At 45.4% G+C, this 71800-nt stretch overlaps 2 protein-coding genes, 1 long non-coding RNA gene and 1 pseudogene across 10 annotated transcripts; 1 reads left to right on the plus strand and 3 right to left on the minus strand.

Annotated features, from left to right (window-relative positions):
* The first annotated feature begins 9840 nt into the window (after positions 1 to 9840).
* LOC117860530 (CMP-sialic acid transporter 1) lies at positions 9841 to 14833 on the plus strand. 4 transcript variants are annotated; one of them, XM_034743843.2, is made up of 7 exons: positions 9849 to 10050; positions 10632 to 10715; positions 10817 to 11091; positions 11851 to 11929; positions 12513 to 12682; positions 12856 to 13042; positions 13691 to 14833. In XM_034743843.2, exons 1-7 carry the CDS (start codon positions 10000 to 10002, stop codon positions 13787 to 13789), a joined length of 945 nt encoding a protein of 314 aa, XP_034599734.1. In that variant the 5' UTR covers positions 9849 to 9999; the 3' UTR covers positions 13790 to 14833. The 4 variants fall into 4 exon arrangements, 3 of the variants coding, with proteins under 3 accessions (XP_034599746.1, XP_034599734.1, XP_034599741.1); XM_034743850.2 differs by having other exon boundaries at positions 9852 to 10050; positions 10877 to 11091; XR_004641514.2 differs by lacking the exon at positions 13691 to 14833 and having other exon boundaries at positions 9841 to 10050; positions 10817 to 10978; positions 12513 to 12686; positions 12856 to 13203.
* A 90-nt stretch (positions 14834 to 14923) lies between these two features.
* Positions 14924 to 16431, minus strand: LOC117854195 (uncharacterized; annotated as a pseudogene).
* A 6711-nt stretch (positions 16432 to 23142) lies between these two features.
* On the minus strand, positions 23143 to 23996 carry LOC117836888 (uncharacterized). Its single transcript, XR_004636197.2, has 2 exons — positions 23659 to 23996; positions 23143 to 23570 (listed from the first exon to the last, which is right to left on the minus strand). It is a non-coding gene; the product is annotated as an uncharacterized lncRNA (long non-coding RNA).
* Positions 23997 to 27323: 3327 nt separating this feature from the next.
* On the minus strand, positions 27324 to 32500 carry LOC117850251 (uncharacterized). Of its 5 annotated transcripts, none has more exons than XR_004639219.2 (12): positions 32287 to 32500; positions 32099 to 32135; positions 31742 to 31948; positions 31234 to 31366; positions 31111 to 31147; positions 30869 to 30997; positions 30342 to 30472; positions 30133 to 30250; positions 28423 to 28515; positions 27850 to 27914; positions 27680 to 27780; positions 27324 to 27603 (listed from the first exon to the last, which is right to left on the minus strand). XR_004639219.2 is itself a non-coding variant. In XM_034732067.2 (12 exons), exons 2-11 carry the CDS (start codon positions 32124 to 32126, stop codon positions 27707 to 27709), a joined length of 978 nt encoding a protein of 325 aa, XP_034587958.1. In that variant the 5' UTR covers positions 32127 to 32135; positions 32287 to 32500; the 3' UTR covers positions 27324 to 27603; positions 27680 to 27706. The 5 variants fall into 5 exon arrangements, 3 of the variants coding, with proteins under 3 accessions (XP_034587958.1, XP_034587974.1, XP_034587966.1); XR_004639218.2 differs by having other exon boundaries at positions 27680 to 27777; positions 32287 to 32499; XM_034732067.2 differs by having other exon boundaries at positions 27850 to 27877.
* Positions 32501 to 71800: the final 39300 nt, after the last annotated feature.

Consider the following 71800-nt stretch of genomic DNA (forward strand, 5'->3'; position numbering starts at 1 on the left):
ATAAGCAAGAATCTCATCAAAAAAATTTATTATTTTTACCGATTCTCGTTTATGAGGTAAGCTGTTTTAGAGGTTTCAACTACGAGAAGTGGAAAGTGAGAAGCGAGAAGCGAAAAAATCTTCATTAAATTATAATGAAACGTGATCATGAGAAAACTCGTAAGCATACACGAACCACGGGTAGAAGCAGGCAAGCAGCAGCGTTCTCTGTTCACCGGGTGAGTGACCACACGGTATGAGCGTGATCGGGCTCAATTTTCCAGTCAAAAACGAGATGATCAAGTGTATGAACGCGCCTCTATTTGGATGGACGTATAGCTTGCTGCACGTGGCCTGCTCCCGACGTGCCGAGGTCGTTCCATTGGGGAGTGGGGACCACACGTCACGGGGCCGGCCGCTGGGGCCCAAAATGTCGTAGCCACGAAGGAAAAGACCTTTGGAACCCTCTAGATGGTCTGTTGATCGTGCTTCCACCCCGAAAATCGGCAGGAGTGTCACATCGGATGTTCGGACGCTAACTAGGAGGACGAGCTAATTCTAAAACTAACCGCAGAACCCCTATACTAATTCGCGAGATGAATCTATTAAGCCTAATTAATCCATCATTAGCAACTAGTTATTGTAGCACCACATTGTTAAATCATGGACTAATTAAACATAATAGATTCGTCTCGCGAATTAGACTCCATCTGTGCAATTAGTTTTGTAATTAGACTATATTTAATACTTCTAATTAGTATCCAAATATCCGATGTGATATGTCCTAAAGTTTAGGAGATGTTCAAACACCCCTAAGCCACCACGACACCAGAAAAATGGTACTATACCTGACGTAGCTTCTACGTGTGTGTTGAGCTAGGCGACTGTCAACGAGACTAGCTAGCGAGTCTTCTGATATATCTTCGCATCTACCGAATCCAGAAATGCATATGGCATCGGCATGTCCTCTACCACCCTACTAGGAATTTTCGAACTCGCGGCGGGATCACACCGTGGAGGACAACAATACGTAGCATTATAGACCTTGATTGGTTGCTATGTTCTCCTCGTATTTGAGCAAAATCCACACCTAAAATGCTGAGCGTATGCAATGTCTTTTTGTTCGGTCTACTTAACTGGAAGGCAGAGCTTTTTGCTATTTTCTTTCAAAAAAATGCATTTTTATCTAGTAGTTCGTACCTATTTAGCCTGCTTAAAGTAAGACGGTCTTTCGTTGCTCCCTCGACAGCTTGTTGCATGAGATAAAAAAAGATGAATAACCATCATCATTGTATTATTATGCGCCACTATTTTTATATTTTTAATTCATTCAAAAAGTCCAAATTACCCTTCAAGTATAATCAAAGTTTGGATAACCCTTAAATTATTTCTTAGTTTAGTTCACCCCTAAACTATATCATTTGGTTCAATTTACCCCTTACAACAATTTATCTTTTTTTTTCTCCATGCACAAGCGAAGTTTTAAGTTCAAATTTTGCAAAATGATAGCAGACATCATAAAAAACGTTAAAAACAACCATTAATTTTTTTATCATTATTTTATCATTAATAATAAAATGTATCCTTGAGATACAAATTTATATAAAAACTAATGATGAAGCATTCATAAAATATTTTTTAATATAGGTTATGATGTCCACTACCACCCTGCAAAGTCTCAAATTAAAATTCAACTTGTGTATATGGAGAAATAAAAATAACAAATTGCATTACGGGATAAGTTGAACCAAATAGCATAATTTATGGTGTAAATTGAACCAAAACATAATTTAGGGGGTTATCTGAACTTTCGCTATACTTGGAGGGAGTAATTTTAACGTTTTCCTACTTAAAATACATTAATATCATTTATATATGTTTTAACCATGAGCTAACAACACTATTATTATGTGTTTTCTTACAGGTTTAAAATCTCTGGTTCGACAAATCCCTAAATTTTCCAAACCCTAACCCTAGCAAGGAAAAGCGGCGGGCATACCTTTGTGCTCCATTCATCGTTATCCTTTGTGGTGGTGCAGTGACTCGGTTGCCGTCGAGAACTATTGCCATGCGAAGTGGCAAGCGCATCATCGCTACCACTAGTGAGACCCCATCTAAAGCGTGCGCACCTGTACCTCGCAAAATTAAAGGGCGCCATTGAGGAACCGCTCGTCGGCGCCGCACACAAGCCAACAGTGCACAACTGCACATGAGATCCGTTGTTGAGGGAAATCTCATCATCACCATGCTCCCCCACCATGGCACTGCTCTTGCATTGTCGCACTTGCTTGTGCGGCTGACATCATGGCCAACGGAGCTGGGTTTTGGAGGCTGCTTGTTTTCCGGCCACAACGAGCCACGCGAAAACTGTGGCGGCACTAAAACTGTGGCACTCATAATCGACGTTATATCTGCGGCGCAAAAATGAACTAGCGACTGCTGTAGCTGTTGCACCTATTTCACCAACCAAACACGCCAAAATTTGGCGTGGCAAACCGTGGCGGAGAACCAAATAACGTCCCCTTGATCCAGCTAGGGTGAATCTCGGCCATTGTCAAACCTCAGGCGAACGATCGGTTTTAAACAGATCGTACTATGCCGCATCAGTGGGTTAAGCCCGAGTGCCCGACACATTTTTAGTGGGCCGTGCTTGGGCTAGGCCTATAGCTGACCCATTTTACCCGGCGCCATAGTTGGCTGGCCATAGTGACGACAAATATGAATTGGGAAGGGAGTTGAGCAATAGTCGGCCCATATGGAGAGGCTGGCCCATTTCTAATGAAATTTCCTACTTGATTCTAAAGAAATTTGCTGCTTGATTCACACGAACAAAATGCATGGCTGAACAAAGCAGATGTACCTAATGGGCACCGTTCCTACGTGAGTGAGTGACAGAGAGGGACGCATAGATGAGATGAAGGAGAAACAAAGGATTTCGAGAGGACAACAGGGACGACAAGCACCACGCTTCAAATAGCAGAACACATCGCCCTCTCTCCGCTTAGGGAAAACCAGGATTGTAAGAGCTGGAGGTGGATAATAAGCTGATTTAAAAAAGAGAGGAGCAAATCATATTCTGCTAAGATAACTCTAGTTTATAATACACTAATACGTCATGAGAATAAGTAGACTTCTTCCAATATAAGATGTGCAACGTGACCAAGAATTATAATACCACCAATAACCCCAATATGGAAGCAAATTATTTCTTACTATATAGACCGGCTTAGTCGGGGAATTATCTCTTATTGGATGCGTACTATTAAGAATTGTTATCCATCACGGTAATAAGTATGCATGCTAACGCATATCACAATGACATTGAAAATAAAATTATTACAACCATTGGATTAATTAAGGATGCACAAAAATGTACTCCCTCCGTCCCAAATTGTAGGTCATTTTAGCTTTTTTAATATATATATAGTGTTTACACATAACTTATATATATATTTAGCTATCTAGAAAAGTTAAAACGAACTACAGTTTAAAATGAAGAAAATACGTAACTTATTACAATCAGTAACCATCGGTAATACAGGAGAAGGAAACAGCATCCTGTATAGACCAAGGCGTAATGAACAGTTCGTGAGTTCCTCGAAGACGCGGCTCGTAGTACTTTTTAGTTAGTTGGTAATTAAGCATTTTGGTATTGGTTTATTTTTAATCCTCCACAGATGCTATCTAATACTCTCTCCATCCCAAATTATGAGTCGTTTTGGCTTTATTAGATTCATAGATTTTGTTATGCACTTAGATATACCCTATGTCTAGATGCATAATAATATCTATACATCTAGAAAAGTTAAAATAACCTATAATCTGAGCAGCAAAACCGCCCTCTAACAAAGGCTTTAAATCTAGGAAATTCAAATACCATGTTTTTGAACGGTAGAACAAGCAGGCAAATTTAACTTTTCACTTCCCATTTTCCAAATGCAACAGAGTACGGGAGACTTGGAGAAATACACAATCTCTACTCCTAAAAAAATCAAAGAGGAGAAAAAATTTCGTACGTCGTCTGCCCCTCCGCTCCGTTCACCCGTCCGCTGGCTCCCGCGTCCTCCGCGCAAACCGGTCCGCCCTCCGATGAACGCCCTTCGAAGCCCACCGCGCGCGCCGTCCGTTGCCCCTCCTCGCGCCCCACGCTTCATGCTCCGCCATCCGATGTTCCCCTCGCTCGCCTACTCCTCCTCCCTCGCCCAGCATCGCAGCCGCCGATAGCAGTCCGCATCGCAGCCGCCGCCAGCAGTTCGCATCGCCTCGCCTAGCTCGGATTACAACACCGCTGCCGCCCACAAACCGTCGTCGTCTACTCCCTCGCCCTGCAACGCCGCAGCCGGCTCCCTCGGCCTGCTTCGCCACCGCCGCCAACTGCTCCGCGGCCGACCAGCGGATTGGCTTCGAGATCCAGGTCTTCAAGATTGGGAAGCGGAACCGGCGCCTCGACGCCGCAGCCACCCGCGTTCTGCCAGACCGCGGCTCCCTCGGCCTGCTTCGCCACCGCCGCCGACTGCGCCGCGGCCTACCAGCGGCTTGGCTTCGAGATCCAGGTCTTCAAGATCGGGAAGCGGAACCGGCGCCTCGTCCCCGGTCTCTCCGAGTGCCGCCTCCTCGACCAAGCCCACAGCCGGCCTAGAAAAGTACCAGGTAGGTCTCCTTCCTTTCCGATTCATCCGATTCATTCCTTTAATTTGTCTTCTTCATTCAGTTCCAATTCCAAATTCATGTGATTTTGTTTATCTTTTCCCAGTCAAATCATTCTTTGATAGAAATTTTCCCAGTCAAATCATGTCAAGATATCTACGATGCAAGGTATGACATTATCAATGAGCACTCAGTTTTGTTAATAAAATTAACAATATATTTAACCATTAATTCTTTAAATTCATGTATCCCCTTGTTTGTTTAAGTTTTTAATTCACTTTTCCCTTGCCTGTTAGGTGGAGTGACTACTACAGATTATAGTCAAATTATTTTTTCTCCCATATGTTCTGATGCGTACGATTTGAAAGGTAACATCTTTTTGTGCTCAAAAACTTCGTTTCACTGAAGTTATATAGTTTTGATCTCTGATTTTTGTGCTGCAGACCTATCCAAGCGGATACGCGCTGAACGGAAACAAATGGCAGTAACGTGTTTGGGGAAGATGCATTTCACTTCTGTTTGGTCCAAGATCTCTCTAAAAGTTGCTTGCTCTGGACTGCAGAAGAAATGTTGCGGGTGATGATTTATTGATATGTACTCCAATGCTTGTAGATCCAATGCCCTAAACATGTACTCCAAATCGGACCAGCTATTTTAATCAAGCTGCACGTACATCCTGAGACAGCATAACCCAAATAAGGCACTATGATCCCTAACCCGGCAAATCTAAATCTACATGTACTAATATTTCCCCCCCGAAACCTAGCCTGAATGGTAAGATTGGTTCCAGCAGAATCGCATCCCAAATCACTCGGGGTCGGGCAAGGCGGAGTTCCACCCTCAAGGGGTCGGGCGCATCCGACCCCGGGACCAAGGGTCGGGCGTATACTCGGAATTGGACTGCGGGTTGATATCATGAAATGTCAGGAGTTTTTTGAAAAATAGCCTCGGACTACTCCAACGTTCCGCTCAGGGGTCGGACACTCCCGACCCCAGGACTCAGGGTCGGGCGAGGCGGAGCTTCACTCGGGGTCGGACGAGGCGGAGTTCCACCCTCAAAGGGTCGGGCGCACCCGACCCCGGGACCAAGGGTTGGGCGAGGCGGAGTTCCACCCTCAAGGGGTCCGGCGCATCCGACCCCGGGACCAAGGGTCGGGCGTATACTCGGAATTGGACTGTGGGTTGATATCATGAAATGTCAGGGGTTTTTTGAAAAATAGCCTCGGACTACTCCAACGTTCCGCTCAGGGGTCGGACACTCCCGACCCCAGGACTCAGGGTCGGGCGAGGCGGAGCTTCACTCGAGGTCGGACGAGGCGGAGTTCCACCCTCAAGGGGTCGGGCGCACCCGACCCCGGAACCAAGGGTCGGGCGAGGCGGAGTTCCACCCTCAAGGGGTCGGGCGCATCCGTCAAGAGAGAAAATTTTGTGGGCATGTTGAAAGAAAGGAAAGTTTAAAAAATCAACTCCCTATATGCATGCGCGAGATTTTGTGGACAGTTTAAAAGAAAGGAAAGGTTAAAAAATCAGCTAGCTCCTTGCATGCATGCGCCAGATTTGTCAATATCTTTTTTTACAAATTTTGTGGGCATGTTAAAAGAAAGAAAAGATTAAAAAATCAGCTAGCTCCTTGCACATGCGCGAGATTTTGTGGACATGTTAAAAGAAAGGAAAGATTAAAAAATCAACTCCTTGCATGCATGCGCGAGATTTTGTGGGCATGTTAAAAGAAAGGAAAGATTAAAAAAATCAGCTAGCTACTTGCATGCATGCGCCAGATTTGCTAGGCCTGGTTGGAAAAAGAATTGTACTCCATCCTGGTTCCTTCCCTTCCTTTTTCTATCAGCCGCCATAACAAACTCGTTGCCGCCATCGCACATGCACACGCCCGAAGCAAACCCGTCGCTTGCCCCGTGCCGCCGTTGCCCGCCCTGCGCCTTCGCTGACCTCCTCGCTGGGTAATTGTTGACCATCGGTACGGACGCATGTAATTCTCCTGAAGCAGTAACTATGGAACAGTACACCGAAGTGATAAGCTCCTATATCATTATTCCTTCATCTCTCCTAACGAATAAGACTCACTGCAGTACAAATGTTCAACTTGCACTTATCCAGCTATGGGTTCCTCCTACATGTCGCTCTCGAGGAAGAGGGTAACCTTGCCTGCACCGCTGATATCCTTGCCTACACCGACAACGAACAGGTATGATACTCGTAATTTTCTGCAGCGGTACAGATTTCATCAGAATGATGACATCAGTTTTTATCTCGTACGCTATGATGCACCCTTGCATTATATATGTATAAAATCTCGGAATTATAGGTGGGTTGAGTTTCATGAGGTGGAGCTGGAACACATCTTCTGGAGATGGGATGTGAGCGCCATGGTTTTCTGGAAAGGAAACATACGAGAGTATAGAGGACAGGAGTATTTGTGCGTAATATTGGTTGATGAGCAGGTGCTTCAATCATCTGCCTACTTTTTTTTATATGCATGTGTAATTAGGCGGATGCATTGTGGTTTCACTGCAAACTACTGATGTATGTTGGCTACAATGTTTGTGCAGGGCACCAAGATGGAGGCAGTTGCGTGCGGCGACCATCATATGATGTTCAACAGTGTGCTCATTGAAGGTGAAACATATGACTTTTTGGGAGTGTATTTTACGCCAACTTATGTGGATCCCATTCCCAATATGTACCGTCTGTGTGAATACTACACTTTTGTCCTTTTACTGGATACTGTAGTCAAGACTCCAGAGAGGCCCATCTGGATTTCAGAGTGTCCTCGTGCCTTTAGGAAATTCGAGGATGTATACCGTCAGCCAGTAGATACTTTTGCAGGTGACTCATCAATTTATACACACTTTCACTTAACAAAATATGATGTCCTTGGTTTCACACTAAAATGCAAAGCATATATTTTTTTTTGTTGTTGAAGATGTCATAGGCGTGGTTGTATATGCGTCTGAGATCCAAGATAGGGGTGACTTCCGGAGGCGGCCTAACAGGCACGTGGTAATCATGAATCAAAGGTATGTGTATTTATGTACATATGAAATTATCTGCCATGCCATGGGTCGATCGGAATTAATGTTGTTAATTGTAGAAAAAACTTCATCATAATCCACATGAACGACCCACACCTTCAACGCCACATATGGGAGTGGCGCCGCGCGGCTTATCAATTCAAGACATTAGCTGCCCTCTATGTCAAGATATCTACGATGCAAGGTATGACATTATCAATGAGCACTCAGTTTTGTTAATAAAATTAACAATATATTTAACCATTAATTCTTTAAATTCATGTATACCCTTGTCTGTTTAAGTTTTTAATTCACTTTTCCCTTGCCTGTTAGGTGGAGTGACTACTACAGATTATAGTCAAATTATTTTTTCTCCCATATGTTCTGATGCGTACGATTTGAAAGGTAACATCTTTTTGTGCTCAAAAACTTCGTTTCACTGAAGTTATATAGTTTTGATCTCTGATTTTTGTGCTGCAGACCTATCCAAGCGGGTACGCGCTGAACGGAAACAAATTACAAAGACGGCACGTGCCCTTACATTAGATATCATCAACAAGTAGTAATGCTAGGATGCTCAGTACCTCTGTGTTGTGTTTCAAAGTTTGGATGTTCGCGACATACTGAATCATATTTTTCGAGGATTTTCCTTATATGAACTTTTTAGACAGTGACCATATAACATGTTTGGTGATTCAATGGCAGCTAAGTACTCAGCTTGATGTGTTTATTGTTACCATATAACAATTTCATGAATGCGTTAAGTACTCAGCTTGATGTGTTTCAACCCTCCATTGTGTATATAACATGTTTGGTGATTCAATGGCAGTAACATGTTTGGGGAAGATGCATTTCACTTCTGTTTGGTCCAAGATCTCTCTAAAAGTTGCTTGCTCTGGACTGCAGAAGAAATGTTGCGGGTGATGATTTATTGATATGTACTCCAATGCTTGTAGATCCAATGCCCTAAACATGTACTCCAAATCGGACCAGCTATTTTAATCAAGCTGCACGTACATCCTGAGACAGCATAACCCAAATAAGGCACTATGATCCCTAACCCGGCAAATCTAAATCTACATGTACTAATATTTTCCCCCCGAAACCTAGCCTGAATGGTAAGATTGGTTCCAGTAGAATCGCATCCCAAATCACTCGGGGTCGGGCAAGGCGGAGTTCCACCCTCAAGGGGTCGGGCGCATCCGACCCCGGGACCAAGGGTCGGGCGTATACTCGGAATTGGACTGCGGGTTGATATCATGAAATGTCAGGGGTTTTTTGAAAAATAGCCTCGGACTACTCCAACGTTCCGCTCAGGGGTCGGACACTCCCGACCCCAGGACTCAGGGTCGGGCGAGGCGGAGCTTCACTCGGGGTCGGACGAGGCGGAGTTCCACCCTCAAAGGGTCGGGCGCACCCGACCCCGGGACCAAGGGTCGGGCGAGGCGGAGTTCCACCCTCAAGGGGTCCAGCGCATCCGACCCCGGGACCAAGGGTCGGGCGTATACTCGGAATTGGACTGCGGGTTGATATCATGAAATGTCAGGGGTTTTTTGAAAAATAGCCTCGGACTACTCCAACGTTCCGCTTAATTTTGTCACATGATGTAACTGTATGGGAAATTCAACATATACTGAAAAACTGGATTACATCACATGACTATACATGACGTTTGGAACGTTTGGGACATGCTAATTAGTTCAATATTTATGTTTCTTCAAATATTTCTCTGTTTCCTATGCACATCGAAAAAGTGAATAGATATGCTTGGTTGTACGTTCCTTTATGATTTTTACAATATACGATAATCCCGTCACACGAGAGCTTAACTTGGAGTAAGCACTTATCTTACGTACATGATGCTATAACGATGCGGCACAGCTTCTTCATCGATCTTCTGGCGCACGAAGCGAATGCCTGGAGGACAAGACTACCGGACATGATAAAACATTTTCTTTGGCGCATCACAAGCAAAGAAATAGGATAGATAGGGGTGACATTTGGATGACCTGTATTCCTACTTGTTCCACATAATTATTGTCCTGTTGAATCCAATCTTATATGATATACTTATTTTATATTTATAGATGTTTTATATTTTTATTATCCCGTTGAATCCAATATCTTGCAATATAAAAATTTTGTTGCCCGTAGCAACGCACGGGCATGATTCTAGTTAACTAAAATGACTGGGGTAAACGGGTAAAGTGAAAAAGCAAAGCTCGTCGTGCGTCGCCTGGCGCTGGCGCGGGGCGCGCGTCCCGGCGTGGTGGCCTGCCGCCCGCCCTGCTTCCAATCTCCGTAGAGAAAGAGAAAGAACTGGATAGCGGCGAAGGAGGCGACGATGCAGTGGTACTTGGTGGCTGCTCTTCTCACCATCCTGACCAGCTCTCAGGCAAGCCCCCTAAACCCTCCCTGTTTCCCCCGTTTCCCCTTCTTGCTTCTCTGGCGATTTGATCGAGATAGCGGCCCAGATCTGTCTAGAACTAGGGTTTGTTGCGCAATACGGTTGCTGCGTGCATTTGTGTTTCTTGTTGAGGTGCGCAGTGAAATAAGGGGCGGAGATTCTCTCGATCTGCTATTGCATTCGCCATAACCTTCTTGGAGACAAACACGGTTCAGATGAATGTTCACTTGGACTCCTGGAATGGCTCGATTGACAGAAAGATGCAGTCCCTCCTCTAAGTTCCTCTCTTGTTTTCGTCGAAAGCTTGGTATCGGTTATGTTGCGACTTGCGAGGTACGGGGTGATGACTTTGGTGGAATGGGAAGTGACCTGGCTGTGAGTTCGTGTCGTGAACATCTTTATTTGAAGTGATGAATCATTTTTGATTGGGCAATCTGGAGCCTGATGAAGGATAACAGAATGACGTATTTTTTAAATAGGCCTGCAATGGAGTTGGTTATTGTTTGACTTAGTTACTTAATTCATCAATTTTCAGTGCTAACATTACCCTTTTTCCTGGTTGTGTGCAGGGTATATTGACTACTCTCTCCCAGAGCAATGGCAAGTACAAGTATGACTATGCAACCATCCCCTTCCTTGCAGAACTGTTAAAGGTACAAAGCTGCAGTTCTCTTCATTCTTAAGCTGTTGTACATAAGTTGTTTAATACCCTTATATCCATTAATTATTACTTATAAATGGTGAAAACATGCAGTGGACACTGGACAATGACCCATCAAATTTCTGTGCTAACATCACCATGTTATTGACACAGTTGTCTTTCTCAAGCTTCTTCCTTTGGAAGGAATGCCATTCTTCATCTCCACCAAGGATGACAAAGGAGTGGAGGAGTGTGCGACTATATCTTGTTCCTTCAGTAATATACCTCATCCACAACAATGTCCAGTTTGCAACCTTGACTTATGTTGATCCATCTACCTATCAGATAGTGGGAAACTTGAAAATTGTGACAACCGGGATTTTGTTTAGGTGTGCAACTTGTCTCTTCATAAAATGTCCATTCTTTTATGCTTCTTAACACCATTTGCATGATAGAATCAATATTTTATTTCCTAGTCTGCTCTGGACTTAGTCTTCAAGGCAGTCTGGTTGAAATTTGGAGATTTGAGGTGTGTTCGTGACTTTGAAAATAGTGGGTGCTTCAGAATAATTGAAGTGGAATCGAATTTAATTTTGTTTGTGATCTAGGCTTAAGCAGTTAGGTTACTTGACACTTGTACAACCAATTATCATCTTAATACATCCTGTAACTTTAAACAACATTTAACCCCTTATGACAATTTATGGAGTTCATCCCTCTGTTGTTTAACTTTTGGTCTTCAACATGAAAATTTTGACATAATATGTGGGTAGTCCAGTCCTTCCTGTGATCCTATCTTCCTAAACATCTATCTTAGTGTTCAGTTTTTTTTCAGGCGATAAATAATTAAACTGTTATCTGTATGTTACACTGTCTAAGCAGTGCATTGAAAATGGTTACACCTTTTCTTTTGGTTTACAGCTCATAGTAAGATTTTTCGCATGATGTTTGCGTGCATTTTTTGTTTAGCTTCCAGAGTTGTGCTTACTCATGTTTGTTTCTCCAAAAATCTTTTAGACTTTAGATTTGTTGCCAGCAATACATAGAGTCTACATGCGTGAAAATGTATTATGTGTTATTGGTGGTGCTTTATCCTTCTTCCCCTTGATTGACTACTGCTCTTGCTTTTGTCTCTGTAAATCTTCTAGGCTTGTCCTCAAAAGGAAGTTGTCAAATCTACAATGGATGGCAATTGTTTTGCTAGCTGTTGGTGCAACCACCAGCCAGGTTTGTTAAACTATGAAGATATCTCTGTTCTTTTTTCATCACACATTTTTTAATTTATATAAAATGTATTTAAGGATGACCCTACTTATATTGTTAAGTGGTGTTTCACTGTGATGTGTTAATCAACCACAGAAGTTTGCCTTGGGATGGTGGTGTGGTTGCTTCTAAACTCTTTCCTCTTAGTGAAATAAGTGCTCAGGCACATTCTCAAAAAAAAAAGACCACGTAATCAGATAACATGTCGCTGACAATTTTTTTGGGGAGTTTTATCTACACGCAATATATATGCTTCCAGGCTTAATTTCTTTTGTATGCACAGTAATCTAATTTCAGAATTGTACCAAAATCACATAATTGCTAGATAAACTAAAACTTTTCGAAGTTTGTTAACTTTAGTTGACCTGAGGTATTCTTTTTTGTATATGAAATCAATAAACTAACAGCACAAATTGATTTTTGTCCGTGTCATTTTCTATGTTCATTTGAACTAAACATTACATGGATTAACTATGCTATGTAGCTTAGTTGTAGTTGAGTTTAGTTACTAAATTTGGGCTGAATTTAAATTTATTGTCTCTTGCAGGTGAAAGGATGTGGAGATGCACCATGTGATTCGCTTTTCTCAGCACCATTACAGGGTTACATGCTTGGGATACTTTCCGCTTGTCTTTCAGCTCTAGCTGGTGTCTACACAGAGTACTTGATGAAGAAGAACAGCGATAGTTTGTACTGGCAAAATGTACAATTATATACGTAGGTATCTATATCTTAAACTTGTCCATTGTCTGTAATTTCACATACCAAAAACCATTGCATTTGGTTCAAAAAAAGAAAAAAACACAGTGCAACTGTGAGTATTTCTTGACTATCCCCTGTGATCTTGAATAGCATGGTAAACACTACGTATTCATCCTATGTGCTGTCAGGTTTGGAGTTATATTCAACATGGGATGGTTAATTTATGGTGACTTCAAAACTGGATTTGAGTTGGGCCCCTGGTGGCAGCGCCTATTTAATGGTTATTCTATCACAACATGGATGGTTGTGTTCAATTTAGGGTCCACTGGTCTGCTAGTATCATGGTTGATGAAGTATTCAGACAATATAGTCAAGGTGAGGTTACATGAGTTCAGTTTTCTATTGGCGTGGATTATGATAGTCACTTTGGTTGATCCGCTTTTGGAGAATTTTGGTATTATGTAAACTACCTTTTGTAATCTAGATTGCAAACAAAGTATTATTGTGCCTTGAAGTGCAGATTAGTTATGCCTTAATTCTGTTTCCCAACCAAACTACAAGATTTTTATACTTTCTTTGCATCTGCTGCTTTTACAAGCGCAGCAACTGCAAAATGACCCTCCTTATCAGTGCAGCTAAAAAAATTGAACTTAATGTTTCTCCTAAAGCCTGTAAAGTGAAACTGTATTTTTTTTCTCTATGTCAATTTGCTATGTTGGCATTTGTTAAAACAATGTCTTACCTGACTGTTCTAGCTCTTTTGTTGCAAGAAGGTATGTAAATTGAACTATCAGTGTGTTGTGTCTAAAAGGAGCTATTGCTCTATTGAAAATTGCTCTTCCTGAACCTTTTTGTGAGTTGGTTTGGAAAATTTGATTTTGTTGAAGCTTGCCGCTAAACTTATTTGACCCTATTAATAGGCTGGTTGGTGAAAGTTGTTTGTTCTCTTTTTAAGTTTATATATGCATCGTTTTGTCTGCATATGAAGCTGAAAGTTTGTGTCATGGAACTCTGTTTTGACAGGTGTACTCAACTTCAATGGCCATGTTGTTGACAATGGTTATATCTATACTAGTAGAATTGCCCGTGCGTTGCTACGGGTATTTACCCTCTCTAAAATAATTATCTTCTTATTCCCGATTCATGTGTCATAGTGCTATATAACCTCTGTTCCACCGATACTGCAACTGTTTGCTTGGTCTTCATGTCTTCTAAGAGCTCCTTAAGAACCTGTTCGACTTCATGAACTACACCAAGCCTTCAGAACCACACAACAAGCAACTGAGAGGGCTCTTGGCCAATTGCAATCCCGTTTTCTTCAAGCTTGGTAAAAAATCCCAGTATTGTTTCTAGCATGTCCACCTTCTCATAAGCACCTAGATCTTCTTTGGCAACCAAAACAGACTCATTTGCGTAGATCTTCAGGATTGTACAGTTTCGTACATCAACATGCCTTCTGGCGAGACTTTAATATCTTGTGGCATGTTTGTGGAGAGTTTTGCACCTGCTGTAACAGACTTGGTGAGCTCGAATGCATCATCATATGGAAATAGTTCTGGTATCAATGAACCATCCTCAGCAGACCCTGGACCGGCTTTTCGAGGCACTGGGTCATCCTCCTCCTTTGTTAGGCTGTGGTAAATCTTGTGGTTAGCTGACCTCGAGCGGTCCTTTAAGAGAACAAAGAGAACGATGAACATGGTGTGGAAGATATAGAAACACAGAGCAATCTAGGAGCACCCGGCTCGGTCTCTCTTCGTGGTTCCTTTTGCCTCTTACAAGTTGCCATCGTTTGTGTGTAAGGTGCGATGCTGTATTAGCGCACTGGTATGGTACCGGTGGAAGTAAGAGGCCATGGCAATGGGACAGAGTATACAAAAGGATCTTAATAAACAGCAAGCTAGGAGCTGTTCATCGCTGCAGTACTGGTGGAAATAAGAATCCATGGCAATGAGACAGAGTATGCAAGAGGAACTTAATAAACAGCAAGTGACATGGATGTGACTGTAACCTATAAGTTTTGGGTAATGTTTACCCCTGCTTGTGGGGTTTGTACAGCTGAATAATGTTGAGATTGTTGTTTTGCTTTGTACCTGTAAGATGTATCTGTATGTATGCATTGGGATTGTGAACAGACTGGATCAGTACAAATTGTTGCTTGTATCATTATTATATATATGCCAGACAAACTCAAGGCTCTAACTCTATGAGCAGCCAGCTGGAACATAATTTTGTTCAGCGATATCACCATGCTGCTCATACAGTGGGCACGGACAGCGATGGCGGGAAGCCGAAGTACTGCCAGCAACACTACCCGGCGCACTGTGCCTGGCAGATCTTTTCGATTTCTTTAGGAATCGAGGATCTTTTCTCCAGCTGGAAGCTTTTGACGTCGATTTTGAACAGCTCGGCCTCCCTGACACGGTAGCTCGCCATGAACGCCGGCTTCTCCTCGCTGACCTCGAGGATTAAGCACCCGTTGGCGGTTGGCCGTGCCCCGGAGGCAGAACGGCCGGTGGTACGCTGCCAGCCACGACAGCGGGATCGTGTTCTCCAGCCACCACCACGGCCCGTCGGCGTCCTGCACGATCGTGTAGTAGTGGAGATCGGCTTTGCCGCCGGGGTGGTGGAAGTCATGCGCGAACACGCCGACGTACCCGTCGGGGGCCTCAACGACGGCAACGTGCTCCTCCAGTAGCCGGTCGGCAAGGGGATGATGGAGAGGGCGAGCTCCATAGCACGCGTGTCGAGCACGAGCCACCGATTGGTGAGGCGGTCCACCCAGTAGAAGCGGTCGTGCGCGTAGTGCCGCCGGTTCCAGACGGTGTGCATCGGGCAGCCGAACGGTGACCTGTGCCGGCGCCAGATGAAGCAGTCCGGCGACGGGAGCGCGCGCCACCGCCCGTCGCTCGAGGAGAAGGCGAAGGCGGCGACCTTCCACTGGCATCGGGCCGACCAGAACACGGTGAAGGGCGGCGCCGCGTCGGGGTCGTCATAGCAGGCCTCGGCGAGGGCGAGGAAAGGCTCGCACGCGCGCCGACCGCCGAAGACGTTGAGCACGCCGTCGACGATCGCGGCGAGGTCCTCCGGGATGGGCGGGAGCAGGGCGTAGCGGCGGGAGAGGGGGTCGCAGACGGCGAGCTCGGTGAACACGGTGCCCCTCTCGGTCCCTGACGCCACGCGGTCGAGGAGAAAGCGGCCGTCGCGGTAGTCCCAGACCATCCACCCCTCGGCTTCGGCTTCGACTCCATCTCCATCCGCGGCGGAGGGATTCGCCGGGAGGAACCCGAAGGAGAAGTCCGTGGCGCCGGCGATGGTGGGTGCGACAGCTCCGCGGGGTGGAAGCTCGTGCCGTTGCCACCGTCGTTGCTGAGGGAGAAGGTGAAGACCCCGAGGAGCGCGCCGGGGTCCCGTTGCAGCGCGCGGTGGTGGCGGAGGAAGCGCGGGGAGGCGACGAGCGCGCGGAAGTCGCCGCTTGCGGCGGCGGCGCGCGCCAGCGCGGAGCAGGAGGGCAGGCGGAGCAGGATCTCGTCCATGATCTCGTCGGGGATCTCGCGGCGGGCATGAGGAGCGCCGAACAGAGGAGTGGAGCACTGCCGCCGATGCCTTCTTCCCCTGCCTGCCCGCTCGACCCCGCCCCACCGACGCCGGCGAGCGCCGCCTACCCCCTCCCCATCCCCCTCCTCCTTTCTCTCCGACCTCCGCCCCCGCCACCGGCTGCTCCCACCGACCATGCTCGGCGGCAACTTCGCCGCCGACCACATCGCCCACCGATCGCCCCACCGCCTCCACGCCGCTTTTCCTGTCAACTCCGGCGTCCTCCACCTCCCCTGCCAGCTGCTCTCACCGCCCAAGCCTTAGCGGCCCCACCCTCCTCCCCTTCTCCACGGCCGTGATCGAGCCCAAGACGCCGGTCGTCCAAGATTTTCCCCCTTTAACCCCCTCTCTTCCCTCCTTTTTCCACCCGAGCTCCCCTTTCTTCAAAAGTTGGACTGCAGGTTGATTACCAAAAACTTGAGGGGCTTTTTTGCAAAAAAACCACGACGGTTGAAGGATTGAAAGAAACATCCTCTCTTTAATATTAGGTATAGATATCTTTTCAGTGTGAAAGCAACAATTCAGGTGCTTGCTGTATTCCTAGTTCTGCTGTTGGATTAGGATTCTTGTTAGTTATTATTTTGTATTTTTTACTAACACATGCTTAACCCCTCTTTATGCAGCTTTTCTTAGGCATTATGGTCTGCATAATTTCTCTGCAGATGTATTTTATGCCTGTCCACATGCTTGTTGAATTGCCACAAACATTGCCTGTTACATCAAAGTAGGCTCATGGCACCGTTCACTAACCTATTGATCAGAGGCACTACTAGATAACTCACCTTCCATCCAACGTTTTTTCCCCGATTGTCTTTGGACCCGGGACTAAAGGGCCTTAGTCCTGGTCAAAAATCCACCACCGATGGTCACCAACGGGGGTTCTTTAGTCCTGGTTGGTAATATCAATCGGGACTAAAAAGCTCCCTTTAGTCTCGGTTGTAACGGTTAGTGGGATGAGGGGATGAGGAAGCTTTTTATCCTGGTTGAAAACATCAATCGGGATTAAATGCCTCTTCGGGGGCTTTTAATCTCCCCTCTCTCTTTCCACCTTATCTCCTCCTCTCCCCTCCTTATCTTCTCTCCTCTCCCCTTCGTTCCTTATCTCGCACAGGCCCAAGCGGAGCGGCACGCCGGGGCACGAGCAGCACGGGCTGACCTCTGGCGGGCAGGCGCGGGCTCGGCACAGAGCGGCACGGTCTTGGCCTGGTGTGGGGCGAAGCAGTGCCACCCGCCCGGCGGGCACGGGCTCGGCGTGGGCGGGAGCGGCGCGGGCCTGGCGCGGGCGTGGGCTAGTTTATCAGGTAGCTAGGGCGCCCTAGGCACCTCTCGCTACCATATATACATACAGTTCAATAATTGAAGCACGACCGGCGCGGTTTGTAGGGACATACACATGCATACGTGTATGTCAGTCGCGCATGCATCTGGTTCGAGTTCAAAATCAGCCCATCAATTTCCAGTATCAACTGTATCTAGCTAGAGTCGTTTAATCTGATCGAGATACATGCATGTGTGAATCTGCAAAAAGTACGCAAACAAAGTCCAACTTTTTTCTAACAAGGAAAGATTTAGAGATTAATAGAATTTTTGGATGGGATATGCGATATTATCCAGTTAATTATGTTAGTAAGAATAAGACATGTACGGCAATGTTTGTTGACAGGCTGACATGTAGGGCATATGCAATTCAACCCACTCCCTGCAAGGTGCATTTGTCACCATCTCTGTACATGTGTTGCTAATAGTGCTTTGAATTATTGCTGTCCCGCGTTTACTGGTGATGATATATAAGCACCAGAAAGAACTTCTGCCTTTCCCTTACTGGTGAAATAGAGGCTGTTGTCACTCGATTTTTGAGCCATCCGATCGTTGTCTCATGTTCATCTTCTACCTCCAGCTCCAGCTGCTCTTCTCTCTGCTGGGCTTCTTTGCTGCCCACCACCCCCACGTGTCTCCACCCTTTGCAGGCCGGTGCGGAGCTCCCGCGAGAGCCCGCCTATGGTGGCCTCCTTCCTACCCCTCCCACCACTACCTCCCACTGCTGTCATCACCATCGTCGTCCCCCCACCCCACCATCGCCCAACTAGCCTCCACCACCCACCGCTGCCCCTCACCACCCCCGAACCCACCACCTTCGCTGGGCTGGCCTACCACCAACAACATTCCTCTATGTTTGGCATATTTCGATGAACCCGCAACCTCAAAACCCAAATCCCTAACCCCCGAACCCTAATTTTCACCGGAGATACTTGCCAGAGCTCAAATCTAGCCCTCGGACGAGTTCAAAAGAATTCGAGTGAGGAGATGCTTCAAATCACTCGGGTGAGTGATACCTTTCCCTTTTAAGTTTTATATTAACTTGTGTACAGATGCTCACATGAATGCCTTCTCGAGCTCATGGCTCACGACGAGTCGGACGATGCACCTTTCCTTGCTGCTGAGATAGTAAATTGGAAAGCAATTTCCCGATTTGTTGGTCGGAACACAAATCCAATCTACTAATATAGATATTTCATACCTTGCATTCTTTGATACCAATTGATCTACTCCACTTGCCGCATAGAATAGTTACCGGTAGATACATACCGTGTAGGGCATTAGGCATGGTCGAAGACATGTCTACTTGATGGTGAGTCCATGCAGATCCGTTTCGCTAACGACATAGATGTAGTCGACGTCGTCGAAATAGTCGTCAACGAGGACGATGGCGAGATCGTTGGTGTCGAGCTTGATGATGACTCCTCCGTTATATAGTCGATGAAGAGCGGTCGTGCTGATAACGTGTTATAAAACACGTCGTCAGCGGTTGGATCTTCTCACTCTCACGCCTCTTATGACAAGCACAAGAACAGTAGAAAGTAGACAAGACACAAGTACGAGGGACTATTCTTTATTCTCTGAATATTGGTGATTTACAATGAAGATCTTCCTCATGTATATACTCCGAACTATGCCTAAATTTTTAGTAAGAGCCTACAAGCAACCGGACAAGGAGTAGGACTTCTAGTCCTCCTTTCCATCCACATGAAGTCCGGTTGTTTTACAACACAAGACAAAAGGTCAGGCTTGCGAGGATATGGACCATATGCGAGTACTTACCAATTTGTGCATACACAATAAATCCTACATGCTGTGAAATTTCTAACCGGTTCTGCAGGGCGGTCTGATCGGTCTAACCCTAGTCCGAGTAGAATTGAGTAATCCTTGTAGGGCAAGACCTCCCCAACCTATATTTTTATAAATATAGAGGGCCACGGCCGAGGATTAATTCAATCGATCATATACAATTGCCTTTACTTTTTTTTTATCTCCAACCCCAATCTTTTTCAACCATTGTTGCTTCTTCTTCCTTCATCTTTATGGTGATTAAGGAAGCTCTGAGTGGCCTATCGACATCAGAGCAACCCTACCCACATCATCCCTGAGGGCTCAATTCTGAAATTCGAACCTTGTAAATTAGCAAATCATACAAATATATTGGTCAATTATCTTGTCTTGCTCTCAATGCTGAAAAGGAGATTCTATTATCTGTGAATACTTGCAAGAATGATGTGGGCCATAATCTCCAAAATTTGTCCACTCTGCATGCTAATCAAGAGCTGATTTATCTTTGTACAAGATGAATTACTTGCTATTCCTTGTGATAAAGAGGACTTGTGTACTGATGATTCTTTTACTCCTATGCCACAAGTAGCAAATAAGTGTGATACTTTTAGTTTGGTACCATATAAATGTGCTGAAGGTAGGCTTTTTCATCCTATTACTTGTGCACAAGATGAACTGAATTTGCTGTTGTCTTTAAATACTTTGGGTTATATTGAATTTGATATTCTGTGTAATCTAAACTGTCTAAAAGAGAAACTTAAATTTGATTCTGGTGTGCCAAGTTTTAACCATTGTTCACTTCATGCAATTGGCAAATATGGAAGGCATGGAGGATCAAAGAAGTTGATTGGAGACCAATTCCAAGTATTCCCAATGTTCTTCACAGGCCACCATGTCACTTTTGGCTCAAGGAAAGAAAGAGATCAAATCCAAAACATTTTGAGCTGGATTCGGATTGTAGCACTATGCCAACTTGTGATGGTCGCCACGACTTCATCCGAACTCCGTTTTTGACGTTCAAGTACTTCATGGAATCCTTATGAAGTCTATTTCATATGGATCTAGACTTATGTCCATATATGTTCTGAGGTTGCCGCAATGATCAAATTACTACCGAGAGGTTTTTTTGTCCAAGGTGCTGCGTCGCCTTATTTTAGCCCAATGGACCATGTATCAAGTTGGGTCCATTAGGGACGCGTCCTAGGGTTGGAGCACAACCCCAACACCCTTAAGGTCATCCTCCCACGTTCATATAAACTATAGCCGCCACCAGAAACACTCGGGTTTTGTTTAAATTACGTTTAGCTTTTGCTACTTGCTTGTAAGCGCGCGTGCTGGATCAGCTGCCCGTCTTCTAGTCTTCGGAACCCCACCATAATTGGGATTGAGTTTGAAACCTTCATCTTCATCTAGTAATTCAATACTTGTTATACTTGTTCTTGCTAGTTCTTCAATTGCTTGCATTGCAGGACGAGTGCTCTAGTAGCCGGGTGACGCGCTCTACAAGATCGCGGCAGCCATTGGAGGTGGTGTATCGGTTGCTAAGGCGCAGCGTCCTTGGAACGCTGTAGTCGGGCCGTGAACATCGTCTCCATCCACTAATCAAGTTATCCCCTCCCCTCTCATTGAAAGATCAGGATTCAACCCAACAGGTCCACATCACTAGCTATCACCAAGTTTGGATGAGGAAAATTGATGAAGAAAAAACAAGTTTCATAACACCATTCATAATTTTCTGTTTCCTCAGAATGCCAGAATGTCTTCGAAATGCAGTGTTAAGAGTATATTAGGCAACCCCGGATATGATTAGTTTAGGATTGATTGTAATCCCAGGATAACCTTCCTTATATCTATGAGAGGCTACTTGCCCTCCAAGCCAGGTACTCCTATATAATCAGCCCATAGGGTTCAATCGATATGACCCACACATTATACACAATCTTACATGGTATCACGAGTCTAGGTTCTAACCCTAGGCCTTCGGCTTCCACTGCCATCGCGCCACCCCAAGGGAGATCAATCTCCGCTTGGGGCAGCACCCTCGTAGGATGCGCGACCGATCCCTTTGATCCGTCGCACCATCATGGTCAAGCAGCAGCAGAGGGACCTACCTCTCTCATGGCCGATTGATCTTGTCAGGTTGCCTCCACCACCCTCGTCGCCTCCTCCGGCGCATCTGGTCCAGCACCGTCGCTTTTCTTCCTCCAAATTGATCGCACCAACTTGCTTGTCAAAGGCAGAGCATCTTCCATGTGGCCTCCAGCACCCTGAGCATCATCCACATGAGAGCCATGGGCCTCTGAATCATGGGCAGGAGGAAGAGGCGGCATCCACTGAGGGGCTTCAAAAGGAATCGGGTGGAGAGGACCATCCTCTGGCATGGATCTTTATTAGCCATCTCAAGAACCCCCTTGTTGCTCAAAGCTTATACTTGCATAGTGAAAGACTTAACCTTGGGCGGATTACCCAAACTGACAGACACAGAGTGAGGGATCTTGGCATCATCATGCATCTAAAACTTAACCACCACCCTTGCCCTGTTGTTAGTCTCATGCCAGAGCATCGTCAGCCCAAATCTCGCCACCATCTAGTTAGAGTTGGGATATTGCACTCATCTAAAGGGAAGTTAAGCAGCATAACCCTAACCTCCCTATCCATGTCATGCGCTCGAACATTGTCCCCCTCATCATGCTTGATGAATCACATATGGTAATTACCAAACTAGAAAATCTTCCCTAGAAACCTTCCACGCTCCAAGGGACTACCAAAGGTGACAAACACTTTCCCAATGTGACAAGGCTGGATCCGGAGATTGCAAACTTGGTGCACTTGATCGAAGTAGACGCGCATCTACCTGGCCAACGGCTTGAAATCCCGCTTTGCGACCTTGGGAAACAACATCGCAATGGCCACATCTTCATTGCTTTTCTCCATAAACTAGCAATGTAAGCATGAAGACGGCGAGGGGGCTCATTGGGGTCATTGAGGGCAACCTCGAAGCCCCTTAGATCATGGGGTCAGGAATCCACGGCAATGTTCGCCACATTCTCAGGAGGCGGCAGCGGCAGAGGTGGATGAGAGTTGGGGTTTTAATTTCTTGGCTCAACGGAGAAGCTGAAGAGTCAGGTGGGGAGGCTGGAGATGATGGCTTTGAGAAAGCATTCATTCCCATCCCAAAATCCTTTTGACTAGTGCCCCCCACGCCAGGCCCAGTGGGCTTGACACGATAAAAACCACGCCGGCCCATCATGCAAAAACCATATCTATAGCAACTAGTACAGTGAACCGATCCCATGCATGACGCAATCAAATGATCAGGAGACAGGCACTAAAACATCATACCTGCCTATTCTGATGACCGCTAACCTTGGCATAATGAGATTTGCCATTCAGAGGTCCCTTTTAATTCAAATTTGAATCACTTGTGCAAAGAACACGGAGTCTGCCTGCAAATTTCGGATCAAGATGATCGAACACGGATGCACAATCCACTGCTGAGGAGCCATGAGGAGGATCAGAAGCATAGTTTGGTTGATAGTAATTTGCACTAATTTTAGATGATGAAAGACTAATTTCCCATTGGAGCCAGGAGCTGGAACCGCACGAGCTGCGTAAGCATATAATTTACCACTTGATTTTCTGGACACATAAGTCTATGAGGCTTGCTGCTTAGATAGCCAGAGATCATATTGTCGCTGTAAATTGGCACCACCATCACCCAAGAGAGCAAAGAAGATACCAAACAAATTGCACTTGAAAGAGCCCGAGCGACAAACCAGAAAGCCAACATTTTTAGATGTCACAGAAAACTGAAACATCCAACCTGAGAGATGTTGAACATTGAAATCCTTGGCTACACCACCCAAGCAAGATTGCAAGATTAAACTGACCGATTCGACATTCAGACGAATCGCCGATCTTCCATAGGATGCCACTCCTGTGTCTCCCGCTGCCTCCTGCACTGATCGCAGTAAACAAGTGGAAATCGAAGACTAGCAGTAAACAAGTCACGAAAGACAACGACTTCGTTATCTTTAGGGAGCGGAATAGTTTTAGGGCCAAGGGCTCGGCCGTAACCATCTTCAATAAGACCAGCTGCGACAAAGTCGCGAATCATGCTGGCGGTCGCGCGATTTCGGCCAAAGACATTAGTAGTAGGATATTTGGGCAGCCCCATCTTCGTTCAGCCAACAACAACGATCTAAAATGAAGTGTAAAGTGAAAAAATTATAAGGTACAAAACTAAAAACTATATCTAGAAAGGGAAGAAGGCAGAAGAGAAAACCAACTGGATCGACGCGAAGAGTTGCTAGGAACAGCCGAGGTTGATTGCGGCGCGTTGGAATGACAACCAGATCAAGGGATAAACCCTAGTGGGACCCTAGGTTATATAGCCCCTGGGAAGCGTGAAAATCAAAAAGATGGCGGTTCAAGAGAAACAAGAAGACGTCTTTTTGATAGGATGTAGAAAAACCCTCTAACGAGCCGAAGGGGTGAGGCGCTTCGGGAAGTCCTAGGGATTCCCTGGCTCGAGGCGAGCAAAGTCGATTGTTCAACTCGTCAGAGTGAGGGGCTACTGTTGGGGAACAGGACTTCACAGAAGCAACTTTTGCAAGCAGTCTGGAACAATTTTACTTCGCATGCGTCGGTTTTGTGTGAATTTGCAGGAGGGAGCAGTGCGTTCAACTTCGTAGTGAGCGACTTCACAGTTAAGAAGGAATGGGCAGGCGGCCAAAGTCGGGTGGCATGGTGCACTAGCCCGTTGACGTGCGGCGGAGACTGCCTCAGAAACCGGGGGGGGGGGGGGGTTCTTTACTGAGTATGGATGCGAAGACATATGTCGGAGACTTTGTGGTAGGGAGTCGCCTTGGGCTTAGCTGTAAAGTGATGAGTTGTAAAGTGTGTGGCTAAGACGGTGTAATGTTACCGTAATAACCCTGAATATTCTTCGAATATAGTCGTTAGAGGGTGTTGTGCTTAAAGTGTAAAATTACAGCCCTATAAGTAGTGGCCTGGTGAATGGAAACGGACACATTCTGGATGGAGGGGGAGGACTGTTACACTCTCCCGAAGTCACCCATCGCTTGCCCTAGTCGTTCTTGTTTTCCTTCCACTGTTTGGCCCTGACTTTGGGGAATGGTTTCTTACCCCCACACTTAGGTTTTCACGGTACCCCTGTGTAAACCAATGTAACCGGCTTCCAACGGGTCTAACCAGCCAAAGGCAGGAGCCTCGCGAGGAGAGTTCGACGACCGCACGATCTAGCGCATTGGGTGTGTTGACCAGAATTCGTGTCAACAAAATATATAGCCGAGAATAGTATTTCTTGCTGTGATGGAGCCTCAATCTTGCAACCTAGTGATGGCATGGTGCTTGCTGCAATATCTCAGGCAACTGCCATACGGTTATTGATGCGCCAATGTAATTTGTATAACTACACGCCTGGAAACTAACGCTAGTTTTGTTGGCTGCGTCTGCCCTGTTTTTGTTAGCTCTAGCCATTCCAAGAACTCGTCGAATGGTACCCCCTCTGAGATTCAATTGCTGCATATTAGGCTGTATAACTAAGTGTAGCCTTTTCGTTGGTATAGCAGTATTTGCTTGGCTTTTGGCCTTCTGTACTGAATTCACTGCATGTAGGCCTAGTCCTGGGATTCTTCCCTCTTTCTCAAGAAAACTCCACCATCGATGTGTACATTACATGCATGTATTGCCAGGCCTATACCGACGACCAAGTAATCATCACGGACCCTACATCGTCTTTGATCTTTTGTCAGCTTGGTCTTTGTCAACATGCCGCTGCCACTTCGTCCACAACGATGGATATATCGACGATGACAGCAATCATGTCATATCGACCGCAACCGCAAATACTGTATCGACAACCGTCCTTTGACATAGGCAAAATACCATTATCCTCTGACATATGTAAGGCACTTACAATAACACATATGCAAGACATAATCATCCTCTAACATATGCAAGATGCCCCCAATGACATGCTCTAACATGTGCAAGATACCTATTATATTATTGTAGCTCCGTCTATTTGTAGCTATATCGACGATGACCACTACATCAACCACGGCAACTACATCACATGATTGGGCTTCGTCTACATCAGCTCATCAGCAATAACTCCAGTCAAAACGTCTGTATCATCACTGTCATTCAAGACACTCCCGTTATGACTGCAAGAGGGAATAGATCGAGGAGAGACAAGGGACGGCACCAAAAGGGACCGGACCATTCATCGGAGACACAGCTGATGATCATGAAGCGAAGAAGATGACTGAAGTACAAGACTTCAAATCCAGTCGCGATCGTCCGCTTCACCCCCACTATGATTGAGGGGATGTTATAGAGTATGGATTGTAATAGACTACGACTCTATGAGTCTATGACTAGGTTATTGTAGTCCTCATTATCTAGTCCCGACTATATAATGAAAGGCCAGAGGTTAAGCCGTTCTGATATTTTCCTACACTTAGCATAGCTTCGTCTCAACATTACTGCTTGGTTGGATACTTTGCGTAGCCCCATGTTTATACACAAAATCCAACATGGAACAAAACAAAAATAGATCTTCTTAGCATTATTGGCGCGCATGTGCAAAGAAATTTCTGCTTTGCATCACATCTCAAATGGACTTTGACCGTGCAAAGGAACATGTGCAAAAGATAATTCCATGGCTTGTTTCACTTGGAACACTTCGAAATTCCAAGTCAACGAAATTTGTCATTGGTCAAATTTTTTGTGGATGCAACAATTGTTCGAGTCGTCTTCTTATCAAATCTAATCGTCCACAATAAATTACACCCCAGCCCAGTTACTTTTGCAAAGATACTGTAGTCACAAAAGGGGTAAAAATGTAAATTTTTACCAATGTACATAGGGTTAGCATCTTCCAGCAAGCACTGGGTATGTATGCAGTACGCTTTTTTTTCAGGCACTACCTTGGTGCATATCATGTACTACGGAAATGAAATTTTGTAAAGCATTTGACAAAACCCATTTATTATGCATCATTTCATGATTGCGCAAAATTTTAAGGATACATGAGCGGGAATGTGTATGGAGTATATGGGAAGTTTCTTGCAGGGTGACCGTGGCCCTGTTTCTTTTCTTTCCATGTGACCATGTCTATTGCTGCCTCTGTCCCAAATTAGATTAGATGTATAGTACTCCGCCCGTCTCAAAATTATAAGTCGTTTTAGGTTTTCTAGGTTCACATTGGTAGAGAACTCGTCTTTAGTCCTGGTTGGTAGGGACCAAATCTTCCAAAAATCCATCCGAAATAAAGCAATCAAGACGAAAGGAGGTCTTTAGTCTCGAGTCGCTCAACCTTTAGTCCCGAGTCGCTCAACCGGGACTGAAGACACCCTTTAGTTCCGGTTGGTAAAACCAACCAGGACTAAAGGGGCTGCCACCAGGCGCGGGACAGACCTCTTTTTTTCATGCATCACGTGCCCTTTAGTAGTTAAAGACTTTTTTTATAATAAAATCAAACTAGTATTTATATAATTACTATATATACAATTCTAAGTATATATACAATTCTTATTATAGTATTTATACAATTAGTATATATATATATACAAAAATTTGCCCCTGTCATTCCTTGGATCTACCCGTCATGGTGTTGCTCGGTGCGTCTAATTTTCATCCATCCTAATAAAATTCTCCTAACAACAACAACAACATCACCTTTTAAGTCCCAAGCAAGTTGAGTGGGGTGGTGTGAGACAACCATACAACTTTAGGTAATAGTAGTACGATGTTTTTCTTCTTGTTTCTTACAAACAATTAACAGCGATACTTGATGAAATTTTAGAAGTTTGAAGAGCAAAAAAAGAAGCTTCACCAGCATTAACCAATGCCATTTTTTTCCAGCACAGAGGAAAAATCGAAAAGACTTAGTAGTAGAAGGCAATAAAGCAATGGAGAATGTCCAGGCCATAATGTAAGCATCTGGGTCTTGCACCAATGCTCACCTTTTTTTGTGGTTTTGCACCATATATATAATTTGCTTTGTCCTAGGACTTTTGACTATTTCTTACCCTTTTTTTGTGGTTTTGCACCAAAAGAAAAGGAAGAAACTACTGTGCAACATGCTCCTCCACCCATTCCACCATTATCTAAGGATGTACTTGCATTACCTCCAGATTGTCGTCACTACAACTGCTTAGTGCTCACATAAACCATCGCATAGCTTCTTTCTCCTCAATGCCCATCTATAATTGAAGCAAAAATCATTAATCATACAAAAGAAAGGGAACACATACACATCTGTTCTTTTCTTACACAAACCTGTTTTGGAATGTCTCATCGCATTTATTAGAGGAAACCTCCCATGCGTTCAGGTTTGACACAAATGTAGTCTGATCCGTGGGTCTTTGTACAAATGCCTACTTAATTATACATGGCAAGAATTAACATAGTATCAAAGCTATTATTACTATTGTAGTAGCCAAACTAACCTGGAGTGTCACCGTATTCTTGTACCCACTGCAATGTCCATTTTATCAAGAAACATTGAAGTAAACTGTGCAAAGAACAAAATACACATGCACAAGCTCCAGGGTATGAGCGCAACCTCCCATTAAAATCATACAGCAACAAATTCGGGTGGTGGTGGTGGTGTGTGTGTGTGTTGGGGGGGGGGGGGGGGGGATGGGATGGGGATGATCAATAGAACAAAAGTGATATTAGTAGATAGATTAATTTAATGGAATTGTTTCGAGTCATTTCGAATATATGATGAGCTCCCATCTACCGTGCCTTAGAAATGAAATGCCAAATAATGTAGAACACCAGCACCAGCAAATAAATGTTCCTTCCACTTGTTTTGGCATCTTTGCAATATATAATTCTTAAGATTGATCGGATGGCCATTTTAATCGACCAAGTTGGAAACCAGGGTAAAATCTTGTATGAATCTGGCAACATTTAAGACATATTTACTCAAAATCCAAATTTACAAACTGACAGCCCTTTTTCCTCGAAACACGCAGAACTGTGTAACATTGCATTAAGAAGAAACAGAGATATACCTGTGCTACAGAGGAAAGAACAACTCCATCAAGTTCTGAGATGACATCGCCAACCTTAATCCCTCCACAATTTTCTGGTGATACGCCACATATCTACAGTATGCAATGCCAACAGTGAAGAAACAAAACGACCAATTTCATAAAGTAAAAACACCTGACTAAAAATAATAATAAAATGTACAATAACATAACACTGCAATAGTTAAATGGCTCATGCTACAAAGTGTCAAAGTTCCAATGTTGCAAATCGCGGGGGAGTGCTTCTGGAAAAGCTATTTGTGCTATATCGCAGCTATAGCGGCTGCTGTAGCCTTTAGTGGTATGTAAAAAATCAGAAAAATTTAAGCCCAAACATTAGTAATTTCACACATTTCAGCTAATATTTCGTAAGTACATACCCAGTCATGAGTGCAAACATAAAAAACAAGTCACAACTCATCACTCATAGTTCATAAATCACAAGTATATAAGTTCGTAAAGCAGTTATAGCAGAGTTAGCGGTGCTAGCTATTGAATTGAGTGGTGCTATTTCACGCAATAGCAAAGTTAGCAGCATTAGCGGTAATATTTGCAATAGCGTTGCAGCATCTATCTCCAAAAGCTATGGCGGTTCTATAGCGAGCTATTTGCAACAACCATCATATCCAAGAAGTAACAAAACAGGATTACGACAAAAGGCTTATAACCCATATACCAAACTCACCGATGTCCAATCCAATGGTAGCAGAACAAGAATTGAGAAAGACCGTTGCATAACAAGTGTACTGGCATTAGTGTAATTTCTTGGTCAAGAGCATAAGATACAAAAGGAAAAAACAAGATTGAAAGAACCATGACAATGGAAAACTACTCAGCCACTCTAATGGAGATAAAACCCCAAAAGAATGTAACTAAAAACTTGGTTGGCGGGAGAAAGACTGCCACCATGATATTTTACTAGAAGAGCTCAACCGGAGCCCGGTCAAGAAAGGTAATTGTTGTATGAAGATGAAACTAACCTCACCTCTCTTATACTGTAAATATTTAAGAAATGACTTCCTATGTTCGGCAGGTAACAAGATATCTTTTTTCTCAACATGGGCAAATGGCTGCTAATGGGCATGGATATGATCAGTTTTTTTTCAAACTAGGTCTCACCAATATTTTGCATTTCCTGTGTTGCTCCCAAACCTTCTGCGACCTGGGCAACTCCAAGGGCACTTAGTTTTAACTACTCATCAAGAGTGCCCACTGCTTCTGCACTTTCCAAGAATTAAAGGAACTTAAGTTCTTTTTATCACTATATGACCTCCTCTTTCCTCAACCTTCTTGGGGTGTTTGCGATTAGTCAGTCAAGTTCTAGTAAATGGATTTGATTATTCTGAAAGTAAAATCATATCTTATATCATCATCATCATCCTAAAGAAATATGTATCTGATACAAATAACACAAGCATGCATGCGGCCATGTGCAAATTCTCTCTTTCAAATCAAGCTCCTGCATGTTTTCCTTGAACATGCTTACACCACTAATCTTGTGGTTATTGTGTCAGGACCAGATTCTACACCAAGCAAAATGTGGCATGCACTAAAATGTTTTAAATGAAAGTTATAAGTCAGGTCAATAGGAGCATTCTATATTACAAATTGATTAGCTAGATTATGATCTGCAGCTAACCTAAATATATAATTGATATCTCTATGATATTAGAAGATTTGTGTGCTGAGTACCTTCTCTACCAGAATTCCAGAAGGCAGCTTAGCAAATTTGCAGCACATGTTCTCCAGAACAGGTAGGTCCAGCATGTGGATAGCGTGTCCCCTTATGCGAAGCCATGGCAGTTCTTCCCTTTATGAGAACAAAATTAAATACTAAAATGGAGATGGTGCTATAAAAAATCAAACAGTTCTAGTGTTAAGGCTAAATGAAAATAATATACTTGAATTTCTTGAAGTAATCCAGGCATCTCGCTGCGATTTCAACCGGCAAGAATGGAGCAGTTTCCTTGTAGAAAAAAGTGATGCCAAGGATTCTGTCCTCCAAATCCATGACAGGGCCCCCAATGAAATCCTGGCAAATAATGCCATAACAAAACAACTCGTATGTTCAATCATGAACTTATGACTTATCTAACGACATCAAGTGTCAATGAAACAGTATCTGAGCAAAAGCTTCTAAAAGATGCAAACAGCCGAAGTCTGTACCAATGCTGAACTTATTACGTGTAAATTTAATAAATTTTACATCCAAAATCGATCAAAATCATGATGATGTTACCATGATACCATCTAGTGTAACTTTTTTTTTTCTAACTCGCTACACCATAACAAAAAAAAAGAGCATTCTTAGGCTTAACTTAGTTTTCTATATTTGATAGGAATGCTACAACAAATCGAAGTAGTTCATTGCAAAATGTAGCTTGGAAGTTACAGGCCATATCAAAATTTACCTACAAAGAAATTTTACCTCATTAAGGTCACATGTACAGACCAAAAGCTCATTGCAGTCTAATTCACAATTTGCACGGATCAGCTCCCCATTTCTCATCAGAAATTCTGACCAGATATTGCGGCCTAGAGCAACTACAGGCCTAGGCTGCATGGAAGAACATTCAGGGGTGTCCCTGAGTTCCACTGCAGGAATATCTATTGGAGATATAATCTTCACGATGGCGAGATTATAATGCAAATGGCACAGTGCTAGGGTACCTTCAGCAATTTCTTCATTATGCAGAACCACTTTAATCTACAATCGACAAATTGACAATTATCAGCATTACGAAAGGAGAAAGTCAGCAGAATAAGCAAATAAAGAACTGATCCTGTGTTGACCTTAACTTCACCATCTTTATACGCCTCATACTGAGTTCCAGGTTTTCTGACCAAAGTAGCAGAGGTAAGTATCCACGTTTCTGACCCCACATGATCAACCACTGTCCCTGAGCAAGATACAGATGCCTTCCATCTGTACAAGCATATTAGAATCAACAGTTGCCAATAGCAAAACTTCCAAACCTATATAAAGATCATGTAGGCACTAAACATGTCTAACATCCCCTACAATCTAACAGAGATAAACTGCAAGGAAAAAGGAACAACTAGACTGCCTTAGTCGCATCAGCCCCTTTGCTCTCACCACCACTCTGCCGGAAAGAAGAAAATAGAGAGAAAAAATCTTTCCGTGAGCAAACTAAGACCCAAGCTCTGAAAACCCCCTTTTATCTATCATATCATGTGTAAATATATTAACTTTTAGGATCAAAAGCAACATTGCTTGTTCTTTGATTAGTTATGATAGCTAAATGTGAAAAGCCCAGATAAAATTAGAGAAAACAAATACCACTGGTAGAGGCGAGGGATACAATGGATTTGCAAATGCTAAACACAGCCCCAAAGTATTTATGTTCGGCTTTGGTATCCGCTGCATTGTCTGAATCATATTTGACAAATACAGACTGAGGAGGACCATCAGAATCTTCTGAGGAATCCGACCCACAATTTTTTCTTTTTTGCGGGTAGGAATCCGACCAACGTCCTCTATGACCTGCTAAAACATGGGAAGAGGCGTCATGGATGAATGAAATTGATAATATCGAGAGGAAGTTCCAATTAAGAAAGTAATACAGAATGATAAGGGGCTTATTTTGTTTATTAAAACAAAAAAAAAGCGAATGTATCGTATCCGAATTGCTACTACCTTGTCGATTCCCCTTCCGTCGTGGCATGTCTGAGATCTGTCGCAAGAAAGAGAGGGGGTCACGCCATCAAGGAAGCAACACAAAATCGAGATTTAGGGCAACTTCGCAGCAGCACATCAAACTAATTACTGACGGGTTAAGAAAAATTATGCACTATGGAACGAGAAAAAGGGAACGCAAATGGAACCTGCAGGTGGCGGATTCCTTTGGGTGTGGCTTCGTGTGCTCTTCTAATGCAAGGAGAGAGGGAGCGCCGGCGCCGCCGAATCTTCTGGGCTTTGGCCCTTTTCCTCTCTTCCGTCTCTTCTTCTCGTTCTTCCTTTTATCTTCACTACAGGTCCTATTTCTTATATTCATCTCGACCCATATCCATAACCTTTCACCTGGCGTTTGGATAGTTTGTAGGTTTGGGACAGGAAATATGCCGGGTTAGGGTTAAAAAAAAGAGAATCTAAACCCAATCCATTATTCGGCTGAAGCCGGTTTGAGTTTGATTGAGGTGGGTCCCACGAGATTAAAAAAAGAAGTAAATTGTACCTACCATATAATAACTTGGTAGGGATGTGCAAATTAGTCCAATAACTTGTAAAATGCTCAATTTAGTACAATAACTTGATAGGTGCGTGCATTGGTCCAACAACTTGTAAAGTACTGAATTTAGTACAATGATTTGGCAAATTAGTGCACCTACAATCCAAATTTTATAATGATAACGTATTAAGCAAAATAGATAGATATGTGAATTTTCTTTCAATCAAATTCTCAATTTTTATCAATAAAAGTTGTTGACCATGACTAAACCGTTGCTTCTCAACTGTGTATATTACTTATTACTAGCAAAATGCCCGTGCGTTGCTATGGTAAAAGATCAATTAGTTGGGTCCTATTTTGATAAAGTAGACTAAAAGTGAGCTAATGATGATAAAAGTCTGCTTTGCACTGCTTTCTCTTTTCTCTTTCACATGGGTTAGTAGAATCCACTGGCCCCAAACCAACATGCGCGGGCGCGCCACCTCTCCTCCCTTTCTCTCTCCATCGACAAGAGAAAATGACAATAGCTCAACTCTTCTCTCACACACAGGAAGCAAGCAAGCATATCCTCTTTTCCCATCGACAAGCAAGCACTTGCTGCAATTTCAGGTTAGTTTGGATCCCTCGCCGTCGCTAGCCTCGCCTCGCCTCCCCTGCTGATCTTGGTGGGCAAGAGGGCGTTTGGTTCCTTGCCATCGCTCGCCTTGCCAGCACCCAAACTGGTGATGGAACAACTCGATCCAACACGGAGTGACCAATATGGCGGTGGTGAGGCATGATTCAGCGGCAGTAATGCCCAATTTGGTTGGCGGGAGCTCCGATTCGGTGGCGGCAAGTTTGATTTGGCTGTGACCACGCCACCCCGGCCCCGGTCGCGGCCGGGTGGGGTGGCCATGGCGGGCGGGTGGCGCGGCGCGGCTGTGGTAGGCGGGTGGCGCAATGCAGCCGTGGTGGGCGGACGAGCGCGCGCGGGTGGCCGGTGTCGACCATACATGCCCGGGCCCACCAGAGGGTCTGTACGGACCCACTCAAGGGGACGTACTCAAGACGTATCAAGACATGAAGACTATGCTACAGGGCAACGTAGACTACATGGAACTCCTGAAGGACTAGTCGGAATACAAGGAAACTACTCTACTGAGTTAGAGTAGGACTCTATAGTCTTGTCCGACTAGTACTCTTGTACAAAAGACTACCCTGTAACCCTGCTTCCCCGATATATAAGGTCGGGCAGGGACCCCCTCAAAACAAGTTCAATCAAATACGAGCATACAACACACAGGACGTAGGGTATTACGCGATCTAGCGGCCCGAACCTATCTAAATCGTCGTTGACGGTATTCGAGGCTTCCAGCGCCGCATCATCGAAGAAATGGAGAAGAAACATCTCAGTGGAAACTCTCGTCGACATGAGGCGGAAGATTTAGTCGAGAAATTCGAATTTTTCGATCTAAACAACACCAGGTTCGACCACAACTCGGACTAGTCCATGTGAGCAGGCAATTTAGCCATCGTGTGGACCGGATACAACTCCAAGCGAATTTCCGCTCGGACTCCGAAACGCGGTCACGGTTCATCAAAAAACTCTATCCAAAGTCCAAATCGGATTAGAGTCAATTGAGGACAACGACTCCGACTCGAATTCTCTTGAAGAACTCCCCTTATCAGGTCCGCAGTAGGGTCTAGTAATCACATCAATACCGCAAGGTAGATTCATCTACTGGCCGGGCATGAAGCCCTCATTCCTTGTCCAAGACAACGAATCACGTCTCATCGCACACTTGGATATCCTCCCATATCAAGAGGGTACTCCACTTTCACCGATCCGTGAAGAAGATGGCTCCACTGAAGTCATAACATCCAGCTTTGGAAGCTACTCTTCGGATAGAGAACTCTTTGTTGTTGTTTCGCCAGACGATGGAACAGGAACCAGCGGCCAACACCAAATAACTCCTCGTCGAGAATGCCAAATCGAAGAAGTCTCCCAAGATGAATTATCAGCCGACGCCCCGGAGGGCGAAACTAGCAGCCAGAGAACTCAAAGAAGAGCAAGAAACACTCAGAGAGCGGAACGTCGTCAACTTCTAGCCGCAAGAGTTCCCATTGTGAACCTCGACAGAGCATTCGAAGCAGTTCAAACACGAGAACATAACACGCCACTTGCCACTATCGCTTCTATCGACCTTATCGCCCGTTCAATGTCTCCAAACAAATACAACGATCTTCTGTTATACTTGGCAGAACATGCATACAAACTCCTCGACAAGGAAACACCAATCCCATCCATGCCTTGCAACCCAAGTCACCATGATGATAGCAGAGACAATACAAGACTCTCAAACCAACCACATGAAGAACCAAGACAACATAGGGGTGTACTCGAAGCTCCAAGACGAAATAGAGATGCAACTAAGGGTAGTCGTACAGCCTCCGTGGAAGGTCCACGTCACCGCAGAGAAAATCCAGAACCCTCGCACATCAGTGATCTTCGAGAAATATTAAATCACAACCGTGATGCTCGAGATATAATCAACAATTGTCGTCATGAACATGAAGCTGAGGGTGATGACAATGACCACTTCCCCGCTTTCACAAAACGAATCATGCAGACTACTCTTCCCGAAAAATTCAAACCAATGGGCATCACTAAGTATGATGGCAAACAAGACCCAATTCAGTGGCTCCGCTGCTACGCATTAGCAGTCCAAGCTGCAGGCGGAAGTGATGATACAAAACTCATCCATTTTTCCGTATGTATGGAACCAGCGCCACTAACTTGGCTCGAATCTTTGAAACCTAATTCCATCAACTCATGGTCTGATCTAAAGAAAGCTTTTCCAAGCAACTACGCGGGAGCTATGCAGCACCCTAGCAACAGAATTGACTTGGCTCAGGTTAAACAGCAAAAGGCTGAATCCCTATGCAAGTACCTACGTCATTTTTTCAACAAAAAGGCTACAGTTGTCGACATCTCAGAAGTAGATGTGATTGAATGTTTTCAAAATGATCTCTGGGACCAAAGCATGTTCCAAGATTTTGGCAGACGGTGTCTAGCGGATGTCAAAGAACTCAAAATTATGGCTCAGTCATGGGCAGACGAAGAAGATAAGGAGTGCGAAAGGTTTGACTCACACCGCAATCACAGACGTGACAACAATAACCAAGGTAACAACCAAGAACAAGATAGAAACTGCAACGGCGATCACCGAAATAACTACTCAGGCAATCAAAATCGCAAGAGCAAATTAGACAATACCGTTGCAGCAATGTCAAACTCAAGCAAGAAAGGACCAGACAAACAAAATTATGGCCCTTCATTCAATGAACTACTCAAGAAACAATGTCCATGGCACTCACACAACAAGCACGCTGCAATCGACTGCTATAGCCTTCACAAAGTTATGTATGAATTGCCAGAACCTCCTGCCAACAACAATAACAATAACAACAATAAGGACAAGGGCAAGGGCAAGATGGATGAAACTGAAGATGGCGAAGACAAGTTCCAGACAATGTCTAAGACTGTCAACGTTATTTTCGGTGGAATTCCAGGCACTACCTCCAAGCGATCCAACAAATTGGTACTCAGAGAAATTATGGCTATCGAACCAGCCACCCCCACACCCCTCAAATGGTCTGAGGTACCCATTACTTTCAGTAGAAAGGATCAATGGACCAACTTCTCAGAACCAGGGCATTTTCCTCTCGTACTAGACCTAGTTGTAGCAGGCTCAAGACTAGCCAAATACTCATCGACAGTGGTAGTGGAATCAACGTCATTTTCACCAAAACTTTAAGCAAGATGGGCCTCGACATCACTGAAATGTTTACGCTAACGGATTCCCCCTTTTATGGAATTGTCCCAGGCAACACAGCTATCCCACTTGGACAAGTTGTCTTACCTGTCACTTTTGGTACCAAAGAGCATTACCACACAGAGTACATCAAGTTCAAGGTGGCTGACTTCGAGACTTCTTACCATGCCATCCTTGGAAGACCAGCCCTGGCCAAGTTCATGGCCATCCCACACTACGTGTATTTGCTACTGAAAATGCCTGGACCGAAAGGAGAACTATCTCTTCGCAGAGACCTGCAATGATTATATGAATGCGACATGGAAGCTGTTGAGATAGCTGCGACTACTCAAGTTCCCAACTCCATGCAACAAGTGTTCACCACGTCAAAGAAGCTGACCCCGGCAGAACTCAAAATTCCAGAAAACAAGTCGGGAGCTACTAAAGTCAAGCCAGCAAACATCAAGTACTTCAAAACCATTGACCTGGAGACTGGCGACTCATCCAAAACAGCCCTGATCGAAACAGGGCTTGATCCCAAATAGGAAAGTGTGCTCGTCAGTTTCCTTCGAGCAAACCGAGACATCTTCGCGTGGAAAACGACCAACATGCCATGTGTGCCCAAGGAACTGAACGAGCATTCACTCAACATTGATCCTAAAGCTACTCCAAAAGACAGCGACTACGAAGATTCGCTCAAGATAGAAGAGATGCAATTAAGAAAGAACTAGCCAAACTACTCGCGGCAGGGTTTATAAAGGAAGTTTTTCACCCTAATTGGCTAGCCAACCCAGTTTTACTTCGAAAAAAGAACAATAATGAGTGGAGGATGTGTGTTGACTACACAGACCTCAACAAACATTGTCCCAAAGATCCCTTTGGGCTTCCCAGAATCGACCAAGTAGTCGACTCCACAGCCGGATGTACACTACTCTATTTCCTTGATTGTTACTCGGGATATCACCAGATAGCACACAATGAAGAAGATCAAGTGTGGCGGAACCACCTCGGATTAGCTTGATTAAGCAGGGTTAAGCCGCCTAACATGCGACACTCCTGCCTAAACCGAGTTAATACGAAGTGCCGTCGGATTTCGTCCGATTTAACCACTTAAACAGGATCGAGTTCAGCAAACCCACGCGAAGGTGAGCGGTTACAGAGAATACAACGAGTCCACGGATTTTGAACAAGTTTTACTCATTTTGGTTCCACCATAAAATCCAATATTAGAGTTTTACAAGTTTTCAAGAAAACAACAGAGAAAACACTAGCGGAAGACTTCGTCGGGGTCGGACATCCCTGGTGAGGCCAACCGGGACATCACTGGCTCCTTTCCTCGCCGTCCGAGGAAGGATCCCACTCGACCGTCCAGCCTGGCGGAAGCTGAGGCGGCCAAGCGCCAACAAGGGAGGGGTCAGGAACTGCAACTTCACCTGAAAAACAAGAGCCACAACAAGGCTGAGCTACTAAGCTCAACAAGATTTAACCGGGGAGGAGCCAACTACTCTTCCAACTAGACATGCAAGGCTTCTGGGCTGATGGGTTTGTTTTGCCAAAAGCACTAAGTAACCTATTTTCAAGTTTTAGCTCCGGTTCTAGATTTACTTACCAGTCTAGGTTGTGCAACCTATTCTAAGCAAACATCGAGCCAAACAAGATGTGTAGATAAAAACAACAACATTGCCATCATTAGATTCCTCATTTACTCAGGGTGACATAACGATCAAGAAATCTCAAACTGTGAGAGGCACACGAATCGATTCGAGTTATTTAACCATGCATGGTGAACCTAGCCCCACGACATCCGCGCACCCGGAGGTCGCTTCCTGTGTCGGCCTTCCCCATTAATCCCCTAACCCGTGTCGGGCCCATTTCCTTTGGTGCAAGGTTCCACAGACCCGGTCTCTGCCGTTCTGTGACCACGCTTTGCCACCACGTGCGACAACCAGCAGGGGAAACTCCGTTCCAAGAACAATGGGGCGACCGCTCACGTCTAGGTTCAATCAGGTACTAGGCTTCCTCATCCCATACTAAGTATGAGGCTAGTACTTTCAAACACTTGATCACGAACACCACCACTGTCGGGCCTTAGCAAGTTTTCATAGACAGACGGGGCAACCATCCGACCACCAAAGTTTTACCCAACCCTGCCCCGTCCACCGTCCTTATAGTTGTAGCAGAGAGTAAACATGCAACTCCTACCACTCGCGAGTGACAGGAGATCACTCGACTTTTACCGTCCTTATTTAAGCAATGCAGCTACTCGGTCCAACAGCTAGTGCTCATATCAAGGGTTACTAAGTCATGTATCTAGGGTTTCACACAACTCCTAAACGTAAATGCACAAACATGCTATTCGGAAGACATGTGCAAGTTTGGCAACAACACGTAGGATCTTCATGCAACCGGGGCTTGCCTGCAAACAAGGAGGGCTGGAACTGCTCGACTTCGGGGGCGGCTTCGACTTCCGCGGGCAGGATCTCGGCTACAGCTTCTTCTTCGGGCGCCGGGTGCAGCTCGTAGAAGCCGTCAGCGAGATGCAGCTCTACACGAATGCAAGGCAAGGGTTAGCTTAACGTTTGGTTTGACAGCAACACTGGCTCTCCTGAGCCCGGAAACTTGCGACAAAGAGCAGGAGGTTGAGGCGGTTTGAGAGAGCTGATGATGATCAACAGGTAAGGGTAGGAAGGGAACTAGTGGTCTGATCCTTGAACTAGAGGATGTGATAACTGGGATCCTCAGACGTAGGCGCTGAAGGGTTCCCACGTTTTACACATACACCCTCGAGTTGAAGAAAAGATCACAGCCAAGCCCTCGGGCGAGGCGGACAAGGGTCGGCGAACAGACAGGGTCGGACGAGACGGAACTGGGGTCGGGCGAGACGGACTTGGGGTCGGCACTCACCTTCTTCCTGAAAGGAAAGCTTGGGGTCGGGAAGAGGCAGACTTGGGCGGGGAACTAAAGCTTCGAACAGGGACTAAGACCGGCGATGCTCCGGCGGCGGCGCTTCTTGCGGATCACAAGAGAGCTCTACGCAGCACAAGGGAGCAAGCTGCGGGGTGACTTGGAGGAACTGAGAAGGATCTGGGAGAAGAACTTTTCAAGAACTGGGTGGGTGGCGCTAGAAGCTTGAGCAGGGAGCTAGAGGAGGCTAAGGGCAACAAAGGCGGAGGGAACTCCGGCGATGGGGGCATTCCTTTTATAGCTGCTGGAGCAGAGGTACGGAAACGTCGCGGAGAGAGAGGAGGGGAGCAGCGCGAAGGCCGGGGAGAAGCAATGGAGTGCTCTGCCGTGGCGGCGATTGAGCAAACCGGGCGGTGCTGCAGAACTCCGGGGGTGATGCCAGCGATCATTGCGCTACTCCGTCAGGGCGGCGTAGGCGCGGGTAGACCGGTGGTTGGGATTTGGCGGAGAGCGGGCGTCGTCGTGCGGGAGAGGTGATAGAAGCGACCGGTTAAACAGCGCTAGGATCGAGGGCGCACAGGTGGGAAGACAAGCGGACGCGGCGCGGGGGAGAGCGCGGAACAACAGATTGTCGGGCGGCTTCTGACAGAGCGGGAAAAAGGAACTGTCGCGGCCGCGGTCGGGGTTGGCGGTGGGGGAATCGTCATGTAGCGACGACCGGGCGGCGCAACTGTTGCTGGAAGGGACGGAAAAGACGGGCGACATCGGTCTCCGGGGCCGGGATATGGTATCGCGATGATGGGCGCGGGAGACGAGGGTCTGCAGAAAGGGGTGCAGAGGGCTTCCGCTGCCATTGGGGAAAAGGGCGCGGGACCCAACTCTGTTCCTCGCCAGAGACAAAACTGGGCGATGGCGTCGAAGAAGACGAGCCACACGGCAGGAAAACTCTGAGGCGGCCATGCAACTCGAGTGCGGCTGACGCGGGGGATCTGGAAAAAGGATCTCACGGGTCCACCGGGGGAAAAGATCGGACGGGTGAGGAAGATCAGCAGGATCCGATGGCGGGTTGAACTCGCCGGGGTCGGGAGAGAAGCGAAGCAGGAAGGGGTCGGATCCAGGGGTCGGAACTGGCGGAAGACTGAGCACTTAGGTGCGGTCAACAGAACAACTGACTGAGGTTAAGGGCTGAGATCAAACCTAACTGGGAAAGGTTAGGGGTCGGTCGCTACAGCCTACCCCTCTTAAAAAGAATCTCGTCCCGAGATTCAAGATCAAGGGTGTGCTGTTCTTACCTCCTTGATGGGATAGAAAACCTGGAAAACGCTTGTTCAGATATTCTTCCGTCTCCCATGTTGCTTCATCTTCGGTGTGGTTTCTCCAGAGGATCTTGTACATCTTTACCACTTGGCGTCGGGTGTGCCTTTCCTTTTGGTCAAGAACTCGATCTGGGTACTCGGCGTAGGTCAGGTCAGGTTCTACTTGAAGCTGTTCTTATTCTAGGATCTCTGCTGGAACTCGGACACACTTCTTCAGTTGAGACACGTGGAAAACATCATGTATGGCCGACAGCTGCTCTGGGAGGTGGATCCTGTAAGCGACGGGTCCACATATCTCCACAATCTCATAAGGGCCAACATAGCGGGGAGCTAACTTGCCTTTTATTCCAAACGGTTGCACTCCTTTGGTTGGGGAGACTCGAAGGTACACATGATCACCAAGGTTGAACTGCAGGGGTCTTCTCCGTCGGTCGGAGTAACTCTTCTGTCGAGATTGGGCAGCCTTGAGATTAGCTTGAATTACCTTCACTTGCTCCTCGGCTTCTGCCACTAAGTCAGGACCATAAACCTGTCTCTCTCCTGGTTGGGACCAGTTCAAGGGTGTCCTGCATCTTCGGCCGTACAGGGCCTCAAACGGTGCCATCTTCAAACTGGCCTGGTGGCTGTTATTGTAGGAGAACTCTGCTAAGGGCAGGCACTTGTCCCAGTTTTTGTCATAGTGGATGACACAAGCTCTTAACATGTCTTCGAGGATCTGATTTACTCTCTCGGTTTGGCCATCGGTTTGGGGATGATACGTTGAGCTTCGGATGAGCTTGGTGCCCATGGATGTTTGTAATTGCTCCCAAAAACGGGCCACAAACTGAACTCCTCGATCAGAGATGATGGTCTTGGGTACACCATGTAGGGAAACGATACGGTCGAGGTACAACTCTGCATATTGCCTGACTGTGTAGGTGGTACGAACAGGAAAGAAATGTGCTGTCTTGGTCAGACGGTCCACTATAACCCAGATAGAATCATACCGTTGAGTTGTAAGGGGTAACCCAACTATGAAGTCCATGCTGATGTCTTCCCATTTCCAAGAGGGAATAGGTAGCGGCTGCAAGGTCCCTGCTACCTTCAAGTGACTGGCCTTGACACGTTGACAAGTGTCGCATTCTGAAACATAACGAGCTATCTCCGGTTTCATCCCACTCCACCAAAAGGTCTGACGGAGATCATGGTACATCTTGTTGCTGCCAGGGTGGATTGAGAACTTGGAAAGATGAGCTTCATCTAGGATCTGCCTCCTCAGCTCAGGGTCGGCGGGCACTACTAGTCGGTTTCCATAGTACACACCTCCCATTTGGTCCTGCCGGAAAAGCTTATATCCCTCGTCTTTTACTGAGACCTTACTGATGATCCGTTTTACTTCTTCATCCTTAGCTTGTGCTGACCGAATCCGGTCCTCCAAAACTGAGTCAAGGATGATGTGATCAAGGGTTCCATGGGGAACAAACTCTAGACTTAGTTTTCCCATCTCGTGACACAAAGTGTTGGTGAAGGCTGTTGACAACAAGCAGTTGCAACGGGGTGTGCGACTGAGGGCATCGGCCACCACATTGGCCTTGCCAGGATGATAGTGCACTTCCAAGTCATAATCCTTTATCAACTCCAGCCATCTTCTCTGACGCATGTTGAGGTCGGCTTGCGTGAAGATGTACTTGAGGCTCTTGTGGTCGGTATAGATGTTGCAGTGAGCTCCCATTAAGTAGTGCCTCCATATCTTCAAGGCATGTATCACTGCTGCCAACTCAAGGTCATGGGTCGGGTAGTTCAGCTCATGAGGTCGCAACGCACGTGAGGCATAGGCAATGACTCGGCTGTCTTGCATAAGAACACATCCGAGTCCAGTGCCAGAGGCGTCACAGTATACGTCATACGGCCTAGAGGGGTCGGGTTGAGCCAAAACTGGGGCGGTGGTTAACAAGTGCTTCAGGGTTTTGAAAGCTTCTTCGCACTTGGTGTCCCACACAAACTTGACCTCTTTCTTCAACAACTCGGTCATTGGCTTAGCTATCTTGGAGAAATCCGGTATAAAACGCCGATAGTAACCTGCCAGTCCGAGGAAACTTCGGATCTGGTGTACCGAGACAGGAGACTTCCATTCCATGACCTCTTGCACCTTACTGGGATCCACGGCAATACCGTCCTTGGAGATAGTGTGTCCCAAAAACTTGACACTATCCAACCAAAACTCACACTTGGAGAACTTTGCATAAAGCTGGTGATCTCTCAGTCGCTGGAGAACTATATGAAGATAGTTGGCATGCTCTTCCTTGTCCTTTGAGTACACTAGGATATCATCAATGAACACCACCACAAACTTATCCAGCTCGGGCATAAACACCGAGTTCATAAGATACATGAAGTAAGCGGGTGCATTGGTGAGTCCAAAGGACATGACTAGGTACTAATACAGTCCATATCTGGTAGAGAAAGCTGTCTTGGGTACGTCGCAAGGTCGAATCTTCATTTGGTGATAACCAGAACGAAGATCGATCTTGGAGAACACTTTTGCTCCGGCTAACTGGTCGAACAAGACATCAATGCGGGGCAGTGGGTACTTATTCTTGACTGTTACTGCATTGAGGGGTCGGTAATCCACACACATCCGTAAACTGCCGTCTTTCTTCTTCACAAACAGGGCGGGGCAACCCCAAGATGACGTACTGGGTCGAATGAAGCCCTTTTCCAACAGATCATGCAACTGGGTCTTCAACACTGCTAACTCAGCGGGTGGCATCCGATAGGGTCTCTTAGATATCGGGGCTGTGCCAGGAACCAACTCTATAGAAAACTCCACTTTTCTGTCAGGTGGCATGCGTGGCAAGTCTTCTGGAAACACATCTGAGTACTCACAGATAACAGGGAGGTCTTCTAAACGGGTTCCCAAGAGAGGATAGGCACAAGGAGTCAAAGACTCAGGATGGGTCAAGGATAGGGTAGCACTGCCATGAGAGGGTGAGCTGATATAAAGGGATCGGGCTGATGTATCTAAAACAACATGATGTCGGGCCATCCAGTCCATGCCAAGGATGACGTCTAGGCCTTCGAGGTCAAGGATGATAAGGTTTTCCTTGAAGAGGGTGGGGCCTAGCTGGAGAGGTACAAGAATAACGACCTGATCCGACGTTATCCTTCCTCCAGGAGTGGCGATCACATAGGGTTCCTTAGTGTGACCTACACTTAGCCCACATCTTTCCCTTGCCTTACTCCCGATAAAGCTATGCGAGGCTCCCGAATCAAACAACACCACAACAGCTTGGTTTAAAACAAGAAAAGTACCCGTCATTACTGACGCACCTTCGGGAAGTTCGGTCAAGCTGGTGTAGTTGAGTCGACCTTGTCGGACTTGCACCTTGGGCCTTCTTCCTCTGGCTGCCATGGGGTTCTGGCCTTGCTGCTGAGTCTTGCTCCTGGGGCAATCCCTTGCAAAATGTCCCTCATTGCCGCAGGTAAAACATCTGTTACTGGCTGCCGGACAAGGTGGCGTTGGCAAGGTCGGCCGGGGTACTTGCGGTTGGGGGCCTGGGAGACTAGGCATTGTCGCCGGCGGGGGTCGGGCGATCCATTTCCCTGACTGTTGGGGTCGGCCAGGGGCTTGTGGAGGGATCATCCGAAACCTTCGGGCTGGCGGGCTCGGAAGAGCCACAGAGGCTTTCCTCTTCTGGTCGGCCTTGAGAGCTTGCATGCAGTCCTCCTGGGAGATGGCCAGATTGACCAACTCGTTATAGGTATCCACCCTGATGGGGTTCAGCCTTTCCCTGAGCTCCAAGCTCAGTCCTCGGCGGAATCTGTCCCTCTTCTTCTCATCGGTGTCCGCGTGATATCCCGCATAACGGCATAGGTCATTAAACGCCTGGGCGTAGTGCAGCACATCCTGAGTTCCCTGGGTGAGGGCCAGAAACTCGTTGAGCTTGCGCTCCAAGAGACCTTTAGGAATGTGATGCGCCTTGAACGCCGTCTTAAACTCGTTCCAACTGACCACGTGGCCAGCAGGTAGCATGGCATGGTAGTGGTCCCACCAAAGCCGTGCGGAACCACGCAGCTGCTGAGCTGCGAACCGCGCCTTGTTGTTGTCAGGGCATGGAGCGGTGAGGAGCTCGAACTTGGATTCGATCGTACGAACCCATGCATCAGCGTCGAGCGGTTCTTGGGTCTTTTGGAACAGCGGGGGCTGCGTCCCCAGAAAGTCCTCATATCTTGCGATATGCTGCTGCTGCTGTGCTCTACCACCATGTGGCTGCTGTTGTCCTTGCACCAGATGCCTGAGCAGCTCGGTTTGAGTTGCTAGGATTGCCTCCAATGGCGATGGTGGCGGGGGCGGGGGAAGATCCTGGCGCTGGTCACTGTCGCTGGGCACAGATCCTGACCTGGTGCGGTGCGCCATCTGCAAGAGTTAACGCCCCATCAACCTCATAACCTTAGGTGTACTCCAGCGATTGGGAACGTATGAATTAAATCCCTTAATGCGACTCTTGCCAATGGTGCCTCACACGTCCTCATAGAGGAAGCACATTCCTCCAATTTTCAACATAGATAGCCCCTACTTGCCCTGGTACTCCACCTTAGGCACCCACACCACATACATACAGACTCCTAGGGTCTGATCCACTCGAACCAAGGGGTCGGATACGGTCCGTACTCAAAGAGGGTCGGACAAGGCGGTAACTGCCTTAAGGGTCGGCGCACTCTAGCTCGCAAACTAGGGTCGGCCAACTGAACAGGCTCCCCGAAAACAACACAGGGTTACGGCACCACTCACTCAACCTTAGCATCCACACCATACGAAAAGGATAAAACTATGCACTGCACTGGGTTGGCTTATACACAACGACGTTTCAACACAGGGAGTACTCAACTCAAGGCTAACCTATTACAACTTTTCAAAACTAGGCTGCCGAGGAGTACAACAAAAGAAAGAAGGTTCCCTGAGAACCCTTAAGCTACCACTGGACACTACGAGTCGGAGAAGGGGCACCATCTTCTTCTATGTCCATGCTGGACGCTCCCTCGTCTTCCTCAGGGTCCTCCTGAGCTTCAAGCTGCATGTTGAGGGCATGCATATCTTCAAGCTCAGCTTGGTGCTCCTCTAGGTGGGCATTGGCAACGGCCAACTCCCTTTCCACCTCCATTTTCTCCTCCGAGAGCTCGATCATGCCGTCCACGAGGTCGGCAACTTCTCCTTCCAGCTCGGAGATCCGGTCTTGCATGTTGTGGATCTGGATTCCACGTTGGATCAGCTGGTAGGTTTGGCCTACCAGGTCTCTTCTAGCTATCTGGAGGTACCCGTGGGTGTCTGCAGCCGTCCGGGCAAAGAGAGTCATGGCTCTTCCTTGGAGCTCTATCAGCCGGTAGAAAGCAGCCATGCAACGGACGTTGGTGGAGATGGTGATCGTAGCACAGGTAGTGGCCAACACCTCGAGGTTTCCGATGCGGTCCAGCCAGGCCGGGTCCAGCCGACTCCTGACGGGAAAAAGACCGATCGGGTCCAGGGTGATCTCCACAGGGTGGAACTGACAGAACTGCGTGAGCAACTGAAGAGCGGCGGATTCCCACGTATCTTCCGGAGAAAGACCGTAGGCTATGATGCCCAGAGAGGGCCAGTCGGGCCGTGCAGAAGGGGGTGGCACCAGCGCTTGCACCTGGCATGTCTGGATGCCCTGCTCCACATACAGCTGCCCAGAATACAGGGGTGGAGACTGATACCCAAACCATCTCAACGTATCCCACAAGATCGCGGGAAATCCCTCGAAATGTAGGCATGTTGATTGGAAGGTACCGTCCGCTCCAAACACCACATGCCCGGGAGCAGCCATCTGGAACCAAGAAAACCGAAGCCACGTGAGATAACTCCGAGGATCAGGGATCGGATAGAGAAGCAGAAGAGCTTAACCGAGAGCAACTAAGAGGAGCTAGAAATCCTTAGATCCAAAAGAACTCTGTCGGACAGGGTTGTTGTTGAGAAGAGAACATTACAGATTTTTGGTATGTCGCATGCACGGCCTACCGTACTCTTAACCAAAAACAACTGCCCGAACCTTGGGTCTTACGCGGTCAGCGCCGGTGACAAGGCAACAATATGTCTCTCCCTATATTAACTAGTCGGTTCTAGCAACGTCTTAACGAGCGCGGTTAGCAACCTGCAGATAACACACACACGAACCTTTCGTGCCAGCACCCACAAAAGCGTTCCCAAACATTACCGTTCACTATAGGAACGGCACCCATGCGTTTAAGGCTGCATGGACAGCACTCAACCGTGGAAATAGGTTCCTTCCGAATAGAACCACATAACCCTTCGCATACTCGTGATGCGGCATCGGCACACGTATGACAAACGTGGCGAAACAACCGTGCCAATAGGTTTGTTGGAATCGAACCATGTCAACCTTCGTATGGATCACATACGGAACCTGCGCACGTATAATAGACGTGGGCGAAAACAACCGCGAAGATAGGGTCCCTTGAATGGAACTCCCTATCAACCCTCGCATACTCGTGATGCGGAACTCGGCACACGTATGATAGACGTGGCGAAGTGCTGGAGGAGTTAGCAACATAACCAGATACTTATTAGTTACCTAAAACAACCCCAAAATCCCCTAGGGCCTCTCGCACTAAGTCATCCTTAACGTTTGTACGAGATTTTCGAAAGGTTCTTGCAACTTTTATATTTTCAAAGAAGTGTTTAGGGCTCATTGGGTTCTCTGATATGCAAAACTCGGCTCTGATACCAGCTGTGGCGGAACCACCTCGGATTAGCTTGATTAAGCAGGGTTAAGCTGCCTAACATGCGACACTCCTGCCTAAACCGAGTTAATACGAAGTGCCGTCGGATTTCGTCCGATTTAACCACTTAAACTGGATCGAGTTCAGCAAACCCACGCGAAGGTGAGCGGTTACAGAGAATACAACGAGTCCACGGATTTTGAACAAGTTTTACTCATTTTGGTTCCACCATAAAATCCAATATTAGAGTTTTACAAGTTTTCAAGAAAACAACAGAGAAAACACTAGCGGAAGACTTCGTCGGGGTCGGACATCCCTGGTGAGGCCAACCGGGACATCACTGGCTCCTTTCCTCGCCGTCCGAGGAAGGATCCCACTCGACCGTCCAGCCTGGCGGAAGCTGGGGCGGCCAAGCGCCAACAAGGGAGGGGTCGGGAACTGCAACTTCACCTGAAAAACAAGAGCCACAACAAGGCTGAGCTACTAAGCTCAACAAGACTTAACCGGGGAGGAGCCAACTACTCTTCCAACTAGACATGCAAGGCTTCTGGGCTGAGGGGTTTGTTTTGCCAAAAGCACTAAGTAACCTATTTTCAAGTTTTAGCTCCGGTTCTAGATTTACTTACCAGTCTAGGTTGTGCAACCTATTCTAAGCAAACATCGAGCCAAACAAGATGTGTAGATAAAAACAACAACATTGCCATCATTAGATTCCTCATTTACTCAGGGTGACATAGCGATCAAGAAATCTCAAACTGTGAGAGGCAGACGAATCGATTCAAGTTCTTTAACCATGCATGGTGAACCTAGCCCCACGACATCCGCACACCCGGAGGTCGCTTCCTGTGTCGGCCTTCCCCATCAATCCCCTAACCCGTGTCGGGCCCATTTCCTTTGGTGCAAGGTTCCACAGACCCGGTCTCTGCCGTTCTGTGACCACGCTTTGCCACCACGTGCGACAACCAGCAGGGGAAACTCCGTTCCAAGAACAATGGGGCGACCGCTCACGTCTAGGTTCAATCAGGTACTAGGCTTCCTCATCCCATACTAAGTATGAGGCTAGTACTTTCAAACACTTGATCACGAACACCACCACTGTCGGGCCTTAGCAAGTTTTCATAGACAAACGGGGCAACCATCCGACCACCAAAGTTTTACCCAACCCTGCCCCGTCCACCGTCCTTATAGTTGTAGCAGAGAGTAAACATGCAACTCCTACCACTCGCGAGTGACAGGAGATCACTCGACTTTTACCGTCCCTATTTAAGCAATGCAGCTACTCGGTCCAACAGCTAGTGCTCATATCAAGGGTTACTAAGTCATGTATCTAGGGTTTCACACAACTCCTAAACGTAAATGCACAAACATGCTATTCGGAAGACATGTGCAAGTTTGGCAACAACACGTAGGATCTTCATGCAACCGGGGCTTGCCTGCAAACAAGGAGGGCTGGAACTGCTCGACTTCGGGGGCGGCTTCGACTTCCGCGGGCAGGATCTCGGCTACAACTTCTTCTTCGGGCGCCGGGTGCAGCTCGTAGAAGCCGTCAGCGAGATGCAGCTCTACACGAATGCAAGGCAAGGGTTAGCTTAACGTTTGGTTTGACAGCAACACTGGCTCTCCTGAGCCCGGAAACTTGCGACAAAGAGCAGGAGGTTGAGGCGGTTTGAGAGAGCTGATGATGATCAACAGGTAAGGGTAGGAAGGGAACTAGTGGTCTGATCCTTGAACTAGAGGATGTGATAACTGGGATCCTCAGACGTAGGCGCTGAAGGGTTCCCACGTTTTACACATACACCCTCGAGTTGAAGAAAAGATCACAGCCAAGCCCTCGGGCGAGGCGGACAAGGGTCGGCGAACAGACAGGGTCGGACGAGACGGAACTGGGGTCGGGCGAGACGGACTTGGGGTCGGCACTCACCTTCTTCCTGAAAGGAAAGCTTGGGGTCGGGAAGAGGCAGACTTGGGCGGGGAACTAAAGCTTCGAACAGGGACTAAGACCGGCGATGCTCCGGCGGCGGCGCTTCTTGCGGATCACAAGAGAGCTCTACGCAGCACAAGGGAGCAAGCTGCGGGGTGACTTGGAGGAACTGAGAAGGATCTGGGAGAAGAACTTTTCAAGAACTGGGTGGGTGGCGCTAGAAGCTTGAGCAGGGAGCTAGAGGAGGCTAAGGGCAACAAAGGCGGAGGGAACTCCGGCGACGGGGGCATTCCTTTTATAGCTGCTGGAGCAGAGGAACGGAAACGTCGTGGAGAGAGAGGATGGGAGCGGCGCGAAGGCCGGGGAGAAGCAATGGAGTGCTCTGCTGTGGCGGCGATTGAGCAAACCGGGCAGTGCTGCAGAACTCCGGGGGTGACGCCAGCGATCATTGCGCTACTCTGTCAGGGCGGCATAGGCGTGGGTAGACCGGTGGTTGGGATTTGGCGGAGAGCGGGCGTCGTCGTGCGGGAGAGGTGATAGAAGCGACCGGTTAAATGGCGCTAGGATCGAGGGCGCACAAGTGGGAAGACAAGCGGACGCGGCGCGGGGGAGAGCGCGGAACAACAGATTGTCGGGCGGCTTCTGACAGAGCGGGAAAAAGGAACTGTCGCGGCCGCGGTCGGGGTTGGCGGTGGGGGAATCGTCGTGTAGCGACGACCGGGCGGCGCAACTGTTGCTGGAAGGGAAGGAAAAGACGGGCGACATCGGTCTCCGGGGCCGGGATCTGGTATCGCGATGATGGGCGCGGGAGACGAGGGTCTGCAGAAAGGGGTGCAGAGGGCTTCCGCTGCCATTGGGGAAAAGGGCACGGGACCCAACTCTGTTCCTCGCCAGAGACAAAACTGGGCGATGGCGTCGGAGAAGACGAGCCACACGGCAGGAAAACTCTGAGGCGGCCATGCAACTCGAGTGCGGCTGACGCGGGGGATCTGGAAAAAGGATCTCACGGGTCCACCGGGGGAAAAGATCGGACGGGTGAGGAAGATCAGCAGGATCCGATGGCAGGTTGAACTCGCCGGGGTCGGGAGAGAAGCGAAGCAGGAAGGGGTCGGATCCAGGGGTCGGAACTGGCGGAAGACTGAGCACTTAGGTGCGGTCAACAGAACAACTGACTGAGGTTAATTTCTGAGATCAAACCTAACTGGGAAAGGTTAGGGGTCGGTCGCTACATCAAGCCAAGACCGCATTCATCACCCCTTTCGGAGCATTCTTCTACAAAACAATATCCTTTGTGCTGAAGAACTCAGGTGCAACGTATCAACGTGCAATTCAAATGTGCTTTGAGAAACAACTACACCGCAATGTAGAAGCCTGCGTGGACGATGTAGTAGTCAAAACCAGAAATCCAGATGATCTGATCGTAGACTTGGAAGAAACTTTCACAAGTTTGCGAGCATTTCGATGAAAACTCAATCCTACCAAATGTGTTTTCGGCATACCATCAGGGAAACTACTCGGGTTCATCATCAGTCATTGGGGCATCAAAGCAAATCCTGAGAAAATCTCTGCCATTACTAATATGCAAGCCCCATCTGGCGTAAAAGATGTGCAGAAGCTCACATGCTGCATGACAACCCTAAACAGATTCATATCAAGACTTAGAGAACGGGGTCTACCTTTCTTCAAATTACTTAAATGACAAGACAAGTTTCAATGGATAGAGGAGACGGACAAGGCTCTGTTACAGCTGAAAGACTTCCTACCAAAGCCACCGATCCTCACAGCTCTAACACCAAATGAGGACTTGCTCTTGTACATCGCTGCAACTACTCATGTTGTCAGCACAGCAATAGTAGTCGAAAGATCTGAACCAGGCCATGCCTACAAAGTCCAGAGACCAGTATACTTTGTCAGCGAAGTACTCTCAGACTCCAAGACACGGTACCCGCCAGTCCAGAAGCTACCCTATGCCTGTTTGGTGGTTGCGGGCTGAAAAATGGCCCAACTGAGTGGCCCAGTTCTAAATTAGGCTATGAATGCTAGGGTATTCATTGTGATGGTTGGTGTATTAGGTGAGGAGTTGACCTACCAATATGTGACAGTTGCCGTCGTTATTAAATTACAACAATATATGATGACACAACAAAACCGTCACAAAAGGTCATCACATTTTGTGACGGTTTTCCATATTCTCGTTACAAGGTACATTTAGCGACGGTCGATATATGACGACTTCATGATGGTGAATTTTCATCATAGCATTCTTTTTGTGACAAATTATGTACTTTCTATGACACTTTCAATTTGTTATAAAATCCTAGATTTTTTGTAGTGGCTATTGGGAGCGGACCAATCATGTCGAGCTCCCAACATGCGAAAGGCCATGTTGGAGGTATGGTGATGAGTTTGTAGGTAGGGACATGTTGTTGCTTGGCGAAAAACTGATAGCTTTGACATCCGTGGACTAGTTTTGCTGCATCTGCTAGCACAGCTGGCCAATAAAATCCTACTTTGAAAGCTTTGCCTACTATTGTTCTTGAGGATGCATGATTCCCACAGATTCCTTTATGTATTTCCTCCAAGATGTCCTTGCCATCTTCACGAGTGACGTACTTCATGAGTACTTCTGATGATGCTCCTCTTCTGTAGAGTTTGTCTCCGACTAGAACATAGCTTTTTCCTCATCGTGAGACTTGTTTTTCTTGCGTCTTGTTGAAAGGTAGCTTGTGTTCTTTAATGTAGTCGATAAAAGGAGTCCTCTAGTCTACCTCGATCATCTTGATTTCCCAGTCAAGTTTTGGTGGACCCTTACTGGTAGGTGCTGGATTTATTTGATCTGTTATAGATGGCTTGCAAAGTTCATGAACAAAGATGCCTGCTGGGACTTCCACGCGTGTTGAACCCATTTTGGATAAAATGTCGGTAGCAACGTTGTTGTCGCGGACCACATGGTGAAACTCGAGGCCTGAGAACTTGTTCTCTAGTTTGCAGACTTCCCTGTAGTATGCGTCCATGTTTTCCTTGTTGCGGTCCCACTCGCCGTTGACTTGATTGATGACTACTAATGAATCACCATAAACTAGTAATCTTTTGATGCCCAGTGAAATTTGTAGGCAAAGACCGTGTAGAAGTGCTTCATACTTGGCTTTGTTATTTGAGGCTTCCCAAAAGATTTGAAGAACGTACCTGAGTTGTTCACCTTTTGGGGATATTAAGAGTACTCCCGCACTGGGTCCTTCAAGCTTGAGAGATCCGTCAAAGTACATGACCCAGTGTTCAGGATGTTCTACCGGTGTAGGCAATTGGTTTTCCCTCCACTCAGCCATGAAGTTGACTAGAGCTTGGGACTTAATTGCTATTCTGGGTTGAAATTCTAAGGACAATGCTTCGAGTTCTACCGCCCATTTTGAGATTCTTCCCGTAGCCTTGAACACCAAATGCAATCTCAGCCCATATATCACAATGATCATTTTAGCCCAAAATACATACCAAATTATATCAACCCATCAACCAAAATGACATTCAGATTCAAGCAAATAAATTTAGATCATTCAGCAAATACATTCAGATCATTCAAAAACAGCAATACTTCATGTTTCTTTGCTTCTAGAAACAGCTATGAATAGTCCAACAATTAGCATGAACAACAGTTAGATCGGCCCCTGTGCCCCTCCCTTCTTCCAAGATGGTGCGCCCTTCCCATTGCAGCGGCATCAGCTAGATGCTGTAGTATACGCTCTTCAAGCTTTGCATCGTTACCAACAACAGGTAAGTGCACAAGTATATCCCATCAATCATTAGAGCGAAAAATATTTTGAACAGGGAACAAATATGAAAGAGGTACAGGTTCTGCCAATCATCCTGCATGTATGGCTAAAATTCTATGCCCTTGCACATGTAAAGATGTATTTTACATAATGGAAAACACTAAATTCTAATTTGTATTGTAGCAAGCACGAGTTGACAGAGTGAATGTGTGCATCTGACTTGCACTAGAAAAAATTCTTACTCAATCCAACAGCCATCAGGATCACTTGGCATTACCATGAATTGTTTTACAAATTCTGGGAAGTGGAAACCAATGCAATTGTAAAAGATAAAATGTGCTATTTTTATCCACTTGTTTGCACTCCTACAAAAGAAGCACGAAATGTTACATAGGTTACTTTTGTGTGGCAAAGAGTGCATATGTCCCTAACAGGAAAACTGAATCAATAGCAAGTTTCTTAGTTTCTGGTCCCTTTTTGTGTTGTACTTCAAACTGCAAATGTTGGGAGACTACATGACCTCAATAATTGAATGTTTGAGATAAGATCATAAGGTACAAGAACTAATTACGTTTCAAGAGATACCAGAACTATGACTGTATTCCATTGAACACACTACTCTAACAGATTGAACTCAAGTATGAAGAAGCCTACTGATGCAAGTGAAATAGGTTGCATAATGATACTCCATAAATTATATCATCAATGACTCCATGTACATTATACAGTGGCTAAAGATTGTGCATCGGTTGTTTTATACAATAATCTGGATACAATCAGATATTCAACACTGCAACATGAATCAACAGAAAACAACATTAAGGGAAACCATCTGCATTCTGCAGAAACTTGTGTAATCAGATGAACTCTGAATGCTCAAGGCGGACACTGGAAAAGTCAGGACACCAAGTTAAATTTATGTTTCATTCGTTTCATAAAAGCACTCTCTTTTTATCAATATTCAATAGTACAGTTTAGACAGTGAACGTTCGTAAGCAGATCTGACTGCATTAGAATAACCTCACTTTGTTTGTGGAGTGAGTTGTGACTAGTGAGTACTTACCGCAATGAAGAACGCTTTGTCCCCTAGCTCAAAAAAGAAGATCAACAGGAAAGTCTGAAATGCAAACTAAATGTCGATACAAAGTTAGGGAACGAGAGATTATTACAAATGAGAATAAGAAATCGCAATCAACCTGCCGATAACTGAAATAGAAACGAGCTCGGAAATCATCAAGGAGCAGAGACAGTTCTCTTAACTGAAGCGAAACCTGTGATGATGTCCCCGAGATCCCCTAGCACGTCCGCCAGCTGCAGACCCCCAAACTGCGTGGTGGCCATTGCCTGCTGCGCCCCCTGGAGCACGAGCACCCCAGCCACCATCGCGAACGCGAGCCTGCACGATGAGTCGAACGACGCGGCTCGGAATCCTCCCCGACCCGCCACCTTCCGAATCGACAGCCCAGCGCCTCCTCCAACCGGCGGCGGTGGCAGCTTCCCAGAGTCACGTTTTGGGAGGCACCTAAACACCTGCAGGTAGAAATTCACACCGGGCATCGGGCAGCAGTCCGAATTCCAAGAGCAAGGAGGAGCAGAAAGCGTGAATGGGAAGGGGGAGGTGGTGGCGACTGGCGAGGTGGGGTAGCAGGGGTCCACATGATCGGGGAGGGGGGCGACGGCCTGGCTCTGGCTCGATTAGATCTAAGTGAGGGAGAGGAAGAGGGAGGCATCGGGAGGTGGTTGGGGGGGAGGGGCCAGAGGTGGCGACGGCGGGGGCAGGGGGCGGCGCCGAGCTGGCGGCAGCTGGGGTCGAAGGGAGGGGAGAGTGTGCCGGCGGGAGACAGAGGGAGGGTCGTGTGATAGCCCGAGTAATTAAGAACCTAAATCAAATAATCATCGAGGTGATTAAGAAGCAAATCAAAGCTAACTCCAAATTGTTGAGAGTTAAGGTCCAAAAATAACTCAGGTTTTGAACCAAGTGTTAAAACTCCTTCCTGTTGAGAATCAATTGTGAAGCAAATAAAAATAAATTTTATATAAGAACTTAAATCTTGATCAATATACTAGTGGTAGCCCTTTTCAAGTTGAACACCTTCCACCCACAGCACTTCTTCTGATTTTGAGCAGAGGACGTTCCAAAATTGAGTAGACGATCGGTCAAATTTCAAATCCGATTCCAAAATAGCTTTGACCGACGTTCCACCAAAGATCCTACCATCCTATCCCCAACTTTGTCGAGATTTTCTTTAGTGATCTTTATAAAAGTCATATCACATACCTTGTTCCCGAACCTTCACTTTTGGAAATTAAACCGCGTAGTTGGAACTTGGTGTGAGAATACGCGTTAAACCCGACACCTTCATCACGACACGCATCACGAGCATCATCATGCATATTTAAGCCCCATGAACATCTATTTGTGCATAGTTGGCTGCCATGAGCATCATTTGTGCATAAATACATGTTTTGGCCATGCATTGTTAAGTGTCCAAAATTTTATTATTTATCGGTGAAAAATCAAATTTGTGAATGAACCCCAATTTCTTCCATACAACTGTACCCCCGAATATTTTATTCAAATATTAGACAACATTAAGTGATTTTAAAATATTTTTACCAAATTTTTCAGAGATGTTTGCTTGGGTTAAGAATTCAATTAATGTTCAATTTTAGCTGTTTTATTTTGACGATTGTGTGGAAACCATAATAGCTTTTGAGTTTATTCTTATTGCATTGGATTCTTGGTAATTTTATCTTCCAATGAGTATTTTTGGAGAATTTTTGGACACTTGTAGCTAGGTCGTTTAAGAGAGCAAAGTTGAACCGCAATATTTTTGACGAGGGCCCACATGTCAGTAGCCTGTATCTCTTTCTTCCACCTCCAGCTCTCCCGTTGGCCTGCAGGGGCCAAGCTCCACCTGGCCGATGCCCATGGTAGCTTCCCTTCCCTCCAATCCTTGCACACGGGGGCAAGTCACCTCACCCGTGCTTATCCTCTCCGGTCCCCTTCTATTTAAAGACCGGTTCCCCTCTCCTTCAATCCTTCATGAACAGACCGCAAAGCTCCATTGTTCCCCAATCTTGTCCGACCAAATTCATCGCCGTGGTACGCTCCGGCTCAATTCCTCGCAGCTCGAGCATCCCCACGTCGTCGCGCATCCGTTTTGCTGTCTCCCGGTCACCGTCCCTCGTCGGACGGTCCTCCCCACGGCGAGCTCCCCCACCCCCATCCGCTACCTCCTGGAGGTTCCTGTTGTACCGCTCCTCCTCATCGCCAGGCTCTTCTGGTGAGCTTCCTGTCTCCGTGCGCCGCCCCTCCCTCTCCTAGCTACGCCCCTTCCCTTCCCCCTGTTCCGGCTAGCCCCCAAGTGCCTAGGCGCCTTGCCTGTGTCCCGTGCCTGTGATCTGTTTTCGTGGGGGGTCTCATTGGAGAAGAAGGAGAAAGCTTAGGGGGTTATGGGAGAAATTCAAGGACATTTGCGCAATTAAACCGTAGATCTGGGGGCTAGATTGCAAGTTTGCCTCGGTTTCTTTATTTCCTAGATCTAAAAAGGCTGAAACTTTGGAAATTCGTAGTAAATTGTAGAAAAATCGTAAAATAGCAAATGAAGATGTTTTGGAATTCTTGTAAGAATAACCATATAGTAGAGTCATAATATGATATGTGTTAGTAGAAAGTTTCTGATGTTTTTATTTATCCTTGCAAAGTGCTTTAAGAAATCCTTTTAAGTTGGTTGGATGCATATCTTGAGTTATAGAAGTCCAAAAATTGTGATTCTAGTTTTGTTAGTCTTGTGATGACACTCTCTAGCTAAGAAAAATAATTAACATGCTAGTTGTGTACTCTTTTTATCATGTTTTGATTTAATAGGCAATTTTAGCTTATTTTGCTTGTCATTTTCATATCTAAAGTTGTGGTGCTCCAATTTCTGTGAAATTTTTATGGTAGGCTATAAATGATACTTTTTTGCTGTGGTAAGAATTTCATATTTATTGGTGTACATATGACTAAGTTATTTATTTAACTTGTTTAATACTTGTTATGTGGTTTATAAATATTAGTAGTGTCTAAAAATAGAAAATATAGTTCCACTACCTTTGTATGTTGTTGTTCTACTATAATAACATATAATATTACTATGTGTTTATAGAAATGATGATCTTTAGAATTATTTTACTTTTACATGTTTTCTTGTATTAGCATCTTGTCTTTTTCATAGCAATTAATTTATACCACTTGAGCATGTGAAATTTGTACAGTAGCCATATCTTGATAACATCTACCATCCATAAAAATTAGCTCCAAATGAGATGTTTGCCACATCACCTATAATTAATATATATATTTACTATATAATTGGATAATGAAAGTTTGTTAGTAGATGCGTATATTTAAGTCATGTGAAGCTTTTAATAGTTGTTTTTGAGGGGTACGTATGATGCTAAGTTATGATTAGTAGTGGTTAAGCTTTGAATATAACTCATATGTATGCTCTCATGTAAATATAACAACTAATGATTATGTTGCTTATATAAGTTCTTCACCTTTGCTTTAATTCTTGCTTAAAGTGTTTAGGGTGTTCCATGCTACCTAAAACTAATGCTAATTAACTATGTTCATAGTATTTGCGAGCTATGTGTTTAACTTATGCATATGTTACCTTGTTAAAGAACTAAATGAAGAACCTTGTTGCATGTGTGGTGAAATGGCTGCTAGAGTAGTTTCTTTTGTGGCAATGTTTTCGAGATGATAATGATGTTTTCTGTAAATATGGTGAACACAAAAGTTGTAGGTAACTTCATAATATATCTTGTGTTAAATTTTTATGACCATAAGCCTGATGGTTTAGGAGCTTATAGATTTTACAAGTTCATCGTCAAGTTTTGCATGCTCTATGTATAAGTCTGAATGATTGTGTTGTTTGACTTAGCTAAGCTTTGAATCATTTCTTGGAGATAATAGAAGAAGTGTAGGGTTTTTTATGAACTTTCCAAATTATTAAAGATCACCCCTTTTGGTTGTCTAAATCTCCAGTTATGAGCTTGTGAAGTGGAATGACAAAATCTGTCCTAATCTGGATAGAGATGTCTACTTTATAATGTTTGACCTGGTTAACTTTGGAATTAATTTGTAGTGTTTATAAGAAAGTTGTGCATATTTGTTAAGTTTTCTAAAAAGTCTAGAACCACCTAATTGTGAAAATTAGAACTCAACTTATTGCTGTCTGAAGTTGCATGTCAGTTTTCTATCCTTGTTTGTATAGATCTGCTTATTTGTGTGTTTTCACCTTGTTATTTGTTGAATTAGCTTTTGGAATGAATAATATAGTTTTAGATAATTTCATTAACTTTACATAAAGTCTAGGGCTACCTTTGTTGGATGCTTATATCTCTAGTTATAGCTAAAACAAGTGACTACTGTGCTGCTATCCAGATTCTATGTATGTGCTTAAGTTATTAGCTTTAACTTGATGTTTCCTTGTGTGTTTGTTAGTTAGCTCATAACACTATTAGAGTTAAATTGATCTACTTGAGAATCTTATAAATATGTTATATAATATTGGTCAAGCACTTAACTAATAAATTGTCATGTATGCATGTTGCTGCAAAATAACTTTGCAGCATAGCTTGCTAGAACCTTAGTGATGTTGGTGTGTGGCTTGCTTGTGTATGAATAGTTTAAAAACAAATGTAATATACTTTGATCACTTTCAACTTGCTGGTTGTGTGATGCACTTATGTATGCCATGTTGATAAGCACCATCATCCTAGTTCTTGTATGATGCTAGGCTTAATTAGCTCTTGATTGTTAATTGCTTGCAATAGCTTGACTTAAGTTCACTTGTGTGCCATGCATAATGTCCCTCTATAATAGGTTGTGTGGTGTATAGTTAAATAACTCTAGGTGCCTTTATCTTGCATGATCTTATGTTTGCCTTGAATGCTTTAGTGTGATGCATCTCATTTTACTGTTCTTCGTATTCATGCTCTTGCATCTTGCATCTCATCTAGATACGCTAGATAAACCACGTGAAGGACATGATGATGGAACCGAACCCGAAGATGGTGTATGGTGGAGCTATCCTGAAGATGGAAGGACTAAGCAAGTGCCGAGATGGGAGATGCTCACCAAGCGAGTGTCGTCTGACAAACACTAACCTAGTGTTAGATTTCAGGCAAGCCCCGGTGCATGCTTACGTGTTTTTAAATTATGCAATATGTTGATGCTTATGATTGTGCATTTACATTTATAGGAGTTGAATGACACCTTAGATGCATGAACTTAGTACCTTTGATCTGAACACTAGATGTTAAAATCGAGTAGTTGCTGTGCTAAATAGGACTCGGGAAAAGTCGAGTGATTGCGTGTCACTCGTGAGTTATAGGAGTTGTTGTTTACTCATACTACCACTATAAGGATGATGGATGGGACCGGGAATGGTTCCAATGCGGTGGTTTGCACCATCTGTCTAGTAATGAACTTGCTAAGGTCGAAACGTGTCGGCGTTCGTGATCAAGTGCTTGAAAGTATTAATCTCATACCTAGTATGGGATAGGGAAGCCTAGTACCTGATTGAACTGGGGCGTAGCTTATATTCCTGCTGTCCTTGGAACGTCGTTCCATGGTGCATCATGTGGGTGCAAGTGCGGTCACAGTATGGCAAGAGGTCAGGACTATGGAGCATTGCATGCTAAAGGAAGTTTGGACCTAACACGTGCCTAAGGGATCAATGGGGATGGCTGACAAGTGAAGCGACCCTTCGTGGTGCGCAGATGTTGTGGGATTAGGTTCGCCACACATGGTTAATAAATTCGAATCGATTCGTCTGCCTCTCACAGTTTGAGACTGCTTGATCGCTATTTCGCACTGAGTAAAGATGGAACATGATGATGATGTAAATCTTGATGCTTGTCCTTTAATTGTTTGGAAATTATATTTGCTTAGTATAAGTTGCTAATTTAGACTAGTTAATGAACTTAGAACTTGAGCTAAAATATTGAAAGTAAGGACCAACTTTAGTCGCTTTTGGCAAAAACAAACCCATAGCCAAAAAGCCTTGCATGTCTAGGAGTCGGTGAAGTAGCTATCACCTGTCGGGTCAGTCTTGCTAAGTATTAGTTGCTTAGCCTTGCTTGTAGCTATCTTTTTCAGGTTTGCTGCTATCTTGGGTGCTAGTCTTACTTGGCCTATCTAGCTCCCTTCGGGTTGGACGGCCAAATGGGATCCCTCCTCGGACGGTGAGGAAAGGGGTCATTGATCTCATGATCGGCTTCATCATGATATCGTGTATCGACGTTTAGCTTCCGCATGTTTTACTTCTTGTTGTTTACAACCTTGCAAACTCTGTTTGAATTTTGAAAACTCTGATGTAATAAAATGTTGAACTATGTTAATGTGATGGGAATGTTGTAATCTCTATACCCACTCACCTTCGTGTGAGCAATGCTTCTCGATCCTGAGTAAGTTGTTTATCGGATGAAATCCGACGGACGACCAAGTTGGCTTGGTTAAAATGCATGATCGCGTGTCAGGCGCCTCAAGTGCATTTTAGTTAAGTTAATTTGGACGGTTCCGCCACAGGTTGGGGTGGGGAGGGAGGCGCGAACGGCCGCAGATAATTGGGCCATTTGGGCCGAAACATGTCATCTATCATTCCTTCTCTGCTCAATATTTTTCTTTTTCTTTTTTTATTTAATTCCACCATTGTGAAGTAACACAAAAAATAATTATCTAATATGCATCGATATATTTTTTTTATATACAATAGACTACATATAACTTGCCTCGTAAAAGTTTCAATAAATTTCAAATGCATTTACTATTTCCAATAGTTTAAATGATTTTTTTGCAGGTTTATTGAAAGTAATTACTAGTTGAATTACATGCATCTCAAATAATATTTAAAAAATTCTTCAAAATTATATTTTAAGTATCTCTGTTCTATTATAGCTCATATATTGAAAATAGATGATATGTTAAAATTTTTGTTAGGGATAATTCAAACTTCTACTTGCAACCTTATTATAAAATAAGGGTAATAATACCTAAAACTTCTTCGAAAATTCTGATTAAATTGCCATAGAATCAATTTATTGACGTATAAGCTTGACATAAAAGTTTCATAAGATTTTACGAAAAATGGAGTGTACGTTGTTCACAAAATAGATAGACCTATCACATTGTTTCACACAACACAAGTCAAACTTTGATATTTGAGTAGCACTTTACAGATTCAAAATCGTATGCACCTCAAAATTGGACACAACCTTACCTTTACCCTGTTGTTGATATTTGTGGATTTACATTGCCACTTGTTGTGCAAAAAAGTTATTTTTCTATTTTTAACTAACTAATTAATACACCCTTGCGAAGTAACTTGCAACATAATTATTTTATATACCCCTATTATATTTTTACATGTAATAGAAAACATTTAAGTTGTCATGTAGGAGTTTCAAGAATTTTTTAACAGATTTAGTATTTTCTATCATTTAAATATTTTTTTACGTGCTTATCAAAAGCAATTCCAAGTTGAACTATGTGTGCCTCCAATAAGATTCAAAAAATGCATAAAAATTATATTTAGGCTTGTATTTTCAATTATAACCCATGCCTTGGAGATATATAAAAAATAATTCAATTGTATTCTTGGGACAATTCAAACTTCTATCTCCAAATTACCACATAATAATTACAATAATATCTAAATTTGGTCAAAAAATTCTACAAATTGACATGACAACATATTTTGGATCTATAAGCTTATCATAAAAGTTTGACAAGATTTTATTAAAGTTGTACTATATATTGTTTACAAATGGACACATCTCTCACATAGTTTCTACTAACTCGAGTCAAACTTTGAGATTTAAGTAGCACTTTACATGTTCGAACTCGTATGCACCTCAAAATGGGATAGAACCTTATGTTTACCATGACATTAGAAAATATGAAGTTATGTTACCAATTGTTACGCAGAGAACATGTTTTATCTATTCTCTATTTAGTTGGATGAAAACATGTCAAATGAAAAAAATTAAGAAATAGCAATTAACATACAAACAAACACCATTAAAGAAAAGATGGAAATTTTAGAAAAATTTAGAATAAAACCTCATCAAATTTGGATAATGTATGATGGAGAAATACCAGCTACAAATTTTTATTCTAGATTAAAAAGATAAAGATCAACTATTCATGTGTTCTTCAACCCAAATTAGTTGATCAATATCATGTTATATAAAATTTGGCCATGCAAAGACAAAACACAATTGAGCTAGTAGCCTAGTGGTAAGGCATGCGTGACTCCATTGCAAGGTCTCAGGTTCGATTCACCTTTTTTGCATTTGAGCTTGCAGCTGGGCCGTCCAACTTATAAGCCTTTGTCACCATCCATAGCAGCTTCAGGTTAACCTTTTTACACGAAACGAGGATGAAAGTGTAAGCAGGGTGTTATGTATACACGTGCCCACCCCTTAGAAGGGCTGGGCGGTGATAGAGTCGGAGTGCCCGATCTTTCGGTGAGTGGAGATAAATTCGACTTGGTGGAAGTAGACCCTCATGATCCGACTATGACAAGCGAACCCGAAGCGCCAATGCAATCGCTGAACCAACTTCCTGTGGTTACCAACCTTGCTGGCGAAAGATCAGCCTGATCACGAAGATCAATTCCTGTCCGCAATCGAAGAACGAACAAGAAAGAGAGGCGAGCAATCTAAATATCACTCGAAGGTGGAGTTCTGAATCACACAAGGACAGCACGTATTTGCGCGTGTTCAAGAGTAGCTAAAGCTAGATGTAAAACAAAACTCAAGTCGTAAACAAAAAGGACTCCGACTAAATAAAGGGGGCGCAGCCCCTGGAGTCCGGAGGGGTCACGCGCGCCCAACCCTAGGCGCCCCACCTGGGCTGCCCTGTTGGGCCATCTTCCTATTCTGATGGGCCTTCGTTCCTTAACACCATGATGAAGTTTAATTCTCTCGCACGGGCCTGAGTGATTGGCCCAACTGGATGATCAACTATAGGCGCCTGAGGTGGAGGAGCAACTGGAGGCGCCTGAGGTGCTGCTGGTGTAGATGTACTCGTGGTGTCCTCATCATTCTCCCCTTCTTGAACTGAAGTCGTCCTCGACGGCAACTCCTCATCTTCGCCCACATACGGTTTCAAATCTGCAACATTAAAACTCGTGGAAACACCAAACTCCGCAGGCAGGTCAAGGATATAAGCATTATCATTAATCTTGGTTAGCACTTTAAAAGGACCAGCAGCACGTGGCATCAATTTAGAACGACGTAAAGTAGGAAAACGATCCTTTCTCAAATGCAACCAAACCAGATCACCCGGTGCAAAAGTAACATGTTTTCTCCCTTTACTACCCGCAACCTGATATTTAGCATTAGCAGCAGCAATGTTTTGTTGAGTTTGCTCATGCAAGCTAATCATTTGATCAACATGTGCAGCAGCATCTATGTGTGGGGTGTCCTCGGCATCAAGTGCAAACAAATCAATAGGCGCCCGAGGAATATAACCATAAACAACCTGAAAAGGACACATCTTTGTAGAAGAATGCGTTGCATGATTATAAGCAAACTCAACATGAGGCAAGCAATCTTCCCAACGTTTCAAGTGTTTATCTAAAACAGCCCTAAGCATGGTGGACAAGGTCTGATTAACCACCTCAGGTTGTCCATCAGTTTGAGGGTGACAAGTGGTGCTAAACAGCAATTTAGTTCCCATTTTATTCCACAGTGATCTCCAAAAATGACTGAGAAACTTAGTATCACGATCAGAGACTATTGTATTTGGAATACCATGCAAACGAATAATCTCGCGAAAGAACAATTCAGCAACATTGCTAGCATCATCAGTCTTATGACAAGGTATAAAATGAGCCATTTTGGAGAAACGATCAACAACCACAAAAATACTGTCCCTCCCCTTCTTAGTTCTAGGAAATCCCAAAACAAAGTCCATAGAAATATCAAGCCAAGGGGAAGTAGGAACAGGCAAAGGCATGTACAAACCATGGTTGTTCAATCGTGACTTAGCTTTCTGGCAAGTAGTGCAGTGTGCAACAAGGCGCTCAACATCAGCGCGCATCTGGGGCCAAAAGAAGTGGGCAGCCAGCACTTCATGCGTCTTGTAGACGCCAAAGTGCCCCATGAGACCGCCTTCATGCGCTTCCTGTAACAACAAACGACGAACCGAGCTAGCTGGAACACACAGCTTGTTAGCGCGAAACAGGAACCCGTCCTGTATGTGAAATTTGCCCCATGGTTTGCCATGAATACAGTGGGCGAAAGCATCTTTAAAATTAGCATCATCCACATATTGATCCTTCATAGTTTGCAAGCCAAAGATTTTAAAATCTAACTGTGACAGCATGGTATAGCGACGAGACAAAGCATCAGCAATGACATTTTCCTTCCCGCTCTTGTGTTTTATAATGTAAGGGAAAGACTCAATGAATTCTACCCATTTAGCATGATGACGGTTCAGGTTTGTTTGGGTACGAATATGTTTTAAAGCCTCATGATCAGAATGAATTATAAACTCGCGATGCCAAAGGTAGTGCTGCCAAGTATGCAAAGCGCGCACTAAAGCATAAAGCTCCTTATCATAAGTAGAATAATTCAAGCTAGCACCACTTAATTTCTTGCTAAAGTAAGCAACCGGTTTTCCTTCTTGTAACAAAACAGCACCTAGCCCAATACCGCTAGCATCGCATTCAAGCTCAAACACTTTAGTAAAATCAGGCAACTGCAAGAGAGGAGCATTGGTTAACTTATCTTTCAAGGTGCTGAACGCAACCTCTTGCGAATCACTCCAAGCAAAGGGAACATCCTTCTTTGTAAGCTCATGTAGAGGCGCTGCAATGGAGCTAAAATCACGAACAAACCGGCGGTAGAAACCTGCAAGGCCAAGAAAGCTTCGAATTTGTGTGACCGTCGTTGGTGTAGGCCACTCCCGAATGACATCAATCTTGCTGCTATCCACCTCAATGCCCTGTGGAGTAACAACATAGCCAAGAAACGAGACACGTTGTGTGCAAAACATGCATTTTTCGAGGTTAGCAAATAAATGGGCCGCACGCAACGCATCAAAAACAGCACGCAAATGTTCTAAATGCTCTTCCATAGACTTGCTGTAAATGAGGATATCATCAAAATAGACAACTACAAACAATCCTATGAAGGGCCTCAGAACTTCATTCATCAAACGCATAAATGTGCTGGGAGCATTTGTCAAACCAAACGGCATAACCAACCATTCATATAACCCAAATTTCGTTTTAAAAGCCGTTTTCCATTCATCACCTAATTTCATGCGAATCTGATGGTAGCCACTACGCAAATCAATCTTAGTAAAAATAATGGCACCACTAAGCTCATCTAGCATATCATCAAGGCGTGGTATAGGGTATCTGTAGCGAATGGTAATGTTATTAATAGCACGACAGTCTACACACATACGCCATGAGCCATCTTTCTTTGGAACAAGTAACACGGGAACGGAGCAAGGGCTAAGAGACTCACGAATATAACCCTTGTCAAGCAACGCCTGTACCTGGCGCTGGATTTCCTTCGTCTCATCCGGATTTGTACGGTACGGTGCGCGGTTCGGAAGCTGTGCGCCGGGAATGAGGTCGATATGGTGCTCAATGCCACGAAGTGGTGGGAGTCCCGGTGGCAAATCTTTTGGAAAGACATCAGCGTACTCCTGCAAAATGTTAGCAACCGCAGGGGGAATATCCAAAGATGGTGCATCATCAAGTGAAACGAGCACACTAGAGCATATAAGGGCATAGCATGGCAAAGGAGCATCGCGTAACTCATCAAAATCAGCACGTGTGGCCAGCAAAACAGGAGCATTCAACTTGATTTCAGAATTAACAGATGGCGATGCGTCAATTTGTTTAGCAGTTTTAGCAGCTCTAGCAAGATCATCTTTAAGAATTTGTTCAGGTGTCATTTGATGTATAATTATTTTCTGACCCTTAAACATGAAAGAATAGTGATTTGAACGACCATGATGCAAGCTATCAGTATCATATTGCCAAGGGCGCCCAAGTAACAGAGAGCATGCTTCCATGGGAATAACATCACAATCGACAAAATCAGAATAAGCACCCATGGAGAAAGGAACACGGACTGATCGAGTAATTCTAATTTTCCCACCATCATTAAGCCATTGAATGTGATATGGATGTGGATGCTTACGAGTGGGTAAAGACAACTTTTCAACCAGCGTGGTACTCGCCAAATTGTTGCAGCTGCCGCTGTCGATGATGATGCGAATCGACCGCTCCTGCACAACGCCCTTGGTATGGAAAAGAGTGTGTCGCTGATTCTTCTCGGACGGGGCGACCTGTGTACTAAGAACACGCTGCACAACAAGACTTTCATACCTATCGGCGTCGCCCGGGTTGACATGTACCTCCATAGCTGCATGGTCAGTGGCAAGCATCGCATGTCGAGTATCTTCAGAATCACTAGCGGAAGAGTACTCACCATCGTCACGAAGAAGCAAAGTGCGCTTGTTCGGACAGTCCCGAATCACGTGGCCAAATCCTTTGCAACGATGACACTGAATATCCCGTGTACGGCCTGTGGGAGGGGCGGCGCCTGTGGGAGGGGCAGCGCTTGCAGGTTTGGCCGTTCGCTCGCGCGGTGTAGTGGTGGGCGTGGGTGGCGCAGGGAGAGCGGGCGCGGAGTTGGATGTCGAGCTTCTTCCTGCAAAAGAGTTAGAATATGTCTTCGAGCGGTGCCCTGCACTTCACGTTCAGCTTTGCAAGCATATTCAAATAATGTTGTCATATCTGTGTAGTCCTTATAATCAAGTATATCCTGAATTTCGCGGTTCAAACCACCACGAAAACGTGCCATAGCAGCGTCATTTTCCTCCAATAACCCACAACGAATCATGCCTATTTGTAATTCCTGGAAATATTCCTCAACAGATTTGGAACCTTGCTGAAAACGTTGCATTTTATTAAGCAAATCTCGGGCATAATAAGAAGGCACAAATCTGTGGCGCATAACAGTTTTTAATTGCTCCCAAGTGGTTGGAATGATATTGGGATGTTTGTGTTTATATTCACGCCACCAAATTAAAGAAAAATCAGTAAATTCACTAATAGCAGCTTTAACTTGAGAATTAGCAAGGATATCATGGCATGAAAATTTCTGTTCAACTTCTAATTCCCAATCAAGATATGCAGCAGGATCATATTTGCCATTAAAAGGTGGAATTTTAAATTTAATCTTGGAAAAGGAATCATTACCGCCGGAACAGCGTGGCACGCGGCGGGCACGGCCTCCGCGGTCGCCATCGTCCTGTTCCGAGTCACCACCATAACCCTGCTGCAACTCTGCGACTGTTGTGTGCAATGCATCGAGTCTTGCCACAACTGAGTCGAGTGTGGCCTTAGCGGCCGTCTGTGCAAGGTCGAGCTGATCACACCGCTCGGTCGACGAGGAGATCGTCGAGTCCAGCCGTTCATGAATCGTCTGAATGTCGGTGACAAGCCCTTCAACTTGTGCCCGTATGCCCTGCAGCTGGTTAGCCCCCGCGTCGACATCATCTGCCATGGTTAGCGCAAAGACAAGAACAAAAGCGACGACAAAACAGGGGTGTAACGGCTCACAAGGCGCTCACACTAGTGCTGTTATCAAATTCTTATCCGTTCTTACCACGCACACAGGGGCGAACTGCAACCAACCGGTGGAACTCGCGAAAGATTGGAGGAGCGATTGCCTGGAGAAACAAAATATGCTCGTCGTAGAACTATGTGGAGTTCTGGGAAGGCTGCACTCAAATGAAGGATTAGCACAATCAAACAATAATGCAAAGTTGAAATATAGTGCCAAACACGTAACAAGAGTTGCTGGTAAGAAGGGAAATCGAAAGAACAGAGGCAAAGGTGGAGAGGGCGCACCTCTTTTGTTTTTTTTTCTGTTTTTTTTTCACAGAGGGTGCCCCAAAACTGATAATATGAACACAGAGGATCACAAGGAGCAAATTGTGGCACACACTTTTTCCGAAAGTACAGGGGTATTCCGGTAAAAAAAGAAAGAGAGATATGGATATGAAAAGCTGGCACGGGATGCGTGGGGGGGGGGGGGAAGGGAGAGTTGCCCCGGAGTGTCGTGACCCAGGGGGGTTCACGGCGCGCGCAAAGGGAGTTTCCACCGAAACAAAATCTGATCACCTTCCTTCTCCCTGCTGGATTCTTGTTTTTTTTTTGTGCTTCTTTCCTCTTTTTTTTTCACTTTCCTTTTTTTTGATTGCTTTCTATCTTTCTTTTTTTTTGGACAGGGAAGGGGGCGATCGGAGGGGTGGGATGGCGCGGCGCGGTTGTCGCGAAGGGGGGCGGTGGGTGCGGCGTGGTAGGGTTGGCGAGCAGCGGAACGGCGGCGGCGGCGAAAACTAGGGTTAGAGGAAAAACGAGAAACAAGAGATTAAACACAAGTAACCAGCAACAATTGAACGAGGAGGCACACAAATTCAACAAAGACACTTATTGAATGAATGTGCGAGGCTAAACGGTTGCTGGGACAAAGGATCTAACCTGAAAAAAATTTGTTTTGGTTTTTGTGGACTGTAGGAAGGGAAAAACACTCGGTAAAACTCACCGATCAACCTGGAAAGCTGATACCACTTGATAGAGTCGGAGTGCCCGATCTTTCAGTGAGTGGAGATAAATTCGACTTGGTGGAAGTAGACCCTCACGATCCGACTACGACGAGTGAACCCGAAGCGCCAATGCAATCGCTGAACCAACTTCCTGTGGTTACCAACCTTGCTGGCGCAAGATCAGCCTGATCACGAAGATCAATTCCTGTCCGCAATCGAAGAACGAACAAGAAAGAGAGGCGAGCAATCTAAATATCACTCGAAGGTGGAGTTCTGAATCACACAAGGACAGCGCGTATTTGCGCGTGTTCAAGAGTAGCTAAAGCTAGATGTAAAACAAAACTCAAGTCATAAACAAAAAGGACTCCGACTAAATAAAGGGGGCGCAGCCCCTGGAGTCCGGAGGGGTCACGCGCGCCCAACCCTAGGCGCCCCACCTGGGCTGCCCTGTTGGGCCATCTTCCTATTCTGATGGGCCTTCGTTCCTTAACACCATGATGAAGTTTAATTCTCTCGCACGGGCCCGAGTGATTGGCCCAACTGGATGATCAACTGTAGGCGCCTGAGGTGGAGGAGCAACTGGAGGCGCCTGAGGTGCTGCTGGTGTAGATGTACTCGTGGTGTCCTCATCAGGCGGTGTGGCTTTGGACGACGGGGTGTTACAAATAGTATCAGAGCCGACCCTTGTGGTTGTGCGTAGGGGTCAGTGTGTGGGCATATGGCGCATGGCGCATGTGGGCTCTAGATGGGACACACGGCGTGGCATATGGCGCCGGCACTTGACGTACGGTCGTGCGCTAAGAGGGAACATTCCTGGACATCTGCCCATGTGTGGGTGAGTTGGACTGATGAGGACGTTGGGTTCTTTGAGGGGGGTGTATGTGACATCCGGCCCAATTTGGATGACCCAATAGTAGCCCATGAGCGCAGGTGCGCATGTTTAGTACCACCTTGCTAGTTTAGCAAGGGTGGAGCTAACTTATAAGCTTTTCTCAACTATCCATAGCACATTCGAGTTAACCCTTTTACATGAAGTGAGGACAAAAGTGTAAGCAGGGTTCTATGTGTATGCGTGCCCGCCCCTTGGAAGGGCTGAGCGGTGCGGCTTTGGAGGATGGGGTGTTACATGTAACCACCTCGCCCTAGACGATGATGATACTCCTTTTTGCTAGCATTGGTAACGTTGGTGCGAACCTTATTCACACCGTCTTCACTCGTCTTGTATTTGACAAATGCCTCCCAGTGGTCCCTCAACTTTGGCCACTCATTGAAATCTGGAGTTCAGCCCTTCTTGATGAAGGTGGCATCCAACATCTTCTTGAATGTCTAGGCCATCTTCTTCAGTGTCCACAATTTCACATCATCTTCATTACATCCTTTGGGAAATGTGAAATGTTTCTTAACAACTAACCACAGCATTTCCTTTTCTGTATCTGGGAGCACGTATGGATTAGTACTTTTGCCCCTCCATTCCCTAATGTTGATGGGCATGTTGTCCCTTACGATTTCCCCGATCTGACTCACGTACTTTTTTGCCACATTTTTGGGAGCAACCGGCTTACCCTCTTCTGTGACTTCCGTGATGATAAGCCATGCATCCATCACCTTTGTACGACCTCGGGGCTTCTGACGGTTCGTTGATGCAGATGGCTAACAGTTCAAGATTCATTAATTAGTACATAGTAATAACGAAGAAGACATTATAGATGGGGTAAAATAATGGAAATGATATATACCTCGCCGGAACCTTCCGTCACGGCAAGGTTTTGCTCGAGCTCAGAATCTTCATTACCATCGCCGGACATGTTGAGGAACATGTGCGCCTTGCTACCCTCTTCATCGGTGTACGTTACGGGAAGGTTGGAGCCACTACCACCAGCAATAATTTGCTCCATTAGATAGCTTGCGGTCTCATCGTCTGCCATCTAAACTACTTTAAACACACATGAAATCATAGTTACATGCACGTTAAGGTATATACATGAAATCATAGAACAACCATGAAAAAAATTAACTACTAATTTCTTACACGAAAGTTACATGAAAGTCTTGAATGAAACTTACACGAAATGTCTTGAATGAATCCTACATGAAGTGTTTCTACAGATTTCTACTAAATTTTAAGAATTTCTACCAAATTTGAAGTGTTTCTACAAATTTCTTCTAATTCCTACTAAATTCTACCAAATTTGAAGTGTTCCTAAAAATTTCTACTAATTTCTAAGAATTTCTACGAAATTTCTTCTAATTTCTAAGCATTTCTACCAAATTTCTACTAATTTGTAAAAAATTCTACTAGACTTCTACAAATTTCTACTAATTTTTGAAGCACTTGTACTAAATCACAGTAATGTACTAAAATTATACTAAATGTATACAAAATTATAATAAGCACTTATACTAAATAAGTCTTAAGCATTTCTACAAATCATAGTCATAGTAATTCCCTACTGATTTTCACATAATAATAGTAATTTCCTACTGATTTTCTACTAATAATAGTAATTTCCTACTGATTTTCTACTAACCATACAAATTTTCTAACTAAAAAAATAAAAAAGACCCTTGCATCAGCAAGGGCCCCGCCGTACGTGTTGAGAGGGTTGGGGGTCGCACCGGGGCAGCTGGCGGCAGGGGCTGGGGCGGTGGGCGACGGCAGTCTGGGCGGTAGAGTGGTAATGCGGATGACGAGGAGGATGGAGGTGACACGAACGACGGAGGCCGCGATGATGGGCCAGAGCGGATGGAGGCGGCGATGAGGGGGCACGACAGAGGGGACAGCAATGAGGTAGCGCGACGGATGAGGCGGCGGTCGGGGCAGCGGGCGACGAGGAGCACGACGGCCGGCGATGGAGGCGGACGGGAGGCGACAGGAGACCGGCGGCGATGGAGGCGGACGGGTGTGGCAGATCTTGGAGAGTGGTTTCAATTTCACTAAGTGTTGAAGGGTGGAGGGGGGAGACGACTGTTACTTTTATCCTTCTCCCCCCTTTAATCCCAGTTGCAAATTGCAATCGGGACTAAAAGGTCCTTTTGTCCCGGGTGCCAATTGCAACCGGGACAAAAGGCCTCCCTTTAGTCCCGGTTGCAATT

Source organism: Setaria viridis, chromosome 1, assembly GCF_005286985.2.
Source record: "Setaria viridis chromosome 1, Setaria_viridis_v4.0, whole genome shotgun sequence".
Taxonomy (NCBI): Eukaryota; Viridiplantae; Streptophyta; class Magnoliopsida; order Poales; family Poaceae; genus Setaria; species Setaria viridis.

Bases quoted from the DNA above. Each gene is read 5' to 3' on its own strand.
- LOC117850251 (XM_034732067.2), bottom strand. From the start codon at position 32,126: ATGCCACGACGGAAGGGGAATCGACAAG. The intron at 31,367-31,741 runs GTATTTGTTTTC...ATGCTTGTACAG, and splicing joins ATCCCTCGCCTCTACCAGTG to ATGGAAGGCATCTGTATCTT. The intron at 30,251-30,341 runs GTATATTATTTT...GTTCTCATAAAG, and splicing joins GATTACTTCAAGAAATTCAA to GGAAGAACTGCCATGGCTTC.
- LOC117860530 (XM_034743843.2), top strand. From the start codon at position 10,000: ATGCAGTGGTACTTGGTGGCTGCTCTTCTCACCATCCTGACCAGCTCT. The intron at 12,683-12,855 runs GTAGGTATCTAT...ATGTGCTGTCAG, and splicing joins CAAAATGTACAATTATATAC to GTTTGGAGTTATATTCAACA. The intron at 13,043-13,690 runs GTGAGGTTACAT...CTGTTTTGACAG, and splicing joins ATTCAGACAATATAGTCAAG to GTGTACTCAACTTCAATGGC.